Raw genomic sequence first — 72,089 nt, 5'->3', positions numbered from 1 at the left:
AATGGGGGATTGAATGTGAGAGAGAATATGAGGTGATTTCAAAATCAGAAAAAGAGCGTGGAAATGTGCGATCGTTTTGTGGAGAAGTTCACCTTCGCTAAATTAAAGAGAGGTATCCAAAGGCCTGATTAAACAGATCGTCGTCATTTTCAAAATATATCTGACCCCTTTAGAAACAAAGAAGAAGATAAATCAAGCTTTGACACAAATGCAAATCACCCTGCTGTTGCAAACGTGCAATGCTGCTACCTAAGGATTCTGTTTCACGAATTCGTTTCATGATTTGCTCATTCTTTTTGGTGGAATGCACATTAACCCTATTCAATATTCTAAAATGCATTCATGTGTTGCGTGAGATGTCGAGTGAAACGCAAAATGCGCATTAACAGAAATCAATGAATTGTTTGTTCCACTATCTCTCTCTTGTTTTAGAGCCGGGTATTCTTCTGGCCTCAAAGGCTATGAAAATCTCTCAAGAGAATGGTCGCTATCATCCGATTCCTACTACCCTGACTGCACCTTTAGCTCCCGAGTCTCAAAATCACTGCTGACTCGCTAACTGATGGGTCATAACCTCGGCGAATGTCTGCTTTCGAAAACATCTCTCAACTCGGCGGAATGCTTCTTGCGGGTTGCGAAAAACACGGACGGGAGTCAAATTATTTTCCAGTGTAACGGAAATTCCACCTAGGGAATTTTTTCGGTTAGCGGATTTAAATTTTATAGTGTTTTTAGTGGGCAGCGAAGCATTGAAGAGATATTGAGAAAAAGAGGTTCGATCAAAAATAAAAACAGGCGCTAATAACCTAACGTTGCAAAGGCTGATTCCGCTCTCCAATATGGTTTTAGTTTTCTCGAATATTTAATTTTTTCGTTTAATTTGCATCTGTAAAACATGTATTGACAAAGCCATGCATAATTCTATGCTTATGGTGAATGAATAAATTGGATTGAATTGAATTGAATCTAATATCATTGAAAGCTCTCCTTTGTAGCGCCTAATAGTCATGGTTTTCTTGTCTCTCCACGGTTTTAGCTAAGCCTTCTTCCTTAACCCACTTTGCCCGAGGAAGAGGGGCCATTTTGGCATATTTCACTGACAACTCTCATTATGCAGTTATTGCAGTAGTTGAAAACACTAGAGCAGAGAAATTATTATTTCTTCTCTTTGACCAAATAGTTACTTCAACGAATTCTCTATTTAGTTTTCTTTTCTTCAATAGGTATAGCTGGTCATAAAAATTTGTAATTCCTTTGACATGAACACTTTAAGTACCACTTAACGTGGCTTCTTCACGCACCGGAAGATATAAACCTGAGGTGCCAAGAAGTTTGTGATAAACAATAATGGGGAAGTTAACGCCTTTATTCTACCAATTCGTATTCATCTGTATTATAATGCTATTCGTACGAGGGCCTTTTCGCTAGTTGTTTTTGTATTTAAGGAACTATTTCAGTTTCTAAAGGAATTGATATTTATTCATTGCTTTTTATTCTAGACAAAAATTGAAGAACTTCAAAGGGTAAAGCTCATCGTTCCTACATTAATAAATTCTTTTCTGTAGAAACACGAAGTCTTTGATTCTTTTTTCGTGCTTTGACAAATTGATTTCCACAAAGTATCGGCCTTCTCTATGTATCTCTCAAACCTTCAAGTGGTTTTTCAATGAGTAATTTTATTCTAAAGACTTTTGGTTGTCTGTACTTTTGCTGCATTTTACGTGGGGTTGCCGCCGAGTGAACGTCAACAGTAATATCTCCCCGAAAAATCAGTAGCTATTGGATTGCTAATAATGCGATAAAAAATCAATTAAATTAAAAAAATGTGAAATTTAATGGTTATTTGGGTTTCTTAAGAAACCTCTGTAAAAACTTTTCAGCGGTGATGGAAAAGGTCTGTTAAACCAAATTTTTAACACGTTTTGCGTGTATACACTTAAATAAATACAAACTGAACAGGAATTTTCGGTAAAAAAATAGTTTTGAAAAGATAGCTCACTGTAATATACTTGCACACAGAAGGAGTGAAAGGAACAAACGAATCCTAATCAGATTTTGCTAAGGGGCATAAGAAGAATTGAAAGAGGGCTTTCGAGAGTAATCACGTAAGGTTCCGGATCAAAATAGCCATCTGGAATGCTTGTATTTTGAGCGAAAATGCATTTTAGCGGAATTATTGCAATAAAAAAAATTTGAAGAGAGAGTTCGCAAAGTCTGACGTTGACAGGCATATACGCAGAAAACACGATAACTGCTATTTTAGTGACTTGCCTTTTAAGGTAGTAAAGCATTTCATTACATTTAATCCTAACCCTCTCCAGCGGATTGCCATTCTCCTCCCGACCACTCTCCCCAGGGGCCTGGCACGTGTGCGGAACGAAAATCCTAAATGCCACTTTGCCATTTGGGGAAAAAGGAATAGGCTTATATAAACTATGCACCATACGACTAGTCGCATTTAAGAAATGTCACTTCCAAATTCTTACAATCTCTCCTAAACAAAGAGGTCATGGCTCCTAATTGGCTCCGTCCCGTCGTTACTCACGTGATTATGTACCATATTCATCCCCCTTTTTGCATTTATTCACGGTTTTCCATAAGATTTCTGTGTTCCTATATTCCTTTCCCTATGCGCTGTACCTAACTTAATAATTCCTTAAAGTTTCATTGTTAAGTAAGTACAATTTTAATATGGAATTTTTCTAAATTCATGCTCTCAATCAAGGAACTTCTGCATATTACAGGTGATTTACTGGTTGGTAGTTGCATACATTTTTTTGTTACAATAAATTCATATAACTGTCGTACCTATTCATAATGCCTCGTTTCGATTTACCCATTAATTATTATGCTTTCGTTCAAATTGTTTTAAAAATGTTTGCCTGATAATATAGCTTAAAACTGAGATGATGGAATCAATTGATTAGAAGCTTTCATGCTCCACTTAAAAGGTCTGATCTACTTGTGTTAGATCAGACCACAGAGATAAAATAAGGGCGAGAGATTCCAGGACAAATAGATACAAATACTCATTCTTTCCCCGAACAATCAGAAATCATAATAGTAAGAAACTGAAATCACTTTAGAAATATTTAAAATATTTAATTTGCCATTCGGGACAAAATTAAACATTGCAAACATATTAGGCATATTCATAGGTGCATGTGTATATTAGTTGGTGGCTTGAGAGTTTGCATGCGTGTGGGTTGTAAGGGTTTTTGCATGAATGTGTACCATGTTTTGTTTGAGGATTGTGCAAATTTGGGCTTTTGCATGCGTTCTTTTTTCTTATTGCGGGTGGCGTCCTTACAGCCCCCACCACACGCACTTGCAGTGGCTTGCGGGCAATTGAGTACATGTAGATGTATGCAAAAAGAAAGCGTTTTGCGTAATGCTATCAATCTTTTACAATACACGGAGTAATTTAGGTTTTCTAATAATATTTCAACATGGTAGAAAAGTTGGATTTAGTTGAATTCTAACCAACCCACTGTCCTTTCCTCTTGTGTCGTGTGTATTTCTCCTTTGACTTTCAGGTGCATGTGTATGTAAGGTGTAGATTGAGTGTTTGCATGTGTGTGGGGTGTAAGTGTTCATGCATGAATTTATGCCAAGTTTTTTTTTTTGGATATATGATTTTGTGGTTATTGCATGCGGTTTTTTTATCTTTCTTTTCTAAATTACGGGTGGTGTCCTAACACCCCCCGCCACACGCCCTTGCGGCGGCTTGCGGGGTATTAAGTAGATGTAGATGTAGAAAAGTTGCCTTTTGTCACTTATTTTTGCGGATCCTGATCACTCTCTGTGGCCTGTCTTATCATGTATTTGATACAATAGATATCAAAAAAAAATATTAAGCCTTCCTTCCAGTCACTCTTAATTTTAGTGGAGCCGACTTCCGCATGCAGCGCTGCTTTCACTCCTGTCATCTCCCGTTTTCTTCCAAAACCCCACGCCCTTATTCACCAAAGTCTTATCGTTCCTTAAGCTCTAGTCACACTTAGTCATTTCGTCTCAACTCGTGTTCCCTTACGCTTTCAAGTGTGGCGACAACCGCCGAGCGAAGAATGACGAACAGATTGCGCAGCCCTCCAAATTTAGTGCGCGTCGGGTGAAATTCGCCCGACGTACAATAAGTGTCACTAAACCGTTTTTTCAACAGAGTTGAAAGTAGTTTTATCGTCTGCTTTTCTTTGTCATTCGACGCAAAACGCTGCCTAAGCACTTATATCTTAAGTTATTTCCTCTCCGTTCCCCATCCCATTGGTTCAATTTTCAAAATCGCCAACCGTGAAAAACTCCTCTATCCTACTGATGGAAAATCACCGATAATCTTCTCCTGGTCTATCGTAACTTGCGGAATTTTCATTGGAAACATTTCCCGTCGTTATACCTACCGGAGTTTCGAGGAAATCCTTGAACCATTACACGACTCAGTGAATTTGATATGGTTTGAACGTTAATTCGATGACTTTTTCCACTGAAAGTACGATGAATATTAATGTGATTCAGAACCTATTCACTATGGAATGCCTTTTTTTTAGTGTTATGTGGCAATAAGCTACCATTTACGCTACGCTTCTTCGATAATTTTCTTCTATCATTAATTTAAGGAAAAATTTACAAAAGGTTGTATTCTCTTGTTTCACAACAATTTTGATATTATTTATGCTCTCCATTACAAACTGACCAGATACTCGTTAATTTGGAATCCAATAGTACCCCCATGTTATGCCTGTGACAAATAGTATTAAATACATACGGCGAGTATTAAAGTAATAATTGAGCTAATATATTTTTACCTAATAGATTTCGAGACAGAATACCAGAGCGCACATAATTCATGATTTTCTAGGTCACCTGTTGTAATTTTCTGGATAAATTGAATGTCTTAATGAACACTCATGGAAATGCATCACAATATAACATGTCCCATGAATGAAAATCAAATCATAACTTTAGTTTATTCCAACAACGTAAATTGAGCATCCAAAATCTTATAACTATGGTAATGTTTTTAAATCGCGAAAGTTGCATCACGTAAATTTAAAATGGCAAATGAGGAAGGTTTTATTGGCTTCCATGGATGAATGTTGGTTTCCTGTGACAATACCAAATGAGTATTTTGGCATCTATTATTGTTTCTCTGATTCTGCAACTCAATATCTTTTGAAATTTTATAGCACTTTTGGACAATATAACTTTATTACAAAAATAACACCCCTATATTATTTCTTTATGAATAGAAACGTACCTGTAAAATTTATGCTGGTTCATTTGCTCAACAGTTCGAAAGCTTTTTGATAAATATTCCCGGCCTATGATGTGTATTTAATGGTTTTTAAATAGTTGCATATGCGTTGAGCCAAATGAATATTCAAATTTGAAATAGTTCCGCATGACTAAAATTTTGTAATAGTTTCAATCGTCATTCACACATGTACGCCCTCCGTGCTTTTCCGTCAACGATTCCGATTGGTAGAAATAATCAAGGAAGGTGAGAGTGAACATTAAATAAGCCTTCACCCTGATGCTTGATGAAATTAGGCAGCTAAATCTTTATGAACACGATTTAGTGCCGTATCATATTATTAAAATTTTTTGGACAGTATCAGAGTGTATTTCATTCCAGGGACTATCTGATTGGTAACATTAATTACAGGATAATTTGGGAAATATAAAATGTAGAATTTACGTATGATACGCTGTTTAATATACATTGATTCCGCATGCATAATAATTTAGTAACATAATTAATACCTTTGTTCAATCACCCGTCACCATGACAGAAATTGGTTACCTTTTTATTGACACTTCATTTAATGTCATGACTTTCACGTATCTTAATTCCTCTGAGAACCAATAAATTCATTGTTTACTTGGCGAAAATTTGAAGTCTTTTTACATGTGAAATTCGGCGTTTTATTACAGTCGTTGAACAAAAGTAAAAAAGTACAAAAATAAAGTTAAAAAATAACTTTTATCAGCCAATACCAACCGAAAAGTCACTTTTAATGGTCTAAGTCTAGGCATTTTCAAGTCACGGTAGTCTGAACAATGTAAAATATGTCAGATTGGATTCTGATACAAATACTGTGGTTCTATAATCGCTTCATCCTGTTAAATTGCTTCTTCTTGTAGTTTCCTCGTTAGGGAATATATGTGGTGGTAGCTATTGAAAAATGTAAAAAAGCTCGTTTCTTTGGGAGAAATATTATTTGTTTTAGTATACCGGGTGGAAATTCAACAAAGAGAAAACTCATTGAAATAATGAACGATTCCGAAGGGAAAAAACGTTTTCTCCCCGGAGTTGGTGTAAAAAATAAAGTAATATCGCTCAAAAAGTCACTCTTGGGGCCATCTCCGTTCCGGCCGTATATAATCATTATCATACCAGTGGCCACATATGATGATTCAGTTGTTTCCAATATTTTTCCTACGCGTGACTGTACAAATTTGATTATCATTTGACATTATTACAACAAGGGACGAATTAAAATGGACGGAAAGATGAAAAACGTAATAATATTTGGTCAAATTTAGAGAAAAGAAAATTTTAAGAGTTGAGAAATTAAAAAAAGACAATAAAGTGAAGGTTTTAGATAGTTTATGAATTTGATGCTTGAAGAATGCGGAGAAGATACGCAAGGCTGGGTGGTATGAGAAACACTTTAGGCGGCATGCAGTTGAGAAATGGCATAGAAAATGTACCAAATGATGAACGGTTTACTTAACGAATATCAACGCTAAGCACGCAAACACATTTTGATACCGTGGATACAGCATTTACAGGCAAGTCTGCCTGTCGTCTACAGGCAAGTCGTTGGATGCAAGTCTTAGGCACATGTCAATGCTGACTTCTTTCTGAAATGTACTCTCTGGTGTGTTCCTTATACATGCAGCGACTGAAAGTAACTTCCGTTTCTGTTCTATTTGTTCGTTTCATTTTTACGTTTATATTGCATGAAATTAAAAACATACCTAAGCAATAAATTTCACATTAGATGAAATGCCTTGTACCCATTTAGTGAACATTTTTTAATGGAATCTTCTCACGTTAGAAGAAGTTACTTTCAATATTTGAGAGCATCGTGAATAAATACTTTTCCTTTTCTAGATCGCTTGCTATCAAAAAAGCTAAGAAGACATCCATCTACACCTGCATCTACATAATACCCCACCAGCCGCCGCAAGGGCGTGTGGCGGGGGGGTGTTAAATCACCACCCGTAAAAAGGAACAATACAACATTCAAAAACAACATGGAAAACTCCACCCACAGCAGTGCATACACGCATGCAAAAATCCCTTCATCCAACATTCATGCAAACACATATACCATAAACCAACAAACAACTGCACCCCAGGATGCAGCACGAAAGCCATCCAACAACACGCAAGCCAGGACCCAACAAGCAAGAATGCGAATCCTCCACCACCACATGAATATGCAACACAAAACGCTCCATCATCTCACCATCATCCTCGGCAAGTACTCTCAATGTAGAAGCATACCAGCAAAGTCCACATATCAAAAGCCATTGCTGGTTTGTTATCTTGATCAAGAGAATCTAAGCATTTATCCACAGCTTCCCAAAGGAATTGATAATGAGGGGAAGGCCAACGGAAACATGCTAAGAGGAATTGAAAATCGGAAAAAGGCTGTATGTTTTTAAATCTGGCTGTAGGTTTATGAGTAGCAAATATTACAGTTTCCACCCACAAAGTCTCATGAAAAGTTGGCTCTACTCAATTGCATGCACACAAAAACCTTCCCGGATGACCGCATTGAAATGTCATTAAATCACTCTCTATCTAGTTCTTGTCAAGGAAGTACGTGTTCGAGCTCGCTCCTGAGAGTCGATTTCACCGTACCTGAGCCTAACTGCGTTCCTGTTGTTACTTCAGTGCCTCTGTGCTTGTTCTACCCCAGTAAAGTGTATTGCAGTATTAGAATTTTGTGAAAAAGTTTTCCCTAAAAAGATTTAGAGATGTTTGCTATTAGTTTTGGATGGTTAGGTAATAATCTTAGTGGGTATTCTTAGTGGCCTGTGTGTTTCCACTCCTCTGACTGGTTATTGGTGAAAACCCTCTTTCTTTTTCATATACATCTACGGAATACTCCGCAAGCCACGGTAAGGGCGTATGATACCACCTGTATTAAAGACGAATGTAGTAAGAAATTTATCCAATAACGGGAAGTGAGGGAATGGTAGTGATAGATAGTTCAAATGCCCACCGTGTGATGGTCCCATTCAAGGAAAGGGCGTGCCACGTAGGCGTCGAACAACGGGTGACCGCCTGTTGTACATCAGGTGGAGGAGTCCCTCAGGTGACGAAGGCGATCGAGGTGGCGGTCTGGGGCAAGAAGTGCTCTCGGTTGCAGGTCGTGGCCCATCTGGGCACCAATGACGTCACAGACCGAGGATCCAAGTAGGTCCTCCTTTAAGTAACAGATCTCCGAGGTGAAGCGTGTACAGGGCGTCGAGGGTCTGCATCTTGTTTTAACGGTCTGCAGCGTTGTTCCGAGAGAGGATCGTGGGTCTCTGGTTTGGGGCCGAGTGGAAGACATAAACCAGAGACTTTGGCGATTCTGCTCGGACATAGGAGCCTTCTTCGTCGACCTTAGGCCAACCCTCCCATCCTGCAGGATTTCCTAGAAGCCATCTGGGGCATATTGCACGGCGGAAGCGGCGAGTAAGGGAGCAGATAGGATACTCGACCACTGTCGACCTTTTTTAGGATAGAGAGCAGGTCATTTAGTGGGTCGGTAATATCTGGGGCAAGTGCTGATAAAATCATCAACAAGCATATGAAAGAACCAAGCAACACTTGCATTGATGTAGATAGACATTTGATGCGTATTTCTCCACAAAGAGTCCTCAGACATAACTACGGGCGTCATTCAAAACAAAAATAATCCATCTATCCTTGTACTAAATTGCAGAAGCCTCAAAAATAAAGCAGTAGATCTCGAGCAAAAAATTCATAGCTTTTCCCCTGATAAAGTGTTAGGCATAGACAGCTGTGTAATGATAAAAACGACCAAGAAATATTCCTCACAGATTTCACAGTTTACCGACACGATAGAGGTACAAGAGCCGAAGGGGGATTTTTCGTGGCAATGAAAGCATTTTTGAAAGTAGACAATGTGTGTTTGAAAATAATATCGCAGAAAGTGTTTGGTGCACTTTACTACGGTCTAATCCACCCAAAACTAATTTATGCTTTTTATATAAACCTCCATAGTCAGATTTTAAAACACTTCATACCCTCAATGAACAAATACACCAATTTATGCGTAAAAATATTGACAGCATCAACATAATCGACGGCAACTCTAAGCTCCCTGGTATCCTTTGGGACTGCAATTGCGTTCAGTCTTGGACTGGAGATCGCGAATCTTGTAATCCCTTATTAAAATTGGTTCAAGGATACTATCTCCATCAAGCTGTGAACATGCCCACCCGTGGAAAGGACATACATATTGGACCTATTTCTTAGAAAAACACCTCAACGTATTATTAGTGTATCAACTGACGAGGGCTTGATTGACCATTAATCCGTTAATTTTCAATGAAAAAGATTATTAAGCAAAGCAAAAATATTTATAAATACCATAAAGCAGACTGAAACTTTTGCCACTTGCTTAAGCTTTTCTCTACCCGAGTTCAAAAAGCGCGTTGATGAGGATCGTTTAATTCTAGCCAAGGATCTAGATTGGATTACTAAATGGTTTTCCAAATGGGGATTGCCGTTAAACTTTGATAAATGTTCGGTCGTAAATTTCTTTAAATGATCAACGGAATTTGTTTACTGATTAGCTAGAGAAGACCTAGAAGTATTTGATATGATGAAGTACCTAGGTAAAGACTTAACGTCTGAGACCCACAAACGTAAAGTCTGAGGGCAAGCATACATTGGGATAAATTATTTAAACTGTCGGTAGAAGTGGCTCCAAGGTCAAGGAACGTTGTTACCACGCCTATTATTGGCCTCATTTAGAATGTGCATTTAGTGTATGGGATCCGAGTGAAAAAGTTACGTTTTTATACATTTGATTAAGAGTAACATAGGTCTGGCAAATTTTGAACCTCAGAGTCTAAGACACTCTTCTCTTCCATAAATTCATTTTCGGAGTCCATCACTGTCCTCCTTCTGTCGTCCTTCCTTACTGATATCCCTTCGATTACGTTCTTTGGCACACACCTGCACAGCTAGTTGGCATTAACACGACCGTTGACGTCTACTTGGGAGGGCATGTATGTGCTGAAGAGGGATTGGTTAGAGGAGCAGATGTCATATGCAGTGACGTGTTGGTTGCCCCGGCGAGCCTCATTCTTGAATGCAGCCCATCGAGGGGAGAGCACTTCTCAGGAACGAGAGCAGACGTCAACGAGCTCGTGTACTCGGATTGAGAAAAGGTAATTGATCCCACCCCCCTTCTCTTTGCACCTTCGGATTTCTGTCCACACGGCTGCCCCTCCAACAATTACCCCCCCCCCCTACCTCCATTACCCGAGGAGAGCCAGCCTTCCCAAGCACAACGCCCCTGAGATTCGGCGAAATTTTATGTATTCCTGAGCGGACAATAACTCATTGACAAATGTACAATCGATTTGGTTCTTCAATTCCTAAATGCAATACTGTTGTAAACATTTAATCAATCAATCAATACTCAGCATGACATCAAGCTTGGCCATACATCTGCCACGGCTCGGAATAACAAAGCGTTTCTGGTTGTAAGTAAAAAAGGTTTTCACATGAATATCTCATTCGCCTCCCTGGGTGTAGATTTGCATGAATTTGTTGGTTTTGTTTGCGGCTTTATTCTCTTCTACGGGTGGTGACCTAATAGCCCCCGCCATGTATCTTTGTGGCGGCTTTCGGGATATAGATGCAAATTTATATTTATATCAACACAATACCCCGCAATCCATCGCCAGGAAGTGTTGCAGCCATTCTACATACGAGTATAATCCCTCTATTTCCTCATGCACCTGGCACCACCCCGCGATCCACCAAAAACCGCGTGGAAAGGAATCGACCGATCACCAATCATGCAAACGCCCACATATATTACGAGTATAACATGGTTATCAGCTATTCCTATGCCTTCACAAAGAGGACAAGAAAATACATTAACAGGGGGCAGGTACACACGCAATTCAGCCACTTATTACCGGTTAGTATTCCACGCATTCCGAACGGACAATTGACAAATACAATAGACTATGTATACATTCACATACACCCCATCTGGCTAATTAGCACACGGCGGGTGGCTGTAAAACGCCAAATTTAAATGTATGTAACGTATTTACGGATAAAGAATTTTGTGTAAATTTAATCTTGTTGGTAGCCCCTATTTTTGAATATGTGAACCTATTATTTTCTTAGGTGCTCCCCCTTTCCTTGCTGTCGCGAAATTGCGCGGGAAAAATTAATACTTTAATCTATCAGTTCGTCAATCTAAATGTCAAATTTTGTGACAATTGTCGACCCTGCCAATGTAATTAGCAGGGCTAATTATATCTCCAAATTCGGATGAAAAACTAAACTCTCTATATCTATGTGATAATGTGATATGCTACCCCATATTTTGTATTAAATGTTGACGCTTTTTGCATTTTGGTACGAGTTTTTCACTGACCTTGCGGCCTTTCTCTCTGTTCTATTCAATTCTGCAGTTAATACTTTTTTAAATGGACCCCAAGCGCTCGCCCCACACTCAATGTAAGGCCTAAGTAAAGATAAATAACACGTTTCCTTCACTTTTTCGTCGCCATTACTTTCCAACCTTACGCATGACGAATGTCAGCTTGTCCTTGGCGCCCCCCACAAATCGCGCGTACGTTTTCCCCAAGGAAAATCCGATGCAATAGTGACCCATGAAGTATTTAACTTCATCCACGTCGCTCATCCGAACACCTCTGAATGTGTAAGTTGGTAAAGTTTAGTTGCATTTTCTATTGTATAAAAACTGCATGACATGGTACCTTTTTTCCTATTTAATGCCAGCCCCCATTCTTCTAACCATTTTTGAATGTTGTTCAAGTCAATTTTTAGTGATTCACGATCGGCGTTATTTGCTATTTCCCTATAGACTGCAGTTTCGTTGGCTAAGGTATTTATGCTGCTTTTTATTTCAGTGGGGATATCATTAATGTATATAAGATTAACGACACTACCCCGTAGAACGCCGGATGTTACTTTCATATAATTAGAGCTTAAGGTCACCACCCTTTGTTTGCGGTCCGTAAGGGAGTCCATAATCCAGTTTATTACTTTGTCGTTTAATCCATGCAATTCGATATTTACATCTACATAATACCCCGCAAACCGCTGCAAGGGCGTGTGGAGAGGGGTGTTAAGTCACCAACCGTAAATAGATAAAATCCCTCATGCAAATTCAACAGCATGAAAAACTACACTCACAGCGGCGTACACACTCATGCAAAAATCCCTTCTTCCAACACTCACTCCAACACATATACCATAAACTAACAAACAGCTGCACCCCAGGATGCAGCACCGTGGCTTGCTTAAGGGATTGTAGCCATATAATTCATAGAGATAGTGAGGGTAAAGCTAACATTCTAAATTCATTCTTCCAAAGCGTTTTCACGAACAATGTTGCAATCGTGTATCTCCAAGAAACCATACATACTCAGTCCGTGACAAAAATAACATCGGACGAACAAGGATACCTCAAATTGCTTAATGAGATTAAACCCAACAAAACAAATTAGGGTGATAAAACATTTAGCTCCTAACATCGCCCCGTATCTTGAATTTATATTTAACAAATCCCTCACAGAGTGCAAAGTCCCAAAGAATTGGAAACCCGCGCAAATAACGCCTATTTTCAAAAGTGGTGACCATTGTAACTTGTGAATCAATTTCCCGTGTGGGACTTTATCAAAGGCCTTTTGGAAATCCAAGAAAATCGTATCTAATTATTCGTTTCTTTCCCCCGATTGTAGAACTTCGTGTATAAACAGTCCCCACTGCGTTTCACGTGATCTCACCTTTTTGAATCCGAGTTGTCTGTTGGAAAATAGGTCGTGTATGTCGAGGAATGTCATGACGTTGCTAACAATAATGTGTTCGTAGTCTTTACAATAGAGGGAGTTGAATTTAGATGAAAACATCTGAGTAATGAAAAGGTAGAGTGCGCACATCGTCCCTCGAAGCCATCCTCGTCGAAGAGCAGTAATTAAACGTTTGACATTCGGTCGTTTGTTCTGTCCAAGGGCCTGAAAATTCGGCAAATATGTACTATTTATTTTGTATAACTTTGCAATAGAAGTTCTTCTTGACTACACCCTTAATTATTGCGATTTTCAGATAATAGAGGAATAGAAGAATTTTCCGTTTCGGTTAGACCAAATACTTGCGCCGAACTTGTCAATTTGCAAAGCTGCGAAAAATAAGATGGCTGCTAAGCGCAACGTAATATTTGGTTTCCAGAATTTTTATTAGACTAGCATAGTTTCAGGATTTTTTATTTGGAGATCTTTAGATAGGGGAAACAACCAGTGGTGTAAACGAAGACTCGGGTGATTGATGATCTGGCGTCCAATTACTTTTGTTCTCATGCAAATTTTCAATCACCGCGCTAGATAAAGCCACCAGATTGTCACGAGACTGTGTATGTGCCAATGGCCACTGGAAGTCCCTTCTCCAATTGCCTTTTCTGAACCCCCTCTCCCAAGACCAAAGTGTAGGACTTAGTTTGAGGGTAGAGACCGACGGAGACGGTGCTCGCCTTAATGATGTTAACCAAATTGACGAGAGCAGTTATCTTTCACGAACTCCTTTTTCTAACCTAATCAACTTCCCTATTTTCACTGCATTTTAAAACGTCTCCCATTTCTTAGTGTAAAAATACATCAGTCTGCAGTCACCGCAGTTCATTCCATTTTCCTTCTTGATTCATAGCCAGTGATTTCTTGTCCAGGGAGACATATCTTTTCGAAATAAATTGATGTCACTTGGTCTTCTTTATATCCTCCTATAAATGAAAATTATCTTTTTCCGTTTTGTGTCCTATATTGTTAGAGTTAAACAAAATATTTCGTTCTTGGGAGATATTTTGTGCATTAAGACTTGACTTGGAATTACTATAGATGAATATCAGTCTTTAAAAGCTTATCTGAAATTATTCCAATTCTTTGGCATCTTTAGCACTCTGTCTCCATTGTAAACTCCTACATAGAGCTTTGAAGAATTTCTCTTAAAACATTTGAATGAATTTAATACTAATGTTTATGAAAAAATTCTTTAATACTTATGCCATGGGTTACCAATGGGATTCATCACATAGGCAAAATTCATTATCATAGATTAATGATATTTTTACTGTGGTACTTCGATGAAAATAATGAAATTTGTAGAGCACGGGAAATTAATGAAAAAATACATAAAAAATTCATAATATTTATTTAGCCATTAAAAAAATATGCTTAATCTCCGCCATTAAACACGATGCTTTCTAGGGTGAAACTGGCGCCATAACAATCATCATTCAAAAATTTGCATTAAGAAAATATAAACGAGATTCGTCCCTAAATATATCCAATGTAATTAAGAGAAGCCATGCTCACAATCCTTGACAAATTCAGGATAGCATTTTAAAAAAATAGTGACCCTTAAACTGAGATATAGCTATTTAAATTCCCATGGTAAGAAATTATCTTTTAGTGAATCCGTCTAAATAATGTCACATCAACCTTATGAAAACAAGAAAAACAGATATTAATCACGCAAACAATTTTTATATTTTCTTGATTGAGCCGAGTGGCCACGTCTACAAACAACACACCCCCGTGGGATTTATCCAAAGACAAGGAGAGAGAAAGCGAAAATTGGTTTCAACAAACGAAGAAAGTTCATAAACTACAGCAATGAACGGAAAACCTACGAACAAATAGTGCAATTCATTCCTTTTGGCAAATCACGTGATTCAGTACACATTCGCTTCGGTTATATGATAGTTTTGGTTAATACTTAAGAGAGGGACTAATTTCATTCCAAATGACATTTCAAGGAGCACGTCGGCCAGGTTTCAAACTGACCAAGGGGAGATAATTCACTAATTCACTTAACCTTCAATTTAAGGCTTGTTGCCGTCGCGTTATGACTTCGAGACTTCTTCAAAAGCCAATTATACGCCAAACGCTTAAAACTGAAATAATAACTATATCTATATAGACTTCAGCGCATACCCTGGAAATATCGAACAGAGGTCGTAGGCTCTCTGTTTGACTGTCGCAACGAATGCTCACGAAGCAAGTTAGTTTATACCTGCATTACGACCGAGTATCCTCGGTTTACGAGTGCAAAAGTTTTCCAAACGTTGCAGTTGGAACCCTTATATCGAGGACTTCCCCTCGAGAGATCCGAGTGGTCCCGGTCTAAAGGAAAAATACCCGATGCACAGCACGCCAGAACGAAAGCTTTCATCGTGCCTTACCTGACGTCCCTCAATCGTAAAAAGTATATATGAGCCTTACTTAAAAAGTTTCACTACTCTGGGTAATCAAATAAATTAAAACTGCCATGTTTGCGAAGCTGACGTGATACCAAGTTATCTTAAAATGGTTTTGAATTAAATCTGGTGACTTTTCAACCCGCGAAAAAACGTTATCGTTTTGGTTCAAATGATTTCGGGAAATACTGCAAGGATAACTTTAACGGAGTCATCTGCTAATATCCGTGAGAATGGAGCAATTTAAAATTTTAAAAATCTTTCGTCTTGGCCGTGTTTTCCGAGCATATTACATTTCATCGTTATCTTAACGGACTAAAGCACTCGACCGAGCATCTTGGTCAAAGTGAATGAATTTTGCACTTGGAGATTGGTGCATGTCATCGCCTTTATCCGGAAATAATATGCTTGAAGCGTTGAGAGTGTGTGTGATATATTTGTGATGGCATTTGATGATACTGCAACCCTTAATTATTTGGATTTTGGTTTTGATAAAAGAAGCAGATCTGTTTGACGGCCTGTTGCCTCTCGTCATGCACAAATTCGTATAAACGAGCCAGATTTCTTAACATAATAGACTCACAGCCCATAGAGAAGAAATATTTTCAAGAATTCGCTTCCGACGTTTGTAGAAATTTCCTCCGTTATGATATAGGGCGTTTGGTATTATATACTTAAATATAAAACACGTCGGAAAGCATGACATCTTTGCTAGAATTTTCTCCAACCATTTCATAAATCAAACAGCCAATCGTCAGGGAAAGCTGATAATGGAGTATTAAATTGTGATATTGTACGGAATAGAGTCAGCGAGTGTGCAGTAGCTATATACCTCGCAGACTCTGTTCTAGGTACGTATGACAAGGCTTGTGATTAAATGTAACAGATTTAAAGTGCATTACGATTAAATGAAACAGAAATTGATTGAAAAACCTTTTATTCAGCCTGCTTCGGAATGTGCACATGAGGGGAGAAAATTGAAAAAAAATCTTTTTTTTTGTGAAAACATGCTAATTGGTCAATTTCACTTTAATAACTTCCGTCCATCTACGGACATTCCAATGATAGCACTCAAGTCAAGCAAAATAGTTGCTCCGGTGTGGAACCACTTAGAGATCCCTGAATCCCACGAATTGCCTTAAAAAACAAAACGGATCCATAACGATGAAAGCATTATAATGCCATTAAATAATGTATGGCTCTTTACATTGTTGCTTTCTCTGCCTGTACCGTGAATAAGTGTCACCTGCCGTCCCTCGTCTCTCTCTGTGGGGGGATCCTCCTGCCACTTGCAGCGTTGGGTCACATTCCCTACCTGTGTCCTTCGGGGAGGAGACCGTTGTACGTTGCACGTCAATGTGGTAGTACAATTTCGCCTTCTTACTTTTCAAATGCAAGTTGGTAAGTTACCGGATAAATTTAATACTGAATCCTCAGGTGCAATTGTTTTTTAGTCGATAGCATATATATTTGCATGCGTGTTAGTTGAAAGGATTTTTGCACTAATGTATACGCCACTGTGGGCATAGGTTTGCATGGATATGTTGATTTTACAAGTAGTTTTTTTTTCCTTTTACGGGCCCAAAACCTCCCACCATACGCCCTTGCGGTGGCTTGAGGTATATTATGTAAATAAAGATGTAGAAGTGACCTCAGACTTGAGTCTTAGCACAATTAATGAAAATTTTGGATGAATGCCCTAAAATCTTATTATTAGTATTCTTTAGTTCAAGGTAGGTAATGAGCGGACTCTCAATAAACTACGGCACGAGAATACACTTTCTTGTTTTCCTTTGCAAAGCTTAGCCTTATGGCGGATACTACGATAAATCCTTCTTTAATTATGCATACTTTCTTCCCCCCTTCATGCAGTGAAATATGATATCCTTTTCCTTCCCCTGCCCTGCTGATATAACGATCTCCTCTCAATAACAGTCTTCAACCAGCAGTTACCGGTCTTTCAGTCACAGCTGCCAATCAGTATGCCCTTTATTCATCTTTCCTGCCTCCTTTCAATTTTACGCAAAAGTTTTCTATCATCCCCAGCCATAACTAGCACTTCCTCGTTCGTACATTTATCTCCATACGCACATTTCAATATACATATATATATATATATATATATATATATATATATATATATATATATATATATATACCACACCATTGCTCTTCTGGTGTGCTGGAGACGAGAGTTTTCGAGAGAAAGAATTTTCGTAGGCCTCACCGAGAAAATTTTGTCTGTGAATAACTCCCGCTAGACAAGATATATATATATATATATATATATATATATATATATATATATATATATATATATATATGTGTGTGTGTGTGTGTATGTATTTTAATTTTATAATAATTATATATACACATATAATGTCTATTGGGAGTTATTCATAGACAAAATTTCGCAGTAGATTAGAGCTGAACCCACTCTTGGGCGTACATGAAAGAAAACTCTCGTCTCCAGCACACCATAAGAGCAATGGTAAAGTGACAGACACACCCACAAAATAATACACTGAAAACGAAAATTTACATGTTTAATTTATTGTTTATATATGCAAAAAGACATTTCTCTTTTACACACATCATCTAAAGCGTAAATGAAGTAAATAAATTTATTTATTAGTGAGTTAAACGTTTGAAGAGTAATTTAGAGATATAATATCAGAAAATTAAAACTATCAATATCTATTTCACCATTAAAATCATCCGAATTCCATAGTAAAGCTTCCTTCGAGTTCAATTGAAATTAAGATCTGGAAAGAATTTTCCGATGGCTTACTAAATGATATTGAGGCGAAACATTTGGGGGGGACGGATCTTTTTTAGACGCTAAATGAGAAGTCAAAAACTTGAAGAACTGTGGAAGTTGCCGCAAAAACCATTTCCTCGGGGTGATTCGGTAATATTCACCAAATAGTAGGAACCGCAGCTCCAAACATTTCCCCGTACCTTGAGTTTATATTTAAAAAATCCCTCACAGAGTGCAAAGTACCTAAGATTTGGAAAACCGCGCAAATAACGCCTATTTTTAAAAGTGGTGACAGGGAGGATCCCAGTAATTACAGACCTACGAGGGTCATCCGGAAAGTAGTACCCGTTCGTGAAATAAAGACACAAAAGTAAATATTAACAAACATAAAAAATTTTATTTGAAAGAGGATACTTTAAACTACTTATCAACATAATCTCCAAGCAAATTAAGGCATTTGTCATAACGTGTGACAAGTTTCTGTATTCCTGCTGCATAGTCCTTCGCCGCCAGCTCATTGAGATACGCGAGGGACCCATCTTGCACAAATTTTTGCATAATGCAGATGGTGTTTAACAATTTCATGAACAATTGTTCGAGAAACATTGGGAAAATGCTCACAGATGTCATCAATTGTGACGCGCCGATCGTTCCTCACGAATTCGTCAACTGAGCTCACCAGTTGGTCTGTAATGACAGACGGTCTCTCCGAACGCTCATCGTCGTGTGTGTTCCCCCTCCCCATGTTGAAGTTGCGACACCACCGCCGAACAGACGACTCGTCCATTACATTGTCTCCATACACCTCCTTTAATTGGCGATGAATATCACATGGGCGAACGTTTCTTGCATTGAGGAATTTAATCACTGCCCTCACTTCACAACTGGCGGCGTTCTCAATTTTTTTAAACATTGTAAACAATCACAGAAACAACACAGGCAATGCTAGCGTCACGCAACTTGGCTCAGAGAAGGCAGACAAGCCACTGAAGCTATCTGACCTCGTCCAGCGGCTACTCGCGTCGTCAGCACTTCATGCGGCACGAACGGGTACTACTTTCCGGATGACCCTCGTAATAAACTATTCCAAAATCATTTTAATAAAATGAAGAGTTAACTTTTCATTCAATTACCTGGTAACAATTTAGGAAGAAATAATAACCGACAGCTAAATTTATACCAGATTTGATGGAGACAGGAAAATATTATTCTATGGAATGGAGGAAAACCCTTAATACCCTTATAAACCCTTAAAACCCTTAAAACACTTAAAAACCCTTAAAAACCCTTAATACCCTTAAAAACCCTTAAAACCCTTAAAACCCTTAAAAACCCTTAAAACCCTAAAACCCAAATTTGTTCGTAATGCTTGGACAAAAATGCTGCTCAGATAGATGCCAGTCAAAGGTCCACCAGCACAGGAATTATTTGAAGGAATATGTTTCCCTTGTAAAGGGACACGTGTCATGTGACAGGTCCATCATACTTAACGTCCTCCATTGAACTCCGTGCTGGCATTTTCTTTCATTTGTCAGAAACGTTTATCGTTTATGGTCGCGTCAAGCATTCTATTCCTCCTCAATCTACTCCCTCACTTTCCTTCAACATTTCCCCGAAAAGAACTTTCGGCGTAATACGAGTATGTGCCCCAAACCAAGATGTATTTCTCACGGCAGGCACTGCCCTCTCTCCCGATTTCACCAATTCGTCGTCATTTCTTAGTCTCTCAGTTCATTTTATACAAAGAATTCTTTCCCGATATTGAGTACTTTTCATAGTTATTTTAAACCGTCCATATCTCATTGCTGCAAGGCACCACATTCGAGACAAAGAACTGGAAAATCTGTTCACCAGTGGCATTGGAATTCTATTTGCTGTCAGAAGTCTTTCCATACCTGTATTTTCAAAATCTTCCTTTTTATCGAAACACATCCTCTTTTTATTGCTTTCTCAGTAAAACTTGATTTAACTAGCTCAATGGTCATTCATTCTATGAATATGTCAATTCATTCCTACTTAACTCCCAACGTTTCTGTATTTCCGAAATCTATCTTCATTACGAATTCTTTCCCCGCTCAAACAATACTCTCCATCATTTATTCTAACTTGCATTTAGATGTAACGGCTTGGTATTTATTGAGTGCGTATCAGTTGGAGACACAAAGTTCCGGTTCAAGCTGTTAGTTTTTAACTAATTGACCCCTATTTTAACCTGCGATGAACATGGAAGATTTTTCACTTTATGGACTGACCAGGGAATATCTTGCGAGGCGCAGTATTTCCCACTGTGTTTATTGTAAAATGACCTCTCCTTAGAAGACCAGTATAAAACTGTGATTCAAGGAATAATGATTAACTTATATCACTGGCAAGACGTATGCTGGTAATAGGGCAAAACCCACCGAACGTATGGGACATCCTTAGCTCGGAAGATCGAGAGGATAATATGACGCTTTTTCTAAAAGTAGGCTCTTTATAATCAAGGAAACTACATCGGAGTTATTGATGTTTATCATATGAGGCACGATTTCTTTTTGAGGAAAATCTAAAGATTGCGAGGATGTAGCCTCGGTTCTGAATTTGCAGAAAGCTGGGCTTAGTAATTGATTGGTCATTTGCGCCATAAGGGATGGACAGGAAAGGATGAAGGGTGGAGAGAAACCCGGCGTCGGCATTAGCCTACTCTTTACGAAAGGCGCCAAGGGGTCCGCAGTTTAACGTCCCATCCGACGGACGGCGTACTCACACAAAGTGCCCTCCACAAAGCACCTCATGTAGGGATCAAGACAACACCGCCGGGATTTGAACCCGCGCCCTCCAGGTGGGAAGCCAGTACGTTAGCCCCCACACCATCTCAACCCCCCTATAACGAGTCCCCGAGGTATAAAATAAGGATGGATCAAAAGGCTGGAGACACCAGGAGATTATACTCTGCGAGGAATGAGCTTTCATTTGCATTTTTCAATTACACGTTTTCTGTTGTCCATTACCATGCAGCAGAAACTTGTTTCCCCTTTCCTTACACCTCATCTATGGCTTCCTGCCCCTATCCCTCCCATGCCTCCTTCTCACTTAACCCTTCTTTATCCTTCCCTCCGTCCTACCGCCCGGCCACCAGCCACCCGCCACCTTCCTATCAATAATGGCTGCAAGTGCTTATCTTCCCTACCCTCTCACCTCTCCATTTTTTAGTTTCTCTGTATCTTTGGGTTTTCCCTATTTCCCTTCTTTTCCCCGCCTAACTCACTCATCACTCTTTTCTCCCCACCCCCCCACTTCCTCAAATAGGTAGAAATATGATTTATCAAAATTTGAACCTTTATTTATTTATTTTGCAATAGTCCAAAAACAGCACTTCGACCTTTACATCGGAATTTGACCAATGGTATAACAATTTGACTATTACATACATCAAAGCCCTAGGTAACTGAAAAACCAACGAGGCGAACATTTAACCTGAGACCTTTGGGTTGCCCCGCCGCCACGGGGGCCAGGAATCTTGTCTTGTGCCTGAAGAAGGTTCGATGGACTGAAACGCGTTGTGCTTAAAAAGAAAATATTAGGAAAATTGCAAATTTGTTTTTCTCATAATTCCCCTTTTCTTTTCGAGTTTCCGCTCTTAGTACAAGGCGACATAAATGTCATGGGCTCAAACATTCATCAAAATAATTTATAAATGCGCCCCCGGAAAAACGTTTAATTTATGATATTTCAGCAGATGCATAAAAAATATAATTAATTTGGAAAAGTAACTTTGATAAATATCGTCCCACTGCTGAGACGTGAACTACAAGGTCATCGTTTGCTTTCAACGTCCGCTACGTGTCGAATTTGACGAAATAGTAAGTTCTACGAAATAAAAATGACTCGGGTAAATATTTACGAATTTTGATAAACTAGACCCCTTATTCAGTGAAATTTGAAACAGAGTAACACTTCCTGAAGGAAGACTAATTTCCCTTGTTTCAAACAAATTAACCGATGAATTCAATGGGTTTGGGCTAGGCTCTACTTTGTGAAAAACATGATTACTTAACAAATAAGCTTGGTATTTTTCACACAGCAAAATTTCCTTTGTGATAAAATACTAAGTATATTTATTCAGTGAAATTTACTAGTGGCTCAAGTCTTGGACTCAATGGATGAACATCGCTTAACAATGTGTACTAAGACCGTTGAAAAGTGGATGACCTAAAAACCAACGTCCTTCGCATATGCAGTCTGTAGACACCGGCTCCCATCCGTGTTTCTCGACTGCTCCTTCACACCCATTTTCATCTAGCGGCAATGACACGCCATTTTACGACGGCCTTCTCGGATTTGTTCGATTGTTTACACTCCACTCATTAGATGCCAAAGCTTGTATTCCACATTTAGCTTATGCAATGTGAATCAAAATGTTTACTTAAAGCTTTTATTTTAAAATAATTTTTTATTAACTTCCTTTCATTATTCATCATCTCTCCTTTTATTTTTTTAAACATAAAACCCTTTAAGGTGGAACGAACTTTATGAAAGGCAAAACTCGCTTATTCTTATCAGTTGGTTTTCCCCGTGTTACGCTGGCGCTAAGAATTGCTTCTCCGTTCGAATTCGACTTCAATTCCGCCAGTTCCACATACCATTCTGTGTTTCTCATTTCTCTGACTCCATGAGTTTGCTACTAGAATTTGGAGAACTCGTTCTTTTCACCGAGGAATTTCTGTGGCCTAACTAATCGTGTTAATGAACCGAATTCACTGAGACCAAGTTCCCTTGCATGTAATTCTGGATGGTGGGGTACGGTGGAGCGAGACAAAGGCGCGGGCGAATGGGAAACAGTCGGCCCGTGGGAATGAAAACGCCACGCGAATCCTCGCTGTGGCGAACTCGACGCGCGATGCCCCAACACAATCGGGCGGAGAGCATGGATGGAGGGCTGGGGGGGAGGGGCAAAACCAGCGGGGGGGTGGCCAATAAAATTCCACTGGGGGTGGAAAGTGAGGCAGTCGAAAAAAAATATGGCAAATAAAAATTTGAAAAATTGCGAGCTCCCGGTCCGTGGTCGTCGCAGTATACCATTAAGACTCCATTCTCACATGGACCTGAATAACTCAAGTAATCGTCGGCAATTCGCAAAAAGCAATTGTTAGAACCGTGGGCTGAACTTCGCGTATACTCCCTTATCTCCTCTATCCCCTCCTGCCCTGTCCTATTCCCACGCTCCTCCCGCAAGGAAGGATAGAATTGGTGGCTTTCCCGGAGAGAGTTTTACAAAGAGAAATTAATATTTTTCCAACTCTTCAATCACCAAATCCCCACGACTGCATGCCATGAAATTGTGATTGAAAGCTTTAGGCTCGGAAAATTAATTAGAATTGCTCGCTTTTGAATATTTTGAATCAGGATTACGGCACAGAATTTTGCTTATTACTCGTGTGATACCTCAGCGAACATTTAATGAGTGAAAAAGTCAATGCAGTGATTGGATTGGTAAAGAAAAATTCAGCCAAATGCCCGATGCCGTTCATTTATTCCCCCGAACATAATCGGGTTTAATTCCTACAATTTCCCTTCGAGTAAATATGAGTGCAGTAAAATGATTCAACTTTTGGCGGATAACGATTGTTTAGCAACTTTTTATCCATGAAAAACAATGTATGTTGAATCGAGAATGAAACTCCCCGACTTTACGGCTAATAAATCAAATTCTGGCTGCAAAATTTTTTCATCTCCACATTCAGATCTACACCGAACACCGCTAGGGTGAGTGGCGGGGGGTGTAAGGAGTCAACTTGATGCCATCACCGTTGCTAACCACAATTTATTACAGTTCATATTCCTACTCCGGCAACACTAATCTCATTTAAATAACACACTCTCCACGTCGGACTCATTTCGTATAATAAGTAAATTTCCGATGACTCCGTTCTCACATAAAATTATTACTTTTCCATATTAGACATGAAAATTCTTTCATCTCAGGATACCATGATTTCGAACCGTTTCATGTCCTGACCAAATGATTGATCCTTCATAATACGATACATTTCTTTATCTGATCTCGTGTCTACATTTTTCGTCCACTCCACTTTCAATTCTTCTCCGTATTCCCTCCGGTGACACGTAGATTCGCTCCTTTTAACTCTATTCTTTCGCTTGAATTACATGGGTGGTCTGAAAAGTTTCCAACCTAGCAAAGATGCTAGAAATTTTTGAATAAAATGAGAATTTTTGAGGTTGGAAACTTTTCACACCACCCTCATACATATTTTTCCTTTTTGAGATCATATAATTGACCCATAAACTGCATCAACTAAACTAGCCTTCGTTAAACTATTGTGTCGGATTCTATGCATTAAATCATTTCAGCTCATGTAAAATTGTGCTAAATACATGTTTGAATCATCACACTCATTTTAATTATCTTACAATAAATCTCTCTTCATTATATTTCACTGAATTATTAAATTAAACTGCATGCACCACCGTGAAACTTAATGAAGCCATGAATTTGTCCCAAATTTCGAAACTTGCCATGATACGTATTTTATAGTTCTGTCCGGCTGTACATTCCTACTTTACACGCAAGTTTATAACGATGGAGGTCTCCTCCATATGCTAATTGGCATTAAATTCTCTTTCGAGCCAACTTTGGCTGTTTCCTCGTCATGACCATTATTTGTTCGTGAAGAATTACGTAAAGGAACTTCCTTGAGTATTAAGGATTGAATTCCCCACGTACTCTCGTTCAACGTCTTCAAAACACATTTCCTAATATTTTTTCTTTAAGGTCAATATGATTATAAACTTCCACTCTACTCCCTTGTTTCTGGCAAGTGTATCTGGGTATTTCAGCTTTCATCTCAGCTGGCTATATTCTACCGCTTATATTTTTTTTGGCACTGCCTGCTTTCTACGCTTGTTTTCAGAATTTTACCTACCTCACTTTGGCTATCCAGAGCACTTATTTTTTTTTGTTTTCTAATTAATGCTTCAACTGCTGTCTGCATTTTCATGTCACATGCATTGCACTATCGTCTCTCCTATTTATTGCCTATTTCTACAACAATTTTTTTAAATCTTTATTTTAATAGCTTCGTTAATTTTTAAGAAAGACGAAGATACGTTTGTTGGAGAAAGTGAAATGGTGCGCATTACACGAGCATCGTCCCGGCAAGGTAAGCGGTTCAATTGCCTAGGAAACGTTTTCGCTTTTGATCCACATCCGTCCACCTTCCCCACCCCACCTGCGTTGTCTCTTATCTGTGTTTATGTCCCTTTGCCTTATTTCTATCCATATGAATACGTGTGCAGCAATTTCCGAGCGTAGGAATCATTCGCCTTGACCAGGATCCCGTTCAAGGCGAATGATTTCTACACTCTGAAATCTTCCTTCATGAAACGGCCGGGAAGTCTTCATATTTGGTCAAATTCTGAAATTGAGTCCTTCCTCGAAGGCCAACAAGCGTTTGACGAGGGCATATTCCAGCGAGGTCAAGATAAAGACGACACCTCTCCCTTCCATGAAGAGGAGTGCTCCATAAAATTAGGTAGCATCCAGTGTTTAAAACGGGAAGCTTGTCTCCTGTGCGCAAATCCATCTTAGACGCCAGTTTATCAAGCACTGGCGTCAAGGATGGCGCAAAGCACCGAAGCACTGTCAACACTCATGGAGTGAGTGGGGATCAGCCGATATAAAAAGACCAGGGCCATCCGTGATCCCGGCAGCCCCAATTGAGATATCTCCCGCTCCCAATAACCAATGCGCGCGCTCGAGGGAAATGGTGTTCTCTGTGCCTCAAGGCGAACACCTGCGAGTGAACGTGGTGACGGTAAGCACCGTGGGCCGTCTGTCTGTGGGTGCGCGTGTCTCTGACTTGCGAGTGGATGGAAACTATCCAAGAGGTCAGTCGTCAGCGGCGGGAGGCGTTGTTTCTTTCGCCGGCCACGGAGCAGTTCCCTCAGGGAGGCGGGTGGAAGTTGGCCCTGCCGTGGGGGGCCGCGGGGGACCGCGGTGGGTTGCGGCTTGAGGCAAGTCGTTTCGAGGGAGCGGTGGGGGCGAGGGAGCGGGGAGAGGGGGTGGATTGTACCTCGTCGGAGGGGCGTCACCCGAGGCACTCCAAACTGAGGCCGAACGTCCACAGCCCATTCTTAAATTGCTAAGAAGGTTGAACGAGGAAGGAACCAATGCTGACGTCACTTCGCCGTCAACGCAGCATCAAAAGAGACACTCGAGAAACATCATAAAGACGAAGTGACGGAAAAGCGTCGTGGTTACCCCGTTAGTGAGTTCCGCTTTTATTTATGACAGGAGACACGGTTGAAATTTATTGAATCGGCGACTTTGCACTTTCACAATTCTGAGCCCCGCATAGCGTAGTAATTAAATAAATTTCCCTTATTTTTATCCCAGGGGTTGAATACAGAGTACCATTGCTTGTTTAGAACCATAATATTCCCCTTTGAATAGCAATACAACTCATGTTTAACGCTTAAACTCTTCTAGCAGAAATTTTGTACAAACCCCATGGTTTTCTTTGATTTCCTTAAAATTTCCAAATTAAAGTTTTCCTCCAATAATCCCAAATGCTTACCATACATTTCAAATGCAGCTTAACTAAAGCGTAGTAGCATTTATCATTGTCTTTGCCATTGCCTTTTCTTTGCTTTTTCCTAAGAATCCTGTTTCTTTTTCATAAATGATTTGTTGTCATGGTGACACCCAAATATTTGACCTCATCTGAAATGCCTCATTCGATTGCATCTACTTCACAGTTTAAGGCTACTTAAATTTTTTTTACTCTACCTGCATGACCACACTTAGTGCATCTCTACGACCTAATTCACCCATCAAACTCTTGGCCTCCCCTTCGGCCCAAACCATTTATTCTCGCCTACTTTCGTGAAAGGAATGTCGAGATTATATATCTTCATATTTAAAGGTCACAGGAAATGTCAGAATTGAAGAGAAATAAAGTTAAGATAACAAAGCGATAGCGTAGGGACGACTATGGCGATTGCGACAGCTGCCATTTCTTAAGGGAGAAAGGGAATTCTGAGCACTGCTGAACACAGCACGCCTTCCTTCGTACCCGCAGAGTTGCCCCCTGGGCGGTTAAAGGCAAGCCTGCAGGTCCCTTCCCGGGCATTGACCTTCTTCTACATAAGACCGGAATTCCACAAGTTGAAGTTGAGGTAAGGAAAGACCTCGGTTGTCATTTAATATATATATATATATATATATATATATATATATATATATATATATACTTTCTTACTATACACGACTTATATATATATCTTTTTTTGTGTTTCTGTGTTTTTGTCTGTGTCCACTAGTGCTAAGTGTTATACATTATATATATATATATATATATATATATATATATATATATGTGTATATATATATATAATAAACTTACAAATATGATCACGTTCGTATTTTTAGCCATCTTGTAAATGGAAAATGCAGTAATGGAAACCTTTTGAAAATTAAGTCATCCTTTTGTAAGCTACGAAGGGAAAAAATGAAGAAAACCGATCTACTATGCTTTTTAAAGTGAGCACCAAAATGTGTAAATGCATTTCTTTTGGTCTTTTCTGTGGCAGGCGTCATTTGATATTGACAAGAGGCAGTCGCAGGGTTAACATACATTGTGTTCACATTGAACACTTCGTTAAAACAAGTTACATCCACTAATATCTTCCATAACGGACGTCACCAGGTACATGAAACACACTGTACGTACAAAAACCACTTAATCTACATGTACATCTAATTAATACCCCGCAAGCCGCCGCAAGGGCGTGTGGTGGGGGGTGTTAGGACACCACCCGTAATTTGGAAAGGAAAAAAAAACCGCATGCAAGAACCAAAAATTCATACATCCACAAAAAACATGCTAAACATTCATGCGAAAACCCTAACAACCCGCACACATGCAAACAGAAACTGCTAACTAACATGCACCTACAAATATACCTGATGTCTTTGCAATGTTTAATGTTGCTTCGACTTGTAAATTAAAGGTTTTCAATATTTCTAAAGTGACTTCGGTTTCTTATTATGATTTCTGATTGTTCGGGGAAAGAATGAGTATTTGTATCTAATTGTACTGGAATCTATCTCCCTTATTTTATCTTTGTGGTCTGATCTACCTAAGTAGTGTTGGGCCATTATAATTCCTTCAGTGTCATAGTTAAACTCGTTTGTTCTGAACCTTTCTAAACGCTAAGTCTCGTTTGTTCTCTCCGCACTTCAAGTAGTTCCGAGCCTAATTCCCCTAAGGGACCCACTTGTGTTCTTATCATAACAATTTTTAACGAATCTAGCGGATTTTCTCTGGACTTTTTCTAATTCTGTTTGCCAAATTTTCTCCACACTTAAGAAATGCACTTGCAATGCATTTCTAACCACTTAAGAAATGCACTTGCTGCTCCCGTGAAATTTCTACCAGATTTCCAGTTAAAATTGGCGTTGCAGTTTATTAGTATCTGATTTCTCCGGAATATCTCATTTTTATTTGTCTTCTGCTCAAAATTCACGATTTTTTAAATGCAGTAGATCAGAATCGGTATCATTTTTTGTTAGCGAGGAGTGATCTAGATAGGAAATTTATATTGTGAAATATATGGAGAGAGAAAGTAAAAAGAAATCATTATGTTCGAGTACGCTTTGACCTTTTGTTAATTACTCACGGCCGGTAAATCTTTCGAAACTTCCTCATGCATTTGCGTACATCTGGGCCCGTCTATTTAGTTCCCACTTGTTTTCCAGGGTTCCATGAAAAACTTCTACCCGTTTTATCTCCCGATTTTGTCTCACATGGACTCTGAGTAGGTATATTTTTATGTGAATAGTCTCTCATCGTTTCGAATGGCACAGCATACCATGGTATGTATCACTGAAGTCGGCCCTGCTATATAGTTTCGGTTTCTGAATGGGTCCTCTCGCGTGATGGACCATGCAAAACACGAAACTTAACTCAAAAATTGAGAAAATCATCGCCCACATCATGAAAATTGCTATTTCCATTTGTATCACATACCCAATACCAACAATAAAGTCTTGGCTGCCACAAAATTTGGCCCTTTCCCCAATTTTCTCATAATTTTTGATAAAATGTATCTATTATCATGTTTTTCTTGATTTTTCTGACCGAATGAATACGTTGAGTTCAATTCAACCAATGAAAAATCAATTCGCCTTCTCAATTTGCCATTAGAATGAATTTGATTCCTGGTAATGAATCTAATCGAATAAATCCAGTACGTAAAGATTCCTCCCCGGGGTTTCAACCTATACGGCCTGTACCTCTCATCGGACTTCACGTGCTACAAGTGATAGGTGATCACTTACACCTGCTTAATGTCACCAGTGATAGAATTAACCCATATATGGGAAAGGAATCAAAGTTCAACCAGTCCCTGTTAGTTTCTCCTCTATAAATGTGTGATGAGCCGACCATTATTGATTCCCGAAAGTCGATTTCCTTTTCCATAACAACCCTAGCCCACCTTGTATCCGGTTTCCCACTCTTCGACCTCCCTCTTGGCACACACTGGCCAATGGACGCCGCCCTGCTTCCTTGCTATTCAGCTATGGGGTAATATTTATGGCATCTTTCTGCAGGAAAAATTTTCAATGGTATCTACAAGGACATATTTTTTTCGGATAACGATTAACCAATTTCAAGAAGCAACACTTAGGTCAAAATTAGCTTCTGTACAAAATGTATTGACACACTGTAAGTTTTGATATTTTCCTCGACTTTGACCACGAAATTTAGTTAACTTTTTATGGAAGTGGATCTTAGTCGTGAGCCTTGTTAATATGAAACTATATACTACAATTCTCACTTTCTCTATGGCAACTTGTCCTCCCAAATTTCCACTCTTTTCAAGAGTCGCGAAGGATTACATTCTAATTAATATTGCTACTATTATTAGTAAACCTTCATTTTAATCAAATAATACTGTGATAAATTGATTTATTTGTTGGTGTTTATATTTTTGACGAATGATACAATGATAAAGATGATTATTCCATGATCCGATAACTGTGTTTGGATCCCATAGCTACATCGAAATCCAGAATGTACGAGAATTAATTGACATGTACGTAATGCCACTATTTTAGTTTTTTAATTCTTTCCTCGACTGAGAAATCAGAATTAATGGATCGAAGAGCGGAGTAAATGTTTCTTATTTTTAAAAATTGCAAACTAAAAGCCTTAAGAAGATATCTGATTACATATTATTCACAATCAATACAATACTGGTTTGCTTGAATATCTTTCGTCCGGCCAATGGAAAAAACAGCGTCTGGCATTGATCCCCATTGATCATGTAGGTAGGAGTAAGTGCAGTTCCAGCAATGCAAAGTAAGAGACACTGAGAACCTTCATTTCATGTTCTTTCAGTTATTTTAAATTTAATTCTTGATTAATAAAATGCTTAAAACTTCCCCTTTTTATGGGTAAGAACTGACTTTAAACTCTTGAAAACTAAAAACTAGCGCGGGACTTGGCCGATGAAGCGATATGATAGGCGTAGGCGTGGATTGGAGGATTTTGAGATGTGGATGTGGAGAAGGTGAAATAAACAGAAAGGAAAGTAAAGGAAGATACTCCAGGAATTGAGGGGGAAGAGTAGAGATTTTATGGAGAAATCTACAGCAGGAAGAAAAAGTGGATGCAGAGCATTTTGAAAGCAAATGGTGCGAGGCATATCAAATTTTGTGATACAGGGGAGAACTTGCAGCAGAGGAAAAAGGTGAAAAAAGACAGGTGTGTTGAATTGAATGAAAGATGGCTGAGAGTATACGGAACATAATGAAGTCTGGGATGTCGGGTTGTGTCATGTTCTGTGAGATTGTAAAATATAAGGGTACTAAGTGGGTGTCTAACCAAAACTCACAGTAAACGGTGAATATAAACTATTAGATTTCTATGCGTAAAATATATAAAGATTTACGACGGGAAAAAGTAAGCATTACGAGGCGTAAATTCCGTAAACCTCAAACCATTTTCTGAGTGTCAGGGAAAATCGGGATAAATCCATTTCTTCGAAGAATCATTGAGGAAAAAAGCCATTCAAAGTAATTGATAGAGGCTAGGATAAACAGAGAAAAAATGTTTTTTATCCTGGAAACAGCCTTGACTGCAGAAGAGTTTGACGAGAAATGTGGGTCGGCAAATTATCTCCCGGTTTGCCCGTAAGGGCGATGCTAATGAATTAAAGTCATCTGAGAATCGGAATATTCGACACGACCTCTCTTCGAATGCGATGATTCCTGCTTGATGACCATCGCCACTGAATTGCAGTGCAGAAAATCCGAGAGCACACGCAAAGAGGCGCAGCGTTTCTGTCTGCTGACTGAGGTGTCTTGTTGTCTGCGGTGATCACCCTTCAGGTATACGTATACAAACATGATTATGGCTGACCACGTGATAACTAAAAGACGATTTCCGGAATGAGTACAGAAGTAATGGGTAGCCACGTACTTTAGGGTTCGAACCAAGAATGGACATACTCCTTGGAAATAATTTTTGAAACCCTTAATGGAAGTGTCGCTATAACGGTGTCAAAACTATTGTTAGGAGCCAGACGAAGGAAGTGAGAGACTGAGACCATTAATTGTCTTCCCTCCATAGTGAGAGAGATATTATGTCTCCCTGAAAGGTGAAAACGTTTAGTAAAGTTGTTACGTGGTATGAAAACGACCGCACGTTATTGTTCGTGGAAAATTAGAAAACACTGAGGCCAAACTTAGGCCAAATCATGTGGGACAAGAATAACTCTTACGTTTAATTTTCGTGTTTTTTTTTATTTGATAGCAATTGATATCACCTTAAAGATCACCAATTTACTGTTTTCAAAAGTTTCATTTGTAGTTTTATTGTCTTTATTTTCCTTATGTAGTTGATATTCTATTTATTTCTACTTAATAAACCAGGTATAAATTACATTTAAAAAATGTTAAGTATGGTTAACCATTTCCATTTTTAATCGACTAATTACGATCCACTTTCGACAAACTGATCAAAATAATTTTTCATTGTTTAAATTGAGTTTTTTTAAACTAACAGTGTTTTCCATGAACAGTGCGGGACCGTAGCTATTCCCGTACTCTGCATGCATGCTGTGATGCAGACCCTGGCATACACAACTGTCGATGATTTACAGGGTGTCGCGCAGATAGAGACGACACTGACAAGGTTGATATCACCGTAGGTGAGGCGTCTGCATGCTTCTCCGAGAAAGATAAAATAAAGCTCAAGGACGGGTTACGAATTGACCGAAGCAGCTTGAAGCTTGAGCTCAACAGTCTAAAAGACACTCTCCGGATTGTGTAAATGAGAAAAACCATGATACCAGGAGCAAATTTGATGGCGAGTCGATTTATTCCGATAGCGTCAATAAGCATTGAGCAAGAAAAGGTGTAAAGGAGCAAAACAACTACAAGGGTACCCACTTGATAGAGAGAGACAAAAATTAATGACTGCAGTTTGTTTCTGATTGTGGCCAGAAGAGACTGAGGTGGGCTTTACACGAATAAAATAATAATAAAGGTGGATTTTCTCACCTTAGGCATGAAAAGAAAAATTTCTCCCTAGCTCCAAGGTAAGAGGGGACAGGAAAAAATCGAAGTGGATTTACAGGATCGGTCTTTTATCAGGGAATAGAATGCATACTAAAGATGCTTGCCCGGCTCATCGTCTCCAGTGAGTGACGACGGATAACAATTAGTCGACTTGTTGAGATCCCCGGGTAGGATTGAAAGGTATTCTAGCTATTCATACTTGTGAGGTCACATGCAATTTTTTGAAAAAGTTTTTACCATGTATTTGCTGTTTTATTGCCTTCTATTACCAAAATTAAGACCAAAGGGTATTCAATTAGGGACTAATAATTATGTTTTCTTAAATGAGACTATATTTCAGTAAAAACTTTGGGTTCAGTGCAAAGAGAGTTTCTCCGCAGCTCAGTCAAAACTCTGCTGCCTACACTTTCCGAAATTCTTACTTGCAACTCAAGCTCTAAATATGTAAAGAGTTCCCCGTCGTTCTCGGCTTCAGCCCCGGGCATGAAATATCCCCTAGACGAAAAGAAGGAACTTCCCTTCCCATCCCCCAGACATACACCTCCCTGCCAACTATTTATCCAGTTCACCAGCTTACCATGAGAGACATGTGAATTTATGCAGCAGCGTACGTCATCCCGTTACATCTTTAAAAAGAACGAAGAGCAGTGATTTCAAGAAAATTCTCCGTCATGTTAAAAATTTTGTAAAAGAGAGCATTTTTAGGTCGATTCAGCTAAAGTTAAAGGACCAGAGATGTGAGCAATTGATTGATTTAGCTTGTTTAAAGTTTTGTGTCCATACTATTGCCGTTGAAATGTTAAAAACATTTTGTTCAATAACATTACATTTACAATCCATAAGCCAAAATGTAAACATTGTGTGTATTTAATCTAGGCCTCCAAACTGAATTTTAAGAATATTAGGTCACGGAATTTTATTTCAAATATTTCCCATGTATTTATGTAGTCAAATTTGGGCAGCTTTCTTCTTGAAGTTTGTTTCGTTTCATTATCAAATGCCAGCAGATTTAATGTAAAGCCTTTACGAAGAAATATATAAAATATTATATTGATAATTAATTAATAGTCCGGAATCGTAGTTCTAGATAAAAATATTCATGAATGAAGGAGTGGACATTCAAATGTCATTTTTAATCAGCTGTATTTGTTTCTTGGTTTTCAGTTATAACTCTATTACAATTTTGTACCAAAATCAGCTATTTCTTAGGTTCTTATTGTATTTTCATGCTCAAAATACATTTTTTCAATGAATTATTCCGTGAATCATTTTGACGAGAATTTTCACCATTTCAGTGATGCTAAAGGAACGAGGAAAATGGATTGAGCGAGGGAAACGCCCGATAATCATGTCAAAGACATAATTACTTTGTTAAATTCTCTTGAGAAGTCGAAACAAGGATTCTGTGTAGTTCTATTTCTGTTTCTAATGAAGTGGAAATAAAGGTTTTTGCTTCGAAGGTGAAAAACGGCTTCAAAGTTTCAAAGGCATTATTTTTAGTACGGCATGAGTTCTTACTTCATTATGCCGCAGGTTATAATTTATTTGTCCATCGAAGAGCAAAATCACGTAGAGTTTAGGACGAGTAAATTCCGTAATAATAATCAATGAATTAATATAGAATTTTTCCTTTATTGTAGGGGATTAATTTAAATTGCAAACAGGAAGGATGCTTCAATGCAGGAGTTGGTAAATAAATTCTTACTCAAAATCAATTGTCATCTTAATGAGTGAGCACGTACTTTGCTGCTCAAAATAATCGACAATCAGCTAAAGGCAATCTTTTAGAGATGAAAATTGATTGAAATCATTATTAAGAGCTATAAAATTAATATACTGCATAAAAAAAAGTAGAAATGATTTTTTTCAGGTAAGTGAAAACCCCTAAAATTAGGAAGCAAAAATAACTCATAGGCTAGTGGTCGAGGGCTATACGCAAATAGCTTATTAAAGAAGCATTTCATTGCTTCCTTTTAGCAATAACTATTTCCTTCATATTTTTCTAAATTAATGATAAAAATCTATTTCAAATCTCACTTCACACATTGCGCAAGTACTCCCAACCGAGCTATTAGCCATTCACCTCCTGATAACGGTGTCGAAATTGATCGAAGGAAGAGGTGGGAAAATTGGCTTTGATTCGCCTTATCATACTATATATTCCTATGAATTGCTTCGGAGTTTGTAAATCCGCGCGCATGAACTGATTGGATGAATTTAAGCAAAGGACTTCTTTCATATTAAAAATTCTAATGAGGAGAGCTAATTCATATCGTATTTTTATACACATGCTCATTACACTGAAATGGCATTGATACATTTAAGGCTTCGGAGGGTAGATGTTAAAAACTAAGTGATCATTCCCTCGCTAATATCTGGAGAGCGACCATTCATCATTCATTCGATGTGCAAGTAATTCTCAATTTTTCAAGCACTCACCGATGAAATTGGTGACTGAAAGACTAAAATTAGCAAGGAGTTATTAGAATTGTTTCCATGCTGGAAAAAGTAAATATATATAATTATTTGGGGCTAATCATTAACCAATATATTAACTTTGGTAAACATCTTTTAAAAATATATAATTAATTAAATTATATCCTTCACCAAGTTCGCTACATTTTTAGTTTTGTAAGGTTCAATGGTATCAAAATAGTGTATTTTGCACGGTTTGAGAGTATTTTAAGTTAGGGTATAACCGTCAGGGGATCCACTGGTTCCACAAAATTTTAATAAACTATAAAATAAGCAGCAAAAAATCCTAGAGAAAATGTCGTAGGCTAGATCAAAAAATACAAATATTTTAGATAAAAGAAATGTATCAAAATTAGGAATTCTCCTTGTAGACAGGTTGTATACAAATTCCTTCATTGTAGGAAACCATTTTTATGACAAATATAAAATAACTGGTTTAAAATACATTACCATTAAGGGACAATATTTAGAATATAACAAGAAAATTTCATACAAATAAAGGTAAAAGAAAATTGAAGGTTACTGTACCTTTAATTTTTAACTAAATACCTAAAGATTTAAGAATGATACAGTCAGGAAACGCCGTGAAAGGGAGAATTAAAGACTGGCTATTAAACAGAATGGATTAGGGCTTGGAAAAAAACATGGCACTGAATATATGTAGCTTGAAATTGCATACAGTTTCAGCTCTCATTTTTGTTTAGGTGGCACCTGCTATCAAGCCAGAACTGACAGGCTTAGGAGGACCAGGATGAGTATTCCACGTACAGACTTTTAATGTATACTAACATTGTATATTGTGAAGACCATATCACGATGGTATATGATAAAGATTTTCTGTCTTATACGTTGTATTTATTGTCTTAATTCTTTGTGCATAACACACCTTAGTGAAGATCATACTACTGGGGTTAAAAATCAAATGATACAACAGCTATCCAAAAAAAAGTTCATTTCTAACACAAAATATGACCATTGCACCAAAAGTTAATGCAAACGTCAATCCGATTTATAATCAAATAGTTCAAAATTTGAATTAAGTATGAGGAATTAATCAGGCGAAATGAGACATACAAGCTCAAAAATTAAGAAAGAAGCGGGCCTCGAAAGTTTACACCGCCCCTCGGTACAGAGACTTAACTGCCGCCTTAAAGATAACAACGGCCGCTTTTTCACAAAGTGTGCTTTATAGTGTGGTAAATAGCTTTCCAAACAACAGCATGGAGCATTAAATGAAGAATACAATATTATTTTTAAGTAATCTACCGGTTAAATAAGGTTTAAGGTGGAAAACATTTTCCGAATTTTGTGGCTCCTAAAAAAAATACAATCCAGTAACCTACTTCACATCAAGTCCTTCTTCATATCTATGCACTTCCTTCCTCCCTTCATCCCTATTCTGTTCCTGCTCTTTCCTCGTTTGCCTAACATTCTCCCCTCTATCACAGTCTTCAACATCCCGCTACCAGTCAATACCCTCTTCATCCACTTTTCCTGCCTCCATAGGATTTCTCCCAACAAACCCTTCTCCTCGTCCATCATACCAAGTACTTCCTCATTTGTTTTCCTTTTGGTCCATTTCACCTTTTCAATCCTGCTCCACACCCACATTTGAAAAGTCTCCCATCTTCTTCTGTCATCCTGCCATCCTTCTTCTTTAGCTAACTTAACGTTCCTGAGATCAACTCCCTCTTGTAAAAGATAATTCAATCTATTCCAATGTATGCATTATACTCAATTGTTTTTCCCAATTCACTGTATAAAGCGCTTTTTTGGAATCTACGAAACAGAAAAATACGTCCAGATTTTATTTTTTATCCCTCTCGATTAGTGATCATTGCAATGCAATACTTTACTGCAATGCAATTGCGAGTACCTCTCCCCTTCCTAAACCCAAACTGATCAGTAATCATTAATGATTAAGTAATCGTTAAGTACTCTGAGTAATCATTTGCCTTGCTTTCCATCATATGCCTTCTGCCACTTTAGCTGCAGATGACATCAAACTTATTGTTCTGTAGTCTTCACATGATGTAGTCTTTACCATTTTCGGAATAGGAACTAGTACTGATCTCACAAATTCTTCCGGCCAGATTCCTACCTCATAGATACTACGTATATATAGCCTCTTCCTCCCACATTTTCCTAAACCTTTTAGTAGTTTTGCAGGAATGTTATCCACCCTCATGACCTTATTTAGTTTCACCTCCCTTAATGCCCTTTCTATCTCGTAGTCAAGTGTGCGTGGATCTAAGCTATCTTCCTCTACGTCATGCTCCTTTTCTATGTCTACAATTGTTGGCCAAAGTTCTTTCCTATACAGTTCTTCTATAGATGTCTTCCATCTCTCTTGGATCTTTTCTGTGTCAACTATTATTTGGCCCGACTTATCTCTTACTATTAGCCGAGGTTCTCCCATCTTTCTCTCCAAAAGTGATTTAATACTGCTGTATAGCGCACCAATTTCGCCCTTCCTCTGCAAACTTTCCCAATTCTCGTACTGTCTTTTCCACCATGTTCCTTTTGCTTTATTTTTTGCCCGTCTCAATTGATTATTTGGCTCATTTTTCTTCCTTTAGCCTAACTCAGAGTGTACATTCTTCCATTTCCTTCTCTAAGCTATCTTTCTAATCATGTCATCCGTCGCCCATGGTTTTCTTGTTCTTTTCCCAGTTATGTTTCTTGTAGTTTCTTTATCGGCTTTCGATTTCCCGTTTTTAATGCATTCATATTTTTTTGTGGTAGTACTCAGCTCCTTGCCCCCATCCATGATTTTCTCTACAGCCTGTTGATACCCCTTTCTTTTTAATCTATTTGATGCCTTTTCATTCCATTTTCTAATCCGCCGCCCCTGCCTTATCATTTCGAAACGGATTTCATTTCACGGCTACATTTCATCACAACTAAATTGTGGTCTAGAGTCCGCATCCTCTCCCGGAAAGCTGTGCGAATTTATCACACTGTTCCTAAACCTGTGTCTAACAAGAATATAATCTAACTGATACCTTTCTGAGTCACCTGGCATTTTCCATGTATACCTGCGTCTTTTGTGGTGTCTAAACCAAGTGTTGGTGATGACTAAGCCCTGTCTCCTGCAGAACTGAACTGCTTTCTCCCCGCGGGCATTCCTCGTGCCTAAACCGTAGTCCCAACCTCATCACCATCTCTTCCTTCGCCTACCGTCGCATTCCAATCCCCCATCACTATCAAATGTTTCCCTGCAGGAACACACGCGATCATGTCCTCTAACTGATCGTATATCCTACCGACCTCTTCTTCCTTATGGTTGCTCGGTGGCATGTACCTGAATAATAACTAAGTTCGTCGGTTCTGCTTTTATCTCTTCTAGTAGTTGGTGATGGTTAAGCCCTGTCTCCTGCATAGAATTAATATTCTTTATAAAATAAATCCATTTTTAAATAGCACGCACAATGAATTTTCGTGACAAGTAACAATTAAGCGACGAAATCACGAGAACGTTCTAGAAAGTCCCTCATTTCGCTCGAAGTATGAAGAGTTCATTATTTTCCTGTGATAAATATGGCATTCAATTAATAACATCAAGCCTAAACGTGGGTCATCATGTACAGTACGCTTTATATTTGGGGAAGATAAGAATTACTAAATACATTTCCCATCGATAGAATGGATTTAGCTCGTCACTTTGTGGAAGCGAGTCATATCGGAAAAGAAAAACTTTGTTCTTCCAGAAACATTTTATTATACACGGCCTAGGTTTTGACTTATGAAGTCATCATCAAAGATCAAAGTCATCACCTGATGATGGCATTGTAAGCCGAAACCTAGGTCGTATATAATAAAATAAATATTGAAGAAAAATGTATCCTCTTCTCCGATACGTTTCCCATTATTTAACGCGTGGCCATGCATTCAAATGAAAACACCAAAAGATCATTACCGTACTGCTAAAATCATACGGTAGGCTTGGTAAATATGTTTATAAATGAAATAATTTTAAAAAGAAACAACCGCATACGTATTAATATACAAGCATACTCGTAAATACCAGTTTTGTCCCAGAGTACATGCGATCCTGCGCGGCAAAGGCGAATGAAATGGGAATTTAGCATGAAAGCCGTTTTTTTCACAGAAGAAGTGGTTTCCCACTTGATAAGAACTGCCGGATTATGGTTTCCGCCCCCAGAGACCAGATTATCAGCAGGCTATCAAACGGTGCGCATTCTCTTCACATTTTTATTTGAAAGAAAGGATAAGCAGATGTCTATTTATAGGCATACTTAGAAATAGATTTAGTTTCGTGGAAATTTCGCCAAAGCCACGACTTATGTTAGTCAAACCCATTGCATTTTCGAATAAGACTTTCCTTGCATAATCCTCCTCACTGAGTGGCTCCGTCTTTAACGAGGAGGAGGTATTCGCGAAATGAGACTGCGAGAATAATCGGTCCGGAGTTCCATTCTATGGTTGCGGGTGGACCCCCCAAATCGTTCTCATTCCTAAGAAGTGTGACATATATACGCATATGGATAAAAAGGGGAATGGTTCCACACTTTCCCCTCTGGCGTATGAGGTTGGGTGTTAAAAAATACCGCTTCGTCTGGATTATAAATGAGGTCGCTCGAATGAATTACTTAGGATTTCAGAGCTTTGGGGCTTCCGTTCAAAAATCGGGCTTCCGTTCAACCATCTAAGCTAAACATATAGAACCGGGAAATGGAGACCAAGAGTCAGGAGGAAATAAAAATGTGGGATGTATTACTTACGCCGTAAGGAGGAAAACACGGGAGGGAAGTTAAGAAGGGTTAAGTGAAATCAAGTGGGAGGGGAGAAGGAAGGGATGCGAAGGGCGCCAGGAAGGGGAGGAGCAACGGGGTGAAGGGAGAAGAAAATTATAGCATCGGAAATGAGTTTAAAATATTTATGATATCCATTTATTTGATGCAAATATTGATGGCGAAAGAAAACCTTTTCTCTTTCGTTTACGACCTTTTTGATTTCGCGGGTTGTCTACTATACTTAAGGAATCTACCAGCAGAGGAATACATGGCTCCCTTGGTCTGTAGGGTGGGCTCTTTGTTTATAGAGGTAGCACTCCAAGCATGTTGTAACTTCCAAGTTAAAATACTTTATGCTGTATTACGAATTTGAGTTTAATCAATTAAAGGCCACTATTACAAATTCCAATCAAATTTTACGTTCCATGGATGAATTACGGCATACTATATGCTCATGAATAGGTCGACCACCAAATGCAAAATTTCAATGAGAACAGTCAAGGGTCTACCTTACGCGTGCTAACTGTGCGTCTATACAAAGTAAAATAAGATGTTATTTGAGATGCTCGTTAAAATTCCACAAGGTGGCATTGCAAAATTTGTTGTGATTACCGCCATGCAATGATAACGCTACAGTAATGACTTTTTTCCGCAAAAAATACTACCACTACTTCTGCCTGATTGCTTCAGCACAGTAGTAGAAGCAAAAAGTTGCAGGAGTACCATTTGGGCATTACTCGCGACACGCGATGAATTTTAAACCCTCCCAAAATCTTACTATTGACAAAAGTGGCCGATATATTGAAATAACCATAATTAATGTCGATTTTACATGATATCTTTCAGTCTTCATTACTCGAGATCGTACATCTAACAATGGCTTACGAGCTATAATTAAAAATCATACACTGGATTAAACCTAGCAGAATTAAATCGAAAAAAGAAAATGTATAACTTAAATATGGGATGACTAAATGCGAAAATCTATTAAAAAGTAAAGTTTTGGGGTGGAACAGTATTTAAGGTCAACCTATACACGAATATACGAACGGCATGTATTTTCGCCAAATTCCCCTTTGAAAAAATGCTTTGGCAAAATCTTCATCAATCTCACCTCTTCACCTCATTCCCTTCACAACCTCGGGGACGTCAAGGGAATTTTCACCTCGTCAACCAGTTTTAAGGGAAAAGAATTTCACTCCCAGCGCCGCGAAGTTCTGCTTTTCGATCTCTGGAAGACGGATCTGAAGATATTCGAGGGTCGTCGCTTCCCAAGACGATTTTTTAACCCCAAAGAGTGTGGACTGGCAGCGTTTCCAAATTCCGGAGAGTTCATAGTGATTTTTCAGGTGAATATCTTAAAAATATACGTCAAAGCTTTGAATACGCTAGCAAATGATAGTTCTTTGAACTTTAGATTAAGGAGCGAGAGAAATATCAATATTACCTTGCCCGTAACTTGGAGTGGCCGAACTGGGGGTAAGTTGCATGGCATTTAAGCCGAGTGACAGAGTGCTATCGCTGAATTTAGAGGCCCGAGGAATATTGAGAGGCTATCAACCTGGGTGCATTTATCCCTACACAAAGAGTTTCGATAAAGAAAGTGGTCTTCAACCATAGGAGGATAGATATTATGCCCTCCTTCCGTCAAAATCCCAGCGAATGACAAGGATATTATTTTTATTTAAATTTATAGGGTGGACATCCTTAGAGAAATAGGACCCAGCACTCATCGATTTAGGAACTTGATCTTCATTCAAATGTTTCACTTCATTCAATGTCATCGTAAGAAAATAAGACGTAGCCACTAATATGAATTTTCATGATGAAGATATGCTTGAAAATTCATTCAAAAAATCACATTCATGGAATAGGGATTATATTTGTAGAACAATTTAATATTATAAAAAAAAATCATAAGTTCTTAGCAAGATTCCATATTTTTGCGGTGCAACCGCGTCCGTACCATCTGCTATGATATTACTCGTCGAAAACGATTGTAACATTCCCGCGATCATCTCACAAAAATAAACGTAAGGGTTGTTATCGCCCTGTCCACAGTTGAGACCCATTGAAAACCCCATGTGACGTTTCCCTGCTCGCCCACGGGAAGACAATCTTCTTGTAAAGCTGTTGTCATCATCAGAAACAGACATTGAGAGAACTAAGCAGGTTTCAGTTATTAATGATTGTCGTTGACGTAATACAAGAACTAAATAAAGGAAACGTTTATGGTATTCACATTAGTGATTGAGCCAATAGAATAATGCATATTAAATAAATATGCTATAAATTATTCGAAAATAAAAACTATTACAAGTCTTTAAGGAAGAGCCCCTGTAAACCTTTAACCCCACACCCTGTGAATCACCTCTGGGGCTGTGAGCTCGAGGTTCATGAAATACAGTTCCCCGGGCATTCGGTTATCCGGATGTAACCGTGTTTAAGGGCAAAGACGGTTTAAGCAATTCTGTGGGCTCTCCGGGACAGCTACCCGATTGCACCTGCACACCCCGTGACTGATCGCATGTGGTTAGCAGATAACCTCACCCATAGATTAACGGCACCCATACCCACAGGTCACCTTAGGCAGTAAATCTACGAGTCCGTCATCAGGAAAACAACAATTGAAAAATGAGGATTTAGTAAAAACCGTGCAAAATATATTTCATGGGTGAGACCCAAATTCAGGATATTTGTTTTACTTCATTTAGTTTAAATCCATATGTATTTCTCAATTTCTGAATTCTGCGATCCTGATCGGATATTCATTTTTGTATTTGGCTGTTTGCTTTGCTTTTAAGTTCACGTTCTTTTTGGAGGAACTTGACATAAATTTCCCAAAGGTACCCTTGCGTCTAATGTCATTTGAAGTGAAATTTACAGATACCGCAGACTCTCTCCCCGGGGGGTATTGACGTAGTTACAACAATATGCAATATTTAACAAAAAGAATGATGAAATGCAAATGTTATGCGATTATATAAAAAGAAATTCGAGTGGTTTGAGACGAATGATTAGTTATTTAACCATCCTTATTTGATATAATGCATTTTTTTAGTTCAACTTTTGCAGAATCAATATCAGTGTGCTTACAATTTAATGTTATGTGAATATGAACCTTAAATTGTATCCTCGATTTATTTAGCTTACAGGACCTTTTACTTTTGATGTGCTTTACTTGTTCCCATTGAAAATAACCTCTACGATACTACGGTAAACATCTAAATAAAATCCAGCTTTCATTAGATTCAATTTGTCCACTAATGTGCGCAATTAAATATTTTCTTTAGCTATTTGAACCAACGTCACAAAAACAAGTTAATTTTTTTTTAGATTTCTCATCAGTATTTAAACTATTATTGGGTACAAAATGCTGGTATATCTGTGATTACGAGTATGAAACCACGTACAGATAACTAGTAATCAGTTGTATGAGATATTTTAAGATAATGCAGGGATTAGCGAATGGATTTTCATCAATTGAATAAATTCGAGGTTAAGGCTTTCAGTACGTGTATAACTCAAAAAAAGACGTTAATTATGTCTCCGCAATCTAGTTATGTGGCTATCTTAAGGAACGCTAAGATGGAACGTAGATATAAACCGTATTGAAGTCATAGACAGTCTCATCACACGAATAGAACGAGCTCGCTTGAGCGCTGAGCAACGGGCAGCATAAATAAAATCCTTGAATTGACCCTATGGACCCTTGCGCCTGAAAGGGTTTTCATTCGTTATGACCGTAGGAGAAGTTACCTTCAATGGAAACTCCTTATTGAGAGGAGAGGAAATACGTATTCGAAGAAAAACTTTTGGAAGGAAAAGAGAAAATGATTCAAATTCAGGTCACAGGTTCCAATAGATGTCATTGAAGGCACTTGGCAACTTTCAAACAATACGTTGCGTGAAAATCACCGTGAATGTAGATTGTAGTAAAGTTGCGAAGAGTTGAATTGCATTTTGGAATTTCGCCTTGGGTTTGTAGATCCAGAAATATAATTTAATCGTTTTTTTTAGCAATTCTAAAAAACTGAATTTTTAGCTTCGAATGTCAAAGTTAAACTGAAGAATTTTGTGAGCAAACGGTCCAAATAGCAGAAGAGTCTGTGCATGAACGGCATTTGTAACATACATTAACTAATTTCAGTAATCACTCTGTGGGAATCTAGTGGTGTGTGCTAGGCGAAATTTGGAATTGCGAAGTAGATGACGGATGAAGTGTTTTATGAGAAAACCGAATTCGTTTCACCAAAGGCAATTCGTTCAATATTATTCATTCTCCTTTCACTTCATATTTCTTTTCTTTTCCATTGGCTCCGTTAAACTGATAGTTGATTAAGAGCACACTGTATCCAGATACGGAATTACAGCGGTCAAATTTCCTACATTCACCCTGAAAATAAAGCGTATAGTTTATCTTAAATTATATCCTTTTAGTGTTTTTTTATTCTTCAATCCACCTTAAATGGAATTAACAATGTTACAATTGCAGAATGTAAAAATCGGCCGGTATCCCGGCCAAGTCGAATGATTTTTACGCTCTAAAATTGTTGCATTGTAATGCGCATTTAACGGATGACTCTTTGAAAAATTAATGTCACGGCATCTCCCGCAGTTTCTTGGAATTTGATTGCTATTTGTTTAAATATTACCTAAATAAATTAATTCCATACATATATTTCTACTGCTATTTTTGTTATCGTTCAATATAAAGGAAACTAACAAATGACAATTAGAGCCCGCAATTTAGAAGGGGAAAAAAGAATTTGTTCAGCTGAAAAGAAGGCATTCCCGGGAAGGAAAGTGCTCGCACGGACCCTTTCGAGTTACTGCGGAAGAGAGTGTGCGGAGGTTCTCTGGTTACTTTCCTCGAGAAGTGATTCTGGAAACACCAAAAATGGATCATTTTGAGGATAATTAGGGTAATTCCTACTCTGATTACTTAGGAATACATTAATCCGACATTTTCACAATACTCTCCGTTGACTGGACAATCGACTACACGGAAGAAAGCCGGACATTCTGACCCTAGCATTGCAGTACCAATCTCCAATTCTTTCCTCGTGCTCTCCAATGGCACTAAGGTAAAACTATAAGTAAAGGAAGCCACTCGAGCTCGCCATTTTCATTTTATCACCTGGATGGTTTAATGAGACAATCCATCATCTTGGGATCATATCATTACCTATTGATGATAGCATACAAAAATATTTCCAAACAAATGTTTTCATTGTCATTACCGCGTTTAATTCCCCTCGCATATATCTCTCTATAGAACATAGAGTACAGTGGTAATAGAATGATGGGCTACTCCTATTGTATACTCTTTTCCACAATGAGTGTTAGAGAATGGTTGTCTTTTCTTACTCGAACTTTAAATTTGTCCTCTCTAGGTCTCTTTCGCGTGCTTTCATAGGAAATTCTTGACTTAATGCTCAAAGTATACGTAGGTCGTCAGAGCAATTGTTTTCTACTTTTCAAATACACCTTGCCATTTGTTTTAATGGGCCATTATATTTTCTTTATAGCCAATAGACCTTTTCATCAAGAAATAATTTCCACACCTATTGTATCGCCGAATAAATGCTACTGCTCACTCTCACAAATCGTAATTGTTTTTCACTCCAGCCGTATTACAATTCTTTTCTCAGGACTTAGTGGAGGGAATTTTCGTCATTTCTGAAGCATTTTCCAAGGAGTTATTCTTCCGTCATAATGATTATCCAAATATAATTTCAATCTTTTCCTTTTGCCTCGGTGTTAAGGAAAGGAAATAGGCCCTAGGTTCATTGAAGTGTCGTTCCGTCGTTTTATACGCTGTTACGAATTTCTGCGCTACTTCCCCCTGATTTTTCATCCATTGCCCTCAAACCTCATTGAATTTCGTTTGATTTCATTTATTTACCTTTGTAAAGATATGCAAAATTCTATTTATTCCCAGGCGTTTTTTTCTGGCAGTCTTCTGGCATTTTTTTTACTTTCTTATGCCTAATATTAGTCACAGCACTTCGTCTGAGTGCGATGCTTCCCAGGTTACCTTCAACCTATAGAGTTCCTCACTGCACACAAAACTCAGGTAATCGTTTTTTGCCATCTTAAATCGCTCAAGCCTCTGTGTGGCTCATTTATCGATACAAATCCCTCCTTCATAATTTTTATTGTCTGGATTGATTCAATTACACTAATTTTATCTCCAACTGCATTTATTATTGAAGAATTTTAGACAAAATGGGAGAATTAGTAACGAAATCATGACACAGAAAGGAAAAAAATAATTTTCCACAGGATTTATTCTGACACATGTTTCACGGTGTTTTGGCATCCCCAGGTAAAACGACAGAAGAAAAAGTTGATGAAGAAAGAAGTGCATTGTTCCTTTTTTGATTATGAATACATGCAACCTCCACGATGCTTGGGCTAAAAAAATAATTGTGAGTAGAATGGAAATTATTTCAAGAATAATATTGGCGAACAAAGCCCTGAACAAAAGGAGCGAATTTATTTCAGGGGCAAAATTGGGAAGAAAAGATCAGCCAGAAATTATATGGTGTGTTTGTCGTTTTAGTCCTTAACTTGTTCGTTACGGAGAAAGGAAAGGGGTAGATGGGCGGGTATAGGAGGAAATAGTGGTGTGGTGAAAATATGATAAGCGAAAGGAAAACAGAGGAATATGGGTAGGAAGGAGTGGGTAGAACAACGGGCAAAGCACATGACTACTGACCGGAGGACCCGGACACAGTAGTGGGTGTCATCTGTGGGCACCCACAACTTGACCCAAGGTGTGCGATGCTTTGGGTACCGCCTTTTCGTCGCAAATCACAAGAGTAAAGGGAAAAAGAACTTGTCCGGATGAGTATATTTTACAATACATAACATATAGGGCGTTGTGGGAGTATTAGGCACACTAGCCGGACATATCAAATCAGCCTTTTGAAGGATAACAATAATAATTATTAAAAATGATAGTCTTTTTATCGTTATTAGGTTGCCTTTGTTTAAAATAGGTATTTGAGTGGAGTTAAAAGCGATACACTCGTTTGCTTTTCATAACAAAACACAACCTGACGAGCAGCACTATTACAAACTTCACTATTTTCATTACTCCCCAATTCACCTTTCCATTCCTTCTCCGTCATCGTTTTTCACGGAAACCTCATTGGCTTAGTTTTATTTACAATCATCCTCATCCATTACCAAAAAAACTTTATTTCTAATGCACTTAGCAATGATTACAAGTCCTTCACTCACTGACTAAATCAATCTTGTTCATCTGAAAACCTGATTTTATTGACCACCGCTGACTTCAATTTCTATCTACAGTTTTTGTCGTGCCTTTTTAATCATTTCCTCTGCGCCTACGTTGACAAGTTTGGATTATAGCGAGCAATCCTTGTTCTTGTCAACACCGCCTATTCCGACTCCCTATTTGTCACTTGCAACGAAGCAGTCTGAGACATGCATAGGTTGTGGATATGTCTCCCACCAATCTACTCCTATTTCCTGCAATGCATTCATTACTTCTATTCAATATATTCTATGGAACGCCTTCCGGAAATCTACGAATGAGGAGAAAAATACACAACTGCTATGGCATCATCCTCTTCACTTCCCGATACTAAACTGATCACTCATAACTACTCAATTTTGCCACCTCTCTATTTCATTATTATTGATACTCTTTTATAACGATAATAGTTGAAATTGCTTGCAAAATCAACTTTATATTTCCGTTTGCCTCACATTTGGCTGCCTTCCCCTTTTTTAGGGATAGATAGATAGATAGAGATCTTTATCTGGGAAAATGAGACCAAATTGTCCCGTCTTCCATTTAGACCATGTTCGTATACATAAGTACATTAGTAGGCATAAAATTTATAATTATATGCGTACAAACACATAAATACACATAGATATATACACATTCATTTGATGGAAATACCTGAGTGAACTGAGCTGACGAAATATTCCGTCCGAATGCATTCCTTCTAAATGGTACCAATTAGCTCATAAAATCTCTTCCTTCAACGCTTCCTAAACCCTAAAGTAATTATTCGGGGATTAGTTCTAATCTCAAAGCATTAGTAAATTTCAATTTCCTTAATGCCCATTTTTATTTCACAATCAAATATGATTGAAAGTAAGTTTTCACCATCTACTTCATATTTCCTTTCTACGCCTAAATCCAATGCTCCCCTTACGTCTTTACCGTTTTGATCCCCTTTATACTCAGTCGATCTCTTTTGAATCTTTCCTCGTTCAATTAATACATTTCCTGATTTATTTTTATATTTATCGCCAATTTTCCCTTTTTCCTGTCTAATTATTCCGTTTGTAAATTGAAATGGGAAGTGAGTGTAGCTTGGATTAATTAATAAAAGGCATAAAGGGAATTGGAAGGAAGAGAGGCTGTGGAAATTGGAAATCTGCGATTGATGGACAAGCGTTTTAGAGTGAGAATCAAAATCGGCATTTTAAACGGCCAGAGGGAAGAAGAAATGTATGAATAAGAAAATTGAAATGCCGTAATAGTTTTGGCAATACATAGTTATATGTGGTATCCATCATTAAAGGTCCTCTTATTCCAATGTTTCATAATATGTTGCTAAAAATATGTATTGCACTCATTGCTATCATGCAATTGCTTCAGCTTTTTCCTGGACCTCCCTCGTGTTTTAAATGCATGTTATTTCTACTTCAGCGTCTCTGATAAATATAATTTATCATCTTCCAAAGAAACTACGGGAGATCCCGCAACAGTAACTTTTAACGGAGTCATCCGTTAATGTGCATTTCAATGCAACAATTTCAGAGTGTAAAAATTCAAAAAATTTATCATTATTCATTTTTCGTGCAACAAGCAATTTTAAAAAAATAATTAATGAACTTTAGCTCTTTAAGAATAAAAATTTTTACATTAACTTTTTTGCTGTATTTCTTTCATGGGTAGACAATTATTCTAAGTTTTCGTCTGTTTTTTTAAATTACTGCATGCACATAGCTGAAATGGTCGATGGTATGTATTTATTCCTCAACTTCCGAAAATATTCTCATCCCTACGCTTTTAAAACATTTTTTTAATTAGGGATGTAGCTTTTCTGGTAAAAATAACGGAGTTAATAAAATCTCCACTACCTCAAATAATTTTCCCGCAAAAGTACTGCATTGTCCTTTGAAGCGAAGGGGCTGCCCCGTCCATTTCACAGTGAAATATATTGTATATTAAATTCCTCATATCCTTTGTGTTGTGATGAGTAGTTTCCTTAATGAACAATAGAGTTCTCTTTTTTAAATTTATGCTGCTGTGTGGCGATAAAATTCCGCTTATTAAGTAGGTCTACCTCAGCAGTTTCCGCAGGAAGACGAGATTGACAGTGGAAGAGACCCCTTCCAACAAACGAGCCCGCGCACGCCACAGTCACACTTGCGACGAGGAGAGGGGAAATCAAATAAAATTGCCATGTGCCGACCGAACAATCTGTGTGCCAAAAGTCACCCCACATTTCGAATTGCCCCGGTGGAAAGGTTGAATGCTAGTGGAGGTCAAAGCCGGAGGGAAGGAGGCGCTGTGGATTTGAACCTGCACATGCAAAAGGCCCGGGTGCATCGAAACTATTTAACCCGTCGTGATGCCCCATCTTCGGGCTTGAGCCGGGCGCCACTCGCATTGTGGATTAATGGTACTGGACGACGGACACGCACACCTCAAGGTAAGCGTAAGGGAGCGAGTGGCCTTTACTGATTTGTGATGATCATTAAGAATATATAACGGATTTTCTGAGTTCCAGGGAAGTAGGTGATGTTTACATTTAAACCTTCAAGAAAATACCTAAAGATAATAAGCGTGTATTAAAAAATTCTGAGTAATATTCAAACTAGCCTTTTACACTCGTATAAAAAATATCAAAGAAACTGTATCATTTCTAGGCAGCCGTAAAACATGGTATTATCGGGTAATAGTTGAGAAATATGGATCAGAGTGCTCGATATTTTTTTCAACGTCATTTGTGCACGACAGTCAACAATAAGGGCATGAACTCCGTACTCGAACTGCTGAAAATATGTCATGACATTCAGAAAAGGAATCGTAGAATGAATAAAATCAGCTGGTCTTCGATCGTAGTCTGGTATCATTTGATTAAAATTTAGGATATGTAAACCTTGCTGAATAATCTATAAAGGTCTATTATTTAAAACGTATTTTTAAAGAAATTATTACGTTGCGTTGGTTTTTCTTGTCATCAAAAGTCTAGATATAGCCTTGGCCTGAATTATATACGTCAAAAGTCTTAACGGCGAAACTAATTTTCGTTTACTTGATTACTTCCGGGTTTACGATGTTGTTTTGCAGTTGATAATTTTGGTCTTACGCATGAGTGCAATTTATGGCGCAGGCATAAGCGTGAGCTCGGAGCGGCGCCTATTCACGTGAAGCATTCGAAGTTACTTCTCTCTCTCTCTCTCTCTCTCTCATTTCTGGCCGCCGGACGCCCGCCAGCGAACCCTCCCTCTGCCACCCCGCGGGAAATGAACGAGGAGCGCACTAACACTTCTTTGGGCGGGTAATGCGGCTACCTTATACAGCATTAAATTAGCACTTTATGACTTGCAACGCACAGCAGTGCGCTCCTGCATGACAACGTTTAGCAGACACCACATTAATGCGCCGAAAAAAACAGTCCAAACGGATGCCCTATCATCATGAATTAATTACAATAATCACTCCTAAAAATCTGCAATAATGCCAAAAATGATGTCACTCATAATTGATGATAATTAAAATGTTCGCGAAATTACTCGTACAAGCGAAATGCGAGCTTCTCTTGAGCTTTCCCTGGGAAAACAAGGGAAAGGGACCGGAAATTTTTGAAACAGGGCCACGGAGTAAGTATTATTTAGAGATTGAGAGGCATTTCATCTATTATTTTTTTAAATAAATCATGGATAGACTGCCAACATTTTTGCTAAACCTTTTTCTTCTGTCAAAATGCACAAAAGTAAGTGCGCTGCAGTTGCGAATGTGCGGACACCGAAATTTGTAACTGCAGCGTATCCCTTGCTGATACGCTGGATATATTTTGCATGGATGACTTACATTATCGACCGAATATCATGGATTACAGAATCCATGGATAGCGATTTGATTCATTTAATCTAATTGAATATTCACTTTTGTGTAATTTTTCAAAAATTTCTTATGAGTATCCTTTTTGTGTGTACTCGTATACCAGTCAAATATTTTCATTCTTAATCTACACAATTCCTTGCGAACCGCCGCAAAGGCATGCGGTGGGCCCTGTAATTACATCAGCCCCATGTGTATAAATATGTACATTTACATGAATATGAATGAATTGCGCATAGATAAACAGACATACGCACATTCATTGGGGAATGACGGTTTTGGCTCTAGCAGAGTTTTAAATGTTGCTTCTTGACAAAGGAGTCATTTTAAGAATTAAGAAAATATTTTCTTTCCGACCATATTTTTTTGAATGTGCGTGTTAGTGCCATTCGCGAATCAGAGAGGATAATCGAGAGATATTATGCTTCTATTTCTTTCAAGTACCGTCACTTAAAGTAGCGCCTATAGAACCATTTAATTGTTTAGTTAGTCCTTATTGAATGAACCTCTGGTCGTCATGAATGTAGAACCTTAACATCTGCTCCATAATCATGAGTCTATTGCAGTGTAGAAATAAGACGATCACGTCTTGCATTCTTCTTATGTATCGACTGCAGAATACCTCAAATGTTCGTCACTGTTAAACATTGTTATAATTCCGCACATAGTGGTTAGTTCGGTAGGGACACATTGAGCTAAAAAGTGCGAGTATTTAATCAATGAGTTTTTGTAGTCAATGCCAAAGTGATCTAAATCACTAGAAACAAATTATGTTTAGTGCTCAGAAAGATATAATATTTATAAAAATTTTATTTTCAAAATTGTGATATTCAAAATCTGCACCAAGGGCACTTAAAGCACTTATCTAAGGTATTATGATTCTCGGAGCAAGCATTATATTTAAAAATACTTTTTTTGCGTCTAACCTTTCTGGATTAGGAAAAGCAATGACAAATTTCTCGATTTTTCCGTCCTCGGGGTAATTCCGACAAGGAAGGACATAATTGAATTTTTTTAAAATTCCACAAGCTACCAGAAAATCCTTTGGAATAGAAGGTTTATACGCAAAGGGTTTACCAGTCTCTCGGTTTCTTTTGGAGACATGTTAATACGCTTTATTAAGTATTTTTCAGTGCACTCCCTAGTCCTAGGCTGGAATAGGGGTTTTTCTCCAAGGACGCGCCGTGCCCACCTCTTCCACTGAGGAGGCGACGGGAGGAGTGTACCATGGGAAAAATGAGAAATTCTCTCATGGAAAAAGAGAAAGAACTCATATTACGATCCCTCTAAAAGCGCTCTCTATGCAAAACGTACTCTTCACACCACGGAACTATATTCACGCGGATAACACGCTCCATGAAAATGGCATTACCTTCAAGAAAATGGAACAGAGAACCAGCAAATACTTATAAAGTTTCGAGGAACAAAGTGTGCCTCGCATCATAAATATTGATTTTTATGCACGAAGCTCCATGATGATAAAACCAAATAGCAATCAGATCCATGAATCAAAAGTAAATAATGTGATTTATATGATTTTGCGATTAATATTGATTAAAAATTAATGTGGTAAGTACATGATCTGCTTTTCTACATTACCATATTCTAAAAAGATATGCATTGTAGGTATATAGTGAAATTTTAGGCAAGCGAGTTTGAAGTATGTCTTTCATAATATCCATAGGCAATTTTAGAATCTAGGGTGGATTTACAGAAGGCTCATTGTAAACAACTGTATAATTGACAAAAGTCAACATGAATATAGGAAACGCATGTACTTAAAATTACTTGTTCAATTTAAAATACTAATAAAAGATAATTCTTGTACGTAAAACTAAAAATAGACAGTGAGTTAAATTTTATCAGTTCTTCCTGAATCGCACGTTAGCACTTCCAGTCAAAGTGGAAAATTCCAAAATAAAACTATGAACTGGCTTTCTAAATGTATTTTCCACTACCTGTACTATGCTACGACTTATCTCATTTATCACGAGAAGGGCGGGTGATGCGTGCATATTTTAGAGCCCAATAATCAAGAAACTTAATAAATCATTCGACTACACAATCCAACTTTAATTTTTCCACAAAAAATATTCGTAAAAATGAAGTTATTGTAACACATTACCTACATGTATGAAAGCTGAACATTGGCATGATTACCTTTGATAACTAAGAGAGTTTACTTTAAAAGGATACTCTTATGACAGAGGTGTGCTAAATGAAAGCAAAAATAAGTTTAAATTATCTAGGATTATCGATTTAACAACTGACTCCTCTGAAAGGACTGAAATACCGCCAAATTCAAGACCTTTACTTCTACTAACCAGGCAAAAATTAACATTTAGCATAAAATGGTCTCTAATTCTTGTTCATAAACTGAATTTTAGAGAATAAATAGAGAAATATGTGTCAAAAATATAAATTTCAACTAAAAATCAAAGTTAAGTTATGATAAACGCATCCTTAGCCACAAATATGCAACAAAATATTGTGGTTTGACTGATTCATTCTGCTGTAGATTAGTTAAAGTTATAAACATCATTCCTTTCACAGTTAAGAAATATTTGTGATTTTTCTAAATAAGGCTGTGCTATATAATTTAAAAATTTTGAATGCATGGTTTATCAATAATTACTTCATATTCTGTGTAAGCTCCGACGACATGCTTTGGTGGGCCTTGTTGAGAGAATGGGTGAGGAGAGAATGCAAAAGAAGTAGCCGCATGAGAGTATGGATTGAAGAAGGCGAAGGGAAAGACCCAGGAAGCGATGGATACAGGACTTAGAAGAGGATTCGAAGGTCATGAGGGTCACAAGATGTTGGAAGGAGGCTCCGAATAGAGGAGAACGGACGGGCATCTTGAGGGAGGCCAAAGCCCACACCGGTTTGTAGCTCCTGGGAAGAAGAAAATGGATATTCTGTAGGAAATTATTTCGCGTCTAATATACTTCATTGTTCGATTCTCCACATTATGTTTGACTATTAAATGTACGTTCGTGTGTAAAGATTTCTAAAGATGATGATTTCACACAAATGCTAGTTTCAACTGATAATTTGAAGAAATGCATCGAATCAAGTTTCTCATTGTAAAACAACAAATAATGGAGAGGGTGATTTCGTCAGCCACCTTTATGGATTTTTTTCCGATGGACTCGAAGGAAGCACCGATGGAGTAGGTCAAATTCTTTTAGCTTGAGTTCAAATTGGTAATTAGAGCGAGAGAGGTTGATATTCCGATGATTCTCACATCAATATGCTCTCAGCCATGCAAAATAGGTCTAAGGTATGGCTAAGGTAAATTTGACATTAGCATAAATTTTGCGGAAAAATCCGCAACACCTGAGGTTTTCAACTTGGAGATGAGAGTAAGAGCCAAAAATTTAAAACGTGGGCCATATTTATAATTGAATCATACTAATAGAATATCTGACAAATATTTCATATTCGTACTGAGATTCGCCCGAAATGATTTTCAAGATGCGAATTGCTTAACAGAATATAATGCGCTTTAAGGTGCTTTTTGGGCGATGATTGTCAGGAATTTTTGTAACATGGGTTTATTTTGCTGAACTACAAAAAAAATTTTTGCGTTTAGTCTGAATCTGAGTGAATTAAATGGATACTAAAACGCAAAGATCCAAAAGGGATCCCAGTGATTTCGATCGTTTCATTTAATCTGGTACCGTGGAAAAGAGGCCTATTACCATTCATTGTGAACTTTCACTGAGTTGCTCAAGTGTTTTCCATTAAAAATTGAATCATTTTTCAAATTCATTGCCGACGCACTATGTAGCGAACTAGTAAGCTACACAAATAGAGTCTACAGGGGCTGTAATTTGTTAATCAATTTCTATTTTAATTAAATCTAGATCATCGACTCGGTGCAGAAAGCAGAACTGGCATGATTTCCCATTTCCTATGGGAGGGAAACCGATAATTACCCTGATATTCCCCTATAGTAATCCTTGAAATATCCCAATATTACTTTTACCAAAACTTTCAATGCTAAAATTTTATAATATGAACTTTGACTAGAATTCTTTAAAGAGAAACATACTCTACCGTGGAAATGGGTTATTGTAGTGAACCAAAGATGTTTTCCACATATTTTGGGAAGCAAAGGACAGAATTTACAATTTACCATGGGAAATTACAATATTCTCCATTTTTCTGCCCAAGTCCAAAACTTAAAAAACATAGAAGTAAAAATTTAATTATAAATTGGTAATCCCGTTATTTTGACTCGAATATTACGCATCAAATCAAATACGCATTAAATAGCTATTAGAGAGCAAGCTGATACAAAAACATTATTAATTTTACACATGTATTACAGATTTTCAATGCCAAGGTAAACACTAAATTGTAGTCGTTGGACTTATTTTCACTAGAATCGTGAAAATGCTGTTGAGGTTTAAAATTAATATCTTTTGTGAGCGGCTTGATGAAAATCAATTTAAAATTATGATACCATAAGTATTCGGATTATGGTATTATATTATATTGGGTAATCTGCCAGATATGGTAGGTTTTCGAGGGACACAAGCTACACACCAGTAAAACGGTAATTACTTGCCTCTCCTAACGAAACATATCCCTTCACCCTACTCTTCAATAAACCCCTCTTCAACTCCCTTCATTCCGTCTCACATGTTTATCCTATTCCTGCCCCTTCCTCGTCTGCGTTACATTCTCCCCTCCATCACAGTTTTTACCGTCCCAATGCCGATCAATATGCTCAGAATCAATTTTTCTTGCCAACTTAGGATTTCTCCCAACAAATCCCTCTCCGCACCCAACATACCTATGACTTCTACATTTGTTTTCTTTTCTTTCCATTTCACCTTCCTCATTCTTCTCCACAACCACATTTCATAAGCTCCTAATCTGGGCCTAGCGAACTCCTACAAAGACAATGTTCCCGCGCCGAGTATAACAACGCTCCACATTTTGCGCAAGTTTTGACGAGCCATTTTACTCAACATTCCTGCCATATATTCTCTCATCCTCCTGAAATCTTCTTTGCCTAACTAAATTCTACGTTTTATACCCCTTCATCTTTGATAATTTCCGTGCAGAACATTTTTGAGATTGGTTAACTGGTCCACCTGTGCTGGTTCATGAACTCTTATTTCAATGTTTAACTCAGCCTTTTACCCATACCTACCTCAATGCTTTTCCAATGCACTTAAAAATTCCTGTAACTCTTTGGCAGACTGCCAATTAAAGTTTGATTATCCGCAGGCCTAACTGTGTTAATGAATTTCCCAGCGACTTTCGGTCATAACTCCAGCTCTTCCTATGCCTTTGTAACTATTTCATCCACATTTGCGGTGAACGGCGCAAGTGATAACTGACTTCTTACTCATCTTCATCACCCTGACCATTAGGACTTTACATTCCACCCCTAACCCATGGGCGTTTTCAGACATAGGCTGCGGATTAGTCTGCTCTTCCTTAAAGTGCTGCATCCTGGGGTGCAGTTTTTTGTTGTTTTGCGGCATATGTGTTTGCATGAGTGTTGGATGAAGGGAAATTTGCATGAGTGTGTGCACTGCTGTGGGTGTAATTTTCCACGTTGGCGTTTTGCATCTTGTATTGTTCCTTTTTACGGTAGGTGACCTAACACCCCCCGCCATACGCCCTTGCGGTGGCTTGCGGGGCATTATGTAGATGTAGCTGTAGATGAAATTTACTCTTTTTTCTAGTGCACTTTCATTACTTCTAAGCAGTATACTCCATCGAAAGTTTTCTTGCAATCTATGAAACAAATACGTCCCGACCTAATTCTATGTTCTTTTCCCTTTTCTGACCCCATTTCTATATTATTATTGCAACCCTTTGCTCGTTTTTCTTCTCCTTCGCTATGTATTTATCTATAAGTTTCATTCCAGGAATCCCCGCCATCCTTCTATCTCACCTTTCAAAGCCCTGAAGCATTCTGAACTTTTTCCCTCTCTTGTATTATATTTTCTCACTTTCCTGTCCTCAACTTCATGCTAACATTTCAACACTATTATAACTAGTTTTGCCCTCTTTTGTACTTCTACTCCTCTTTTGCTTTGCAAGGACTCCGCGAGATGACCACCGGGGAAGACTTGCCTCTCCCTATCGCGATAACGACGCACGGCCGATTGGACCGAGTCCCGTAGTGGCCAGGACTCATATTCTCTCTACTACCCATCATATAAATCTTGGGAATAATAATTGAGTTGGTTTCCCGTTGCCTTCCTCAATAGTGTATTTAATGTGACACCATTACTTACTGGCCACCCCGCAGGGGTCAGACGCCATTGCAGCCGCCTCACCGAGGAACAGACGCTGCGTGGACTACCTTTCGTCTGGCTCCTAACCTTCAACCTATCTGGCATGGGTGACCCTCCCAGGAGCAATTATTATAACTCCCGCCAGCACAGCTATATAGTTCATCAGAGAGCACAATGTCTTCCACTACAAAAGGTTTTCATCCAATTTGAAGGGAGAGAGAGAATATTCATTTATACGTTGGTATACGAGATGATGTATGACTACCAATAAAATGCCATCACGGTATATAATGTATTTTTTATCTGATCATTTTATTTCGACATCAATCATTAGAATTCATTCAAATAGTTTCTACTTGATTTCGCCCTTGTATTAGCATTGTTTTGGAAAAAATTCTCTTTCGACGCTGGTTATAGAAATTAACGCGTTTCTTAAGTTATACTTTTCCGTGAAATATAATTTTCTTAAGGTCGTACATAATCTCTATCGAATTTGATCACGTACGGAAATGATTAATGCATTCTACAGATGGAGTGAGTTTTCTGATTAAAACAAGTGTTCTCATTAAGAAACATTATTAATTGCAGTTAAGTTTACCATTGCATTGATGCCTCCGTTGAAAATAACTCTCAATATTTTGCATAAGTCTAGGATATTACATCTATGCGTACATAATGCATTTGTGTAGACTCTTTGCCTGATTTTTAGAGCCAATTTAGATCCGAAAAATTGAGAATTTGTTATAACATTAAATACCTTTGACTTTATCGTACCAACTCATAAGTATGTTAAGGTACGAAATGTGAATTATATCTTTAGGGATATTAAGTATTCGCTTTAAACTAATATTTAACCCAAATTTTAAATTTAAGATGCATTTTCAGAGATAGGCGCCCTTCTTTCATGCTATTCAATCTCTGACTAAGAGCATAGCTTGAACAAAGCAAAAAAAACCTGGGAGACACAAAAGTCTCCCCGGTTAGCAACTAAAGCTGAAATGCAAACAAAATATTTATTATAACTTATCGCTTGAAGTGGATAGGAGGATTAGCCTGCTTTTCATAACTTTCATTACTTATTATGTGGATTCTCAGCAACATCTATTAAATATAAATATAAAAATTTAGGTAAATAATATTGAAAATGCCTCTAAAATCACAAGTGCAAAGTAACTTTCCACAAATTTTCCGTAGCTGAGGGTAGAGTTACCGTTGGATTTAGCCCCACCGCATGCTGAGGAGTGCATTACAAGATTAATTACTCTATTTCTTTTCCTTTTCGTCTGCAATTCGAAGGGATGATCACTCGCGGTATGCATGTTTTCACGGTCGAATATAAGGGGCAATATTGGGACATGTGAACGCTTATCAACGGCAACAAGTTAGGTTGCTCCTTTAGTAAATATTGGGATTGAGATGGTGAGGTGGCTATTGCACTGGCCTCCCACCAACAGGGCCAGGGTTCAAACCCCGGCGGTGCTGAATATTTCTCCGTGTATTTTTTTATCTTGACCCCTACTTGAGGTGCTTGGTGGAGGGCACTTTGAATGAGTACGCCGTCCGTCGGATGGGACGTAAAGCTGCAGACCCCTTGGCGCCTTTCGCTAAGAGTAGGCTAATGCCGACGCCGGATTCCTCTCCACCCTTCATCCTTTCCAATTCATCCCCTATGGCGCAAATGACCTCAGCTGTCGGTCGCCTTCCCTCAATACTACTACTTGATTAATAGTGGTGTATTATTCTGCATCTACTAAGAGATCTATACGAATCTGTAAAGCAAACGTAAGAATTGAACACATGATTAATCATTTTGTGGACAATCGCCAACTCCGATAAGTATTCATACCGTACTTAAATCGCATTGATTTAATCTTCGTACGATTGATTGCTGGGGGACTCTATGCTAACATGCTGGACCAGCTACAGTATAAGATACGCGAAAAAATCCAGGTTTGGCTAGGAATGAAGTCATCTTTAATCAAAAAGATGCACGCCCACACACAAGAGTCGTTGTCATGGCAAAAATACGTGAACATAAATGCGAATCGTTACCACATCCGCCTTATTCGCCTGGGTTGGCTCCATCAGATTTCCATCTCTTCCCCGAGCTCAAAATATTACCCGGTGGACAGAGATCCTCTTCAAGCAAAGTAATAACAGCTAAAGAAGACGGGCATTTCGCCGTTCTGAAGGAAACTAATTTTGGAGATGGGATTAAGGCGTTGGAACATCGCTAGACCAAGTGCATTTGTATTTAGGGAGACTACATTGAGCACCAAAAAGGTTTCACTGAGGTAAGTCATTTATATGTATTTCTATACCATTCCAAAAACTTTGCAAGTCACCCTTTAATCTAACCGTTATTTTACTTTCTTGATTTAATAAATAGTTTGGAAGATTTTTATTCACCGATTAGGACTATTTTTTTAGAGAGATATTTTTACTCTACATGCATCAGAGTTGCCCATTATCACCGTTGCTGTTCACCCTGTATGTAGAGGAAATGATTAAAGAGGCATGGGAAGAAGTAAAGGTAGGAATGAAAGTGGGCGGGGATTTCGTAAAATCTGTCAGGTTTGCTGATGATCAAGCTTTAGTTTGTCAGTCAGCCAAGGGGCTGCAAGCATTGCTTAGTGAATTGGAAATTCAGTACGAAAGGTATGGGATGAGAATCAATATTAATAAAACAAAGCTTATGCAATTTCCTAGAAAGAAATGGTTGCTCGGTGGCATGTATACCTGAATAATAACCAAGTTCGTTGGTTCTGCTTTTATCTCTACTTGTAATAATCTATCCGTTACCTGCTCTATGTTGAGTACGCTTCTTCCTTCCTCTTTATTTAATACTATGGCAACCCCTCGTTGGCTCTCGTCCCCGCCACTGTATATTATTCTATAATTATCACTCCAAAAATCCCCGTCATAATCCATATTTGTAATCATCTCATCCGTGATCCATGGTTTCCTAGTCCTTTTAGCTTTAACGGTTCCAATAGTATCTTCTGCGGCTTTAGACAACCCTTTCTCGATACTTTCCCATTTTTCTTCGATAGTACTAAGCTCTTTACCATCCCCAATGATTTCCTCTACCGCCTGTTTGTACTCCTTCCTTTTCAAACCATTTAATGCTTCTACATTACATTTTCTAACTCGACGCCCCTGCCTTATCTTTTTGAAACGGACGCTGCATTTCATCACAACTAAATTTTGGTCAGATGAATAAATATATATAAATATAATTAATTATTTGTAAATATATATGTATATTCGTATATTTATATGTGTGTGAGATTGAAGGATTTCTTTCAGAAAGCTAAGATACTTTTCTTCCTAATGTGTTCTTCTCTTGTGACGAATTTTTTCGATTCACTGAGCCGAACTTGCTTGTCAATATCCGACCGTGTAATTAATTTCGCCGCTGGGTACAGACATAAATTCGTAATTATTGCCAAGCTAATTAATTTTGAGTGGTCACTGAATGAATAAACTTAGAATTTTTTTAAATAATAAGCTTTTATAGAATAAACATAGTTATTCTTATTTTAAAATTCTAAGTTTTCTTTATCAATATTTAATTTTCGCAAAGTGGAGCTGTTGCCTCAAACACACAAATTTAGAGTGCTAGTTGGTGATTTTTTTTGATAAGATTTTATCTTTATGTTATAATTTTATTATTTGATCTGTTCCTTTCCCTTTGCTCCTTGTGCTTTGATATGGTGTATTTAAATAGCCTACAACTTAGGCCTTGAATTTTACAGGGATTATCACTCCACGAAATTTCACTCATTCTTTCTAAACAATTCTTTGTTCTGTATATAGTCATATTCCACTCCAAGTTGTCAAGGCTTTCTCAATATTCGTTAATAAAATTAAGGTTAGCTGATCTTTCAGTATCCTATTCTCTATTTCAATTATGAGGGTAAACAATCCTCCGACTTATTCATCACTCCTATTTCTTTAAATATCTTCACTACTTCTATTGCTCCTTTTCTAAATTTAAAATGCAACCCACGCAGCGTCTGTTCCTCAGGGAGGCGGTTGCAATGGCGTCTGACCCTAGTGGGGCGGCCAGTAAGTGATGGTGTCACGTCAAAAACACTATTGAGGAAGGCAACGGAAAACCACCTCAATTATCATTCCCAAGATTAACATGATGAACAACAGAGAGGTTTTGAGTCCTGGCAACTACGGGGCTCGGCCCAATCGACTAGGTGTTGTGCCCGGCAGCGGGGGAGGCAAGGCTTCCGCGGTCGTCATCCCACGAAACCCTTGAAAGGGAAAACCAGCAGCAGCAGGACAGAAGACGCAGAAGAAGAAGACCAAATTAGTTAGAATAGGAACGTGGAATGTTAGGACAATGATGAGCACAGGGAAATTGGAGAATGTTAAACAGGAGATATAAAGAGAAAATCCAAATATTTTAGGTCTATGTGAGGTGAGATGGAAGGATAGCGGAGATTACTGGAATGATAATTATAGAAAAATATACAGCGGTGGGGACGAGAGCGAACGAGGGGTTGCCATAATGTTAAATAAAGAGGTAGCAAGGAGCGTAGTCAACATAGAAGAAGCAACTGATAGAATATTGCTTGTAGATATAACCCAGGTGGTAGAGCGTTGGACTACTGACCGGAGGGTCCCGGGTTCAATTCCCGGGTAGATTTGGTAGGTGATGGTAGACTTCACCCAGTACTAAGCCCAACGGCGTATGAAAGTTACACATCAGGGTAGGGAGGCCAGCTCCTTTCTCTAGGCCGGTTATGGTTTCCCAGGAAGATCTTGTACCTAAAAATCACCAAGTTTGGGTGAAGCTGCAGGTGTCCAGAGTGGCTTGCCCGGGAATTGAACCCGGGCCCAACGCTCTATCCCTGGACTACCGCTGCCTATTGCATATTTATATATAAACATAAATATGCATTATATATCCGGTTCCTCTGAGCCCTCGGCAGCTATTTCTCTACGAGTTTTACCTATGTTCGTGTTTTCAAGGGTTTTTTTATTATTGTAATGACATTATGAGGAAAGTGGTACACATATTTTTTTCTTTTACTCATATAAATTACAATTAAACCTAAATCTTCAAATTGATACATATGTCATACTTCCGGGGGAGGAAGTACGCTTTAACAGGCATTCAAGCTATTCAACCATGCTTTCCACATTGGTCATACTAAATGAGCCTTTTTTTTCTTTGTGACGCAGTACTGTGCTTTTGCCAACGAGAATCACACAGAGCGAATCATTATTATCTGAGCATAGGTTGTTGAAATATTCAAAGTTATCTGATTGACCCACCGTAATTATTCAATTTTTCAATGAAAAGTTACACGTATTAATGTCAATTAAAATTATGTCAATTATGTTATCTCTCATATCCGTGTAATCATAATAAACCTCGGCAGGTGTTGGACTAATGCATCATCCGCATTCATCATGACAGAAATTGGCGTTTCCTGACTGCACCAGGAGTCTCCAGATTGGCATACTTAACTTTCATTGGGATAAATGAAATCAAATGTTAAATTGTCCCAGTGCTATAATTTAACTGGCAATAGTTCCGTTTTTGGGTGCAGTTATCAGGCTATCGACCTGAGAGTGAATAGTAGTAGTTCTAGGGGAGGCGGCTGAGGCATTTGTGCCGTAATGTATGGATGGGAAAGGATGTAGGGTGGAGGGAACCGGGTTCGGCATCAGCCTACTGTTATTGTCGAAAGGCGCCAAGGGGTTCCGCAGCTTAACGTCCCATCCGACGGACGGTGTACTCAATCGCAGTGCCCTCCACAAAGTACCTCAAGTACCTCCTCAGGATATCACTATCAAATATCTGCCACCTCCGGGATTCGAACCCTCTGGGCGGGAATCCATCTCTCTCTCCCCGACCCCCTTGGGAGAGAGAGAGAAGGTCCCATAGACCATTTAGTTCTCCTTGTCTACTAAATATGAACCGTTTGAACTTTCATTGAAAGGCTTTGGTGCTCTTGCGAGCGCTTCCGGCTGGACACACCCGGAGATTCCCATCAATCTTATTCCTGAATTTGGTGCCATTAACCAATACAGCGCGGTAAAGGTCGCACGACGGAAATCACGAGATGGAACTGAATTTATGATTATTTACTGTCTGCCATGATCTAAGGCTTCCTCTTTTATGAGCGGGATGCATCAAGCTGACGGCAAGACGATGAAGGCTCTCCGCAATTTAAGCCAGACGGGCAGGTGCGAAATGCGTGAGGAGTGTTGCCCCTCCCCCCTCCTTCCCCCTGCTCCCCCTCTTAAAGGAGACAGGGAGGAGTGAGACGCATCACTTCAAGGGGCAGGTGAAACGGGGAGCTTCCCACTTTCGCTTTCCTCGTCCCTTTTACGATCCCTCCCTCTCCCTTCGTCGTCCCCACCTACCACTCCCAACGCCGCCAGGGAACGGCGATTGCATCGAGGCACGGAGAAAAAGATACTTCTCTTACGAACTCCGCGAGCAACTCCCATATTACTTCCACAGCCTCTCAAATTCCTAACCTAGACTTTCTGCCTCTTTATTTTTTTTTAACTCAGTCCTACTGCCTCTCTATTTTCCAGCCTGGACCGAATTGGAAAACCTAATGGTATCTCCATCGGATAATCAACAGCCGTTAGCGGGGTTATTCGCTGCCTTCCAATTGGATGAGAAGACGCCACGCATTCCAGCGGGGATTACGTCAGGGCCGAGCCCAAAATGTAGACTCCGTCGGAGTGGATGCTGTGTCCAATTCCCTAATTGAGGCGCTATGCTGCTCTCTTGCTCTCTCGGTTGATTTCTTTTCGGGGAAACGGGAAGATTCTTAGGGAGGCAGAGGTTTATGATGGGGATCAGTATCAATGTTGATCAATGACTGTGCGCCGTGTTTGTAAGTGCGCATTTGAATGTAGTAAATCAACCACCTCCATTTATTATTACTTTTTAATGGTAAAACGCCAATCTTCTCATTCTTCTCATTGTAGTGATAAGCTACAGAAAACAGGATAATCACATGACTTAGTGATGCGGCAGCTTCGGAGATTTGCGAATTTTTGGAGAGATCTTTGCTCTTTCCTTGAATCGAATCGAGCGTCTTCGGGAAGCACTTCGCCTTCGGTCGCCGTGCCAGTCTTTCCTCGACTCATGACTGTTCTTGTGATTGCGATGCTCGCAGCTTTCATCTTCGACGCCGTTTCGCTCTCTCGAGGGCCCGCCTCGTCCTCCCTTGCCGCGCCATTCCCTCCCCGGAGGGGGAGTTTCGGCGTTTCCAAGGAGAGACCGTTGGAAGCGGTCGTTTCGCTCCGAGCAACGCGAGGGAAAGTTTTGAGCCACAAAATCCACCGCACGCGTCAAAACTAGAAATTCGCCAAAACACCAGCGGAAACCTAGGATTAGCGATACGTGACTTGGGGGTTTGATACCACTCTAATGAACTCACTGAAAGTCTTAACATTCCCAATTCCGTCGGAAGTTCAGCTCTTATTAAATTTTATAAGAAGGCCGGGTGAAAAACGGAAGTAAATTTCTAGATTTGAATGTCACTACGCACATAATCATTATTAAGCCCTTAACATTATATTTTAATTAACTTTACAAGATAGACATACAGTTTTACATAAAAACCTTTCTCTCTTGGGTGCCCATTTTGAACTTCTAGAAATACAGACAAAAGTAAGAATTAAGAGTAAATGGTACTTTAAAATACGAGGCACATAATAGCTATTTCCGAAGTGATGAATCAACCGACTTCGATTAGATGGTGATATTTTCATGACGCTCGAAGTCCTAGAGATTTAGACAATAACTAAAATACACTCATCATAATGTTATTATCGTGTAACCAAATCCAACCAAGAGAAACATTAAAAAAATAAATATGAAAGTAAAATCGCAAGATGTGCCAACAGTATCCTTCTTCTCTTACATTACATGATGAAGAAAATGTATCCGTTATATTGGCCCTAAAGAGAAGACCTGGCGGGTACATTATAGAGGATCTTCCGGTCCGTAGTAGCACTCGAAGCCGCATAGCCACGACGCATGACTACGGTATCTGGAAAGTGGTGAAAATTATTTTCTTTGCTGACAACTGACTGAGTTCTGATTTTCCTTGCACGAAACGAAGAGGCACAATTTGTGCTCTCAATGAGTTGCCGTGCTTCACGAAGAAAAGGAAAGGCGCGGAAATGAAAAGAAGGTGGGCAATTCTTTTGAACTATATTCTGCTGAAAAAACGTCTAGCCATCTAAATCATTAATAAAATTCTTAATTTAAGCTATTAATTTGAAGTAAATTTGGAGAAGAGAACCATTTTTAATTCAGCACTCGTTTAATTCGTAAAATAGAGTGTAAATAAAAAAAAATCATTACATAAAAGTACAATCCAACTTGATGGTATCCAGTTATTTAGAACTTCCGGAGATACTCCGGGCTGGCATTCGAAGGAACTGACTTCAAGGTAATCGTTCCATCAAGTTAATGAGGTAATACTAGACCTCACTACGCCCAGATTAATCCAGGAAAGACCTAATGAATAGGAGGAACTTCTTCAACCACTGTCTTACAACCGAAAAGTTTCCTCAAGTGGCAGTGGAGCGGTTGTCCCGCTAAAATCTAGCCTTGGCTGCAACCACTTTAATGGTGATCATGGCATTAAAGGTGAGGTGGTGCATATATGGGCGAAAGCCCAAGTACGTTCATGCAGTGAAACCAGGGGCGCAGGCTAAGCCTTGGAACGAATGGGTACATGTTGCTGGAGATCAAGTTTACAAAAAATTGAATTCAGGTAAGCCTTTTACCGAGCATCTTGACACAACCAAACAACCTAATTACTGACATACCATCTTTTAATTAAGACGTCCTTTCAAAAATACTTTAAGGTTTAACATTACTACTCAACCAGATTCAGGTCATGAGTTTCTTTAAGGGTATTCAAATCAGTTAGGATAGTAATTACTACTAAAATACCTCATTCCTTTTCCTGATGCATTCTTCACAGAGAATGTTACGCTTGATTGCACAGAAACCATTGAGCTTTAAGTTCCTGAGCTGGTAATTTGACAATCATTGACTCAAATAAAATTTTTTCATCATTGTATATTTGTCATTAAACTTGTTTTGGAATATTATTGATCCTAATAAAGGTAGCAGATTATTTGCATACATTTTTTTTCTACTTTTAAAAAGATTAAAAAATTTGGTAAAAGACAATACTGTTCGTAAAAATAATTATATTTTCACGGATAATTAGGTAATTTAAGAATTAAATGCAATGCAAAATAAAGAAGAATATTCTGGAGAAGATTCTGCAGAATATTTCAATTGAAATGGTGCAATATCTTGACTACCTCTTATATATGAAGCTGAAACATTCTTTCCGGACTATCAGGCGATGTTACTAGCGCCGCATTGAATAACTATAAATATTGATAAATGAAAAATATCACCATTAAATGACACACTCTTGCATTTTTGCATCTTGTTCCGCATTAAAAAATTGATTTTATAGCAGATGGAGTATGTAATTTTGCGATGGCAAAACTACCACATCATATAATTAGTTGATGGAGGAGTGACTCCATGAAATCGATTCATTTCATGATGAAAATTTATAACTTTGTAGTTGCAACGTATTTCATTTGGACACGACCTGCGAATGGACGTACATCGCCTTGATTGGTGATAGACCTGATAATGACGTTCAACGTCAAAGTCCGGGTGGATTCTACGTAAAATACTGATTCATTACTAATTTATAGTTTTTCGTCGCAAAACGTTACAGTATAATTAGGCTGACCCCGTGACTTGAGCGACACCAAATATTAGGTTACCAATCAAGCCACCCTTTGTGTGAGTGAAACATGTTGGGTTCATTTACATTCATCTCACTGCGGGAGTGAGGAAATTACTTTATCGGCTAAGGACTTCAATATGGAAGGCAGCATTAGACCACGACATAACTTTAATACCGATGAGTAACGAGCAATTCCTTCCTGACTCTTCTAATTTTATTTAATTTCTCATTACTTATTTTATTTAAACGTAACGGCCGAATGGGATTAGGTCGAGGAATGTATATGGATTTTCATTTGGACCTCCCAGCTGGTACTACTCGGGTAACTATATTTGTCAAATGAGCCAGTTAAATTGTGAATCAGAACTTCCGAATGTTCGGTCATTCCGAGCACGTGGGAAGTAAAACAGTACTCGTTCGTAGAATGTAGCTTGCCATCTTAGTTGCATGTGAAGTGAAACAGCATGAACGAGAAAATTTTGGAGAAGTAGTCACAGAATTATTTGATAATTTTAGTTACATAAACACGCGGTAGGATGCACAATAATTGGTAGGAGCGCTGCCTAACGGAAAAAGAGCTTCAATCTCTTTTTCAATCAGACGAATTGAATTGATTGAATCAACATGCTGAAGAAGTAAGGAACCCCACGGATATCGTAGCATTACTAGTTTAAATACCGATAACAGTTTGCCGTAACGAAACGGAGAAAGAATATGATGATTTCAATGAAACGATAAAAATTCTGAAGGGAGAAGAAAATCCAATTATGCTTGGAACTGGAATAAGAAGGCCATGCAAGAAAAATCTTAGGAAAATACGGTATTAGGTAACAAAATAAAAGAGTAGGAAGCTTTTTCTTCTTTATCGAGTAAACAAGATAAGAAGGATTGAAAGATGAAAAGTTTGCTTCCGTTTCAGAGTTTTGGAAAGGTCTCCATAAAATTACCAGAGAAAATCCGGATCTTTTCGTTTCATTTCTTTTGAATGAATACATTATATATTACAGTTGACTAGGATCGAATCGAGACTTCTCGATTCATCATGTATGTGTCATTAATAAGCAAGTGTCGTAGATTATTTAAATTACATTAAAACTCTGTTTGTAACCTACTCCCACCTCGCTCAACATTTTAGAAATGGTAAATATGAATTCCTTCGTCGTATTTAGAGGTTTTTATAAATATGAAATTTATTTTCCACGCTTGTTCTCTTCAGTAAACTATTATGGTTTCTTTTACGTCCTTTAATAACTTTTGAGGAAGTGCGATTCATTTTCTTTCCTCATTCATAAAAGCATATATTTCATCATGAAATCCTCTCCAATGATAAACGGAATTCAAAATCAGTAAAAACGAAAAAGACAAATTTAGTATATGAAAATCAGGAAAGTAGAACAAGTCATTTTCCTCTAAGGAGATTAAACTCGCAAATCTTGGTTGCCGACCTTAACCAGTTTGAGATTAACCATTGAATCTATAAATGAAGAAATATTTCAATTTTTGCCATGGTCATGAATACAATACAGTTCCAGGAGAAGTATTGTGGAAATCCCAGTTATTCAAATTGTGATTAAATAGGTAAATGTTTCTTTGAGTTTAAAACTTAAAAAAAAACAGAAAAAAATGAAACTGCCAATGATTTACATGAGCTAATTAAAATAATTTCCAAACCGACTAAATGCAAAAAAACTTGGAATACCCGATGAAATATATCAAAGGAGCTTAGCCCTTACCTCATGGCACATGAACTAGCCAATATCAAAGTAGGTCATGTTCATTCCCCAATATCAATATTGTCTCAAATTGATCTCCTCCAAGGGTTCAAATAATTTCTCGCAAAATTTATTGCCTCTCGACTTGATCTTCTTATCCGGCTTATTCTTAAAAAATAAAAACAAAGAGGCAACGGGAAGTTGCTTCATATCGCAAGCGTTCAATGCCCACCCGCAGGAGAGGGGACACTCGAAACTTTAACCTCATCCTCTATCTAGGGCAGGAGACCGCCGACATGGAACCAATTACCAAAAAGGGTAACGCGCGCCTAGACTTCTTCTGAAGAACATTTCGTCATATACAATTCTATGACCCGATTCGCAAGCCCCTCCTAGGATTGACCCCTCTCTTCCCTCTGTGGAGGAGCAGGACTGACCTTCCCACACTCCAGCGGTGACCGTGACCTCCGACCAATCCTCGTGCGCCCACTCCCTCCAACTGTCTGATTCCTTGAAGACTTACTCCATTCTCCATCCGCTTAAAATGGTTGCATCTATTCCATGTGAAAGATAATGTTGATAAAAAGGCAAGTCAAGGAGTTGGATTCTTTAAGGGGTCCTTTCGGAGAGCACCGACTATAATTTTCTTCCCAAGGAAATACTGATAAACTCAATGGATATATACCCTATAGCAATACACATCGTTCCAAGTTTCTTCCCCCCTTCATTTTGAAAGAATTTTGAGAACACAAATGGCATTTGTTGATAAAATATCTTTGGAAAAGTCCATGGCCTAAGTTTGAGAGCATATTTGACAGGATCATTATCATAGAAGAGTGAGGACTTAAAATTTATAAAAGCGTAACTGTGTGGAAATGCGTGTACGTAGTATATCGTAGAATTCCTTGTAGTAGTGGAGGCATCACGATGGACATCAACATGTACTTCTTCGACATATTATATGCTATCGATGTATCAATATGCCGAAAGCAATCAACAGTATTCTGTGAAGAATACAGGAAGTGATGCACTTGGTAAGAATATTGTACACACTGGTAAACTGGCAGAACCCATTCTTCGCTACGAACAGAAGTAAAGACGAAACCTCGTACGGCCGAAACATGTTGAGCAGTGTGCGTGTTATTAAAATTGACTCATTGAGATAGAGTGGTGACGGTTTGTTACAGACGGAATACTTCTTGCGGCTGACTCGATGACTGGTTCCCGATATATCGATCCCATGTGAACCGATGCGCATCGATTCCCGTGTAAGTGGACGGTGTACTTAATGATACATCTTTCTGAAGTTCTTGTGAGCTCCAGAGACTGCGTGCTATAAATGCATTGGCCGGCTCGGGTCGCGATAGTATAGGAGCACCTTGAAGAGGTAATCAGATTGGCAATCAATCACTAACACTACTCTTTCCCGCTACATTGTACATGCATTACAGGGTAAATGTCGCTGAAAAAATGCCCACTATTTTCCCACGTAACCTCGCAAGTCCCTAACATGTGCATGTATTTTTTCTTTATCTCACTCTTGATATTTTTTTGGACCCTCTGGTCATCATTGTCTGAAAACCGGTTCCTATTTTTAAGTAGTAGTAGTTTTGAGGGGAGGTGACCGACAGCTAAGGTCATTTGCGCCATAGGGGATGGACAGGAAAGGATAAAGGGTGGAGAGAAACCCGGCGTCGGCATTAACCTACTCTTTACGAAAGGCGCTAAGGGATCCGCAGTTTAACGTCCCATCCGACGGACGGCGTACTCTCTCCAAGTGCCCTCCACAAAGCACCTCAAATAGGGATCGAGATACCTCTGAAAAATATTCAATACCGCCGGGATTGGAACCCGCGCCCTCAGGGTGGGAAGCCAGTACGTTAGCCCCCGCATCATCTCGATCCCATCTTATTTTTAAGAAATAGATTTCTATTCCTCTTTTATCTTCAATCTTTATGCTGCTCTTGATTTCGTAGCGATTTCACAGTGAAAGAGGAAGCCAGATGGATATAGTAAAAGGAATTTGGCGGAAGTTGTTCTTTTATCATGGGAAAAACTACCCAGGGCAAAACTTCAGGCAAGAAATACGGAATCGATTCGCTAAAAATGTATACATAAGGAATGCACTTCTACCGAAAAGGAGAATTTGATGATTGAAGCAAACGAGAAAAGACTACAAGAGGTTACGAAAATGAGAAAATTGATTGCTCACAACCTGACGTACTCGAAGATATTTGCAATAATCAGCTCCATTTACTGATTTCGACCCTCCATGGACAAGAGGTCCGCCTGATAACTCCCACTCCCAAGTCGCATACTCGGCCCCTCTCTCGTTAATTGCGTTTCTATACATTTGCGAAAAAAGTGAAGAAATAATGGAGGAAGAAATGTGATGGAGAGGGATGGTTAACGAGAGCACATTAGAGATGAAGAGAAAATCAACCAATGGGATTACCTTATTTGAGACGAAAATTGAAGGAACCAGGTATGCAGTATAATTACAGAGGAAGGCCGAGGATGAATCATTTGCAAAAGCCATGCATAATTCTATGCTTATGGTGAATGAATAAATTGAATTGAATTGAATTTGCAGAACATGTAGTCCATTGAAAATTTCGGTACTAGGAGTTGGGAGCAGAGGAAAATATTAGGGAGGGAGCAAAATAGAATAACTACGGCAAATCAGTCCTGGAAATGAAGGTATTTCACATGAAGGTTATCGTAGTGACTTTCACTCTCTCACAGCCCGGCGCTTTATAGCTTTCTCAGTTCACAAAGTTCCGTCTTCCTTTGAATTCATTATCGTGAGTGTACTCATCAATTATGTTTGCGAAAATAAATCCCGTTCCCTGGTTCAAGATTTTTCTAACGCTGAAGCATCTTTTAACTGGCTACAACTCCGAATTTAGACACCATTGCAGAAAATAATGAGGAACAAAGGCACTCTTGCCATTCGCTGACTTTCCACTGGCCCTTGCCCTCTGGGTGACATTTCCAGAGGAAAATATTAGGATTCCCGCCATGAAAGCCTCAAAGGTCATCAGTACACGCAACTCATTCCACCATGTCAAAGTTGTTTCCCATGGGATGGTTGATTGGTAATCAGTAGTACAATTTTACTAATATTTAAACA

This window comes from Hetaerina americana, unplaced genomic scaffold (assembly GCF_022747635.1).
Source record: "Hetaerina americana unplaced genomic scaffold, ioHetAmer1.1.p SCAF_2, whole genome shotgun sequence".
NCBI lineage: Eukaryota > Metazoa > Arthropoda > Insecta > Odonata > Calopterygidae > Hetaerina > Hetaerina americana.
Note: the sequence above shows the minus strand (reverse complement) of the source record.